Genomic DNA, 71,079 nt, shown 5'->3' on the forward strand with positions numbered 1-71,079 from the left:
ATGTTTAATAATTTGAAGAATTTTTGGGATAAGTTAGGTTTTCATTGTGTTGGTATTGAGGAAGCAGTAGGACACAGGGGTGGCATTTGGTTTCTATCTTCTATTGCTAATGCTTCTTGTGTGGTTATTGATCAAATTGACCAATGTATCACAGTAAAAGTGAGTGTGGGTAACTTAGTTTGGCTTTGTAGTGCAGTATATGGGAGTCCTCAATTCGAAAAAAGATGTATGCTTTGGAATCATTTGCGTTCTATTAATTCAGGCCATAATAGACCATGGATGGCCGTTGGTGATTTTAATGAGATTGTGGCACCAGATGAGAGTACAGGTGCTTATTTTTCTTCTCACAGAGCTAGTCTATTAGCTACTACTCTAGATGACTGTGAGCTCTTTGATCTTAAAGTGACTGGTAGGAGATATACTTGGTATAGAGCAGTTCAGGCTGGCAGGGACTTGGCTAAAAGGTTGGATAGAGCTATAGTTAATGAGGCGTGGATGACAATGTTTCCTGAGGGTTATTCTGAAATTCCTAGCAGGCTTCATTCTGATCATTGTCCTATTTTAGTTCGTTGTCATGGTAGCCCCAGAGTGAAAGGTTCACGTCCTTTTAGGTTTCAAGCTGTGTGGGCAACACATCCTTCTTATAAACATGTTATTAGTAAGGCTTGGAATCAAGAGTTTGGAGGCGTTACCGAAAGGCTTAAGATGGTTCAACAGGCTTCTTTGGACTTCAACTCAAAGATTTTTGGAAATATTTTTGTGCGAAAAAATAAGCTGGAATATCAGATTGATCAGATTCAACGGCGTTTGGAGGTTACCGATGTGTTATCTCTGAGAATTAAAGAAGCTGAACTGAGGGAAGATTACAATAGGCTTTTGTTGCAAGAGGAACTTTTTTGGTACCAGAAATCTAGAGAGCAGTGGGTCAAGTATGGGGATAGAAACACTAAATTCTTTCATCTTCAGACTTTGGTACGTAGAAACCATAATAGAGTACATGGATTATATGTTAGAGATGGGTCTTGGTCTACTGATCCAGATATTCTACAGGAAGAAGCTCTCTCTTTTTACAAGAATCTCTTTGGTACAACGGAAGAGGTTGAGGTTGATTGCGGAAGTCAAGTCAGCAGTATTCAGTATGAGCCCTTTTAAGGCTCCTGGTCCATATGGCTTTCAAGCTTATTTTTTTAAAGAATATTGGGAGATAGTAGGCACTGAGATTTGGAATATTGTCCGGAGCGCTTTTTTGGGAGAGTTCTTAAATCCTAGCATCATAGAAACTCTGATTGTGCTTATTCCTAAAATTGATAACCCTACCTTTATGAAGGATTTCAGGCCTATTAGCTTGTGTAATGTTGTTTATAAAATTATCACAAAAGTATTGACTAACCGACTTCGGCCTTTTCTTCCAGATATTGTTAGTCCTTTACAAGGAGGTTTTATTCCGGGTCGTGGTGCTCCTGATAATATTATTGTGGCCCAAGAAATTCTGAATTTCATGAAGCACACAAAATCCAAGAAAGGTACTCTTGCTTTTAAAATTGATCTTGAAAAAGCTTATGATAGGGTGGATTGGAGGTTTTTGGAGAGTACTCTCATTGCTTTTGGTTTTCTTATCATCACTGTTAATTTGATTATGACTTGTGTCCGTGCATCATCTCTTTCTATTATGTGGAATGGGAATAGATTGGATAGTTTTGCTCCTAGAAGGGGGCTTAGACAGGGCGATCCAATGTCTCCTTACTTATTTGTGCTTTGTATGGAAAGACTTGCTTGCTATATATCTCATAAGGTGGTCGAGGGTGTGTGGAAACCAGTTTCTGTCACTAGGGGTGGCCCAAAATTTTCTCATTTGATGTTTGCAGATGATCTCTTACTCTTCTGTCAGGCTACAAAGAGTCAGGTCCAAATGGTCATGCATTCTCTTAACATTTTTTGCAAGGCATCTGGCATGAAAGTGAATCTTGAAAAGTCTAAAGCTTTTTGTTCTAAAAATGTGACTGCTCGTAGAAGAGATATTTTTACTAGTGTTTCTTCAATACGTTTTGCTTTGGACTTAGGAAGATATCTTGGAGTTAACTTTAATCATTCCCGTACCAGTAGGGCTTCTTTTCATTCGGTGATTGAAAAGGTGAGGGGAAGATTAGCTAATTGGAAAGGAAGGCTTCTAAATAAAGCAGGGAGACTTTTCCTGATCAATTCTGTTGCAGCATCCATTCTTGTCTATCATATGCAGGTATCTTTTTTTCCAAATTGGGTTTGTGATAAATTATCTTCTATGATGAGACAGTTCCTTTGGAAGGGTCAAGTTGATGGTAAAGGTCTTTCTCTTGTTAATTGGAGGACCGTGATCACTCCAAAAAAATTTGGTGGCCTGGGTGTTAGAGATCCTGCGTGTGTTAATATATCTTTACTTGGTAAATTGGTGTGACAACTTTTTCATTGTCAGGACAAGCCTTGGGTTGCTCTATTGAGGGCGAAGTATATGAGGAATGAGGGAGTTTTAGATGGCCCTGTCCCTTGCAATGCTTCTCATGTTTGGAAGAGTATCTCAAAGGCTTTTGGTGCTCTTAAGGATGCCTTCTCTTGGTGCGTTGGGTCACTTGATCAATCTTTTTTATTTGACAATTGGAGTATTGAGGGTCCAATTGCTCAAGATGTCCCTTTTGTACATATATCTGACTCTGATTTAACTATTAGAGACGTTTGGAAAGATGATCAATGGAATCTCCATGATATTTTCTCTATCATTCCAGAAGATGTCAAACAGCGTTTGAATGCTTATAATCCAGATTTGAATGCTGGAGAGAGTTCGGGTTGGTCGTGGGGTGTGGCATCTTCTAGACTTTACTCAGCTAGGAGTGGGTACAGTTGGCTAGCCAAAAGAAAGTTTGACTGGAATGAGCATGATAATTGGTTGTGGGTATGGCGACTGCATATTCCTGAGAAGTACAAGTTCTTGATTTGGCTCAGTCTTCATAATGCTATTCCTACGGCAGAGTTTCGTTTGGGTCGTGGTTTAGCTTTATCTAGCACCTGTCATCGATGTCAGAATGGTTCTGAATCAATTCTTCATTGTCTTCGGGAGTGCCCTAGTGCCAAGGAGGTCTGGAACCTTTTAGGCCTGTATTCAGATAACTCGAATTTACATGATTGGCTCTATAGAGGTGCAAGGAGTGAAAATATTTTTCTTTTCTTTTCGACCATCTGGTGGATTTGGAGAAGCAGGAATCATGACTTATTTAATATAGATGATTCATGGAGTGCTAGTAAAGTGGTGAGTTTGATTCGTAGTTCAGTAAGGGAGTTTCACACTATTTTTACTATGCATCAATCACTGTCTCCTCCTTCACTTTGTTTGCATTGGGTTCCACCTCCAGTTTATTCTGTTAAATTGAATTGTGATGCTAGTTGGTTTCCTCCTTCTGGTTATGCTGGTTTTGGTTGTATCATTCGTAATCCTGATGGATGTTGGTTGAAAGGTTGCACTGGGAAAGTCGAAGTGTACAGTGTTCTTTTTGCTGAATTGTATGAAATTTGGAGAGGCTTACTTCTTGCTTGGGAGAGTAGATTTCGTGAGGTTATCTGTGAAACAGACTGTTTAGAAGCTCTTTTCTTGGTAAACCAAAGAATGCTTGGTAAGGATATTCCGGAATGGGATTTGGCAAAGCATATACAGGAGGTTATGAATTGGAATTGGAGAGTCTCTATTCTTTTAATTCAGAGGATTGCAAATAGTGTTGCAGATTGTATGGCTAAAGCAGCTGCTTCTGTCGCGGACATTCACTCGAATTGGAGCCAACCATGGAGTGAGCTTCAACATCTAATAGATTTAGATATGACCCTAGCCAATTAATTTGGTTTTGTCTCTTTTTTTTTCTTTCTTTTCTATTTAGTCACAAAAAAAAAATCTACTAATTAAATAAATAAAATTAAAATACATCAAATTAAATTAAAATATTCTAAAAAATGTAAATTAATATCTTCTAAATAACACTTGAACTATTCATATCACGAACATTTAAAACACGTATCACATACGTTAATAGAATGTTAACATAGACAATCAGATATTACGTTAGATTCTGTAAAATGACGGAATTTTAATTTTAGTGTTGAAATAATCCAAAAACAATTCTAAGTGAATTTTATTAAAATATTTTTTTCAAAACAAGTGATACAACATCGTTTTTATGCTATTTAAATATTAAAATTAAAATAACATTATTTTACAAATTTTAACATAATATTTGACTATTTATATGTCTATGCTCTATTAATATTTATGTATCACAAATTATCTAAAAAATTAATGTGAATTATATTTGTAAAATTTTAAAATTAAATAAAAATAATTAAAATTTTAAAAATTAAATTAAAATATCAAATGAATTATTAATTCGTGCAAATAGCCAAAAAATAATCGTTTGGTATAGTAGTGAATTTTCACCAGAAATTTGAGAAATGTATATAATATAAGTTCACAAAATTGGCCACTTGCATTGCTAGTACGTAGTGAATTTTCACCTAAATAATTAGATTAGATATTGGGATATCAAAGTGGTGAGGGTGACACCTACGAAAAAAAAAAAAAAAACGAAATTGTATATATACCTAAATTTTAGCCTCATCAATTTTCAAGTATACTTTAGCATAAAGAAGCTTAATGACCATGTTCAACGGTAAATATCTCAATTCGTGAAAGGAAAATTACCACTAATTTTCTGTTACTAAATTATTAGCAACACATGTTATATTGTGAAATATTATATAGCCATCTTCTCCATTATTTATCTCCATCCTTCTTCACTTTGTGACTTTCAATTCTATTTTTCTTTCTTTATTTACCCGTCAAGTTAAAGACTCAACCACTATTTCATGCATCTATATTTATTGGGCACTATTTCACATTTTATATTTAATAATATTTTAATTTGTTACTATTATTATATATTATCAACGGCTTATATATACAGAATATAATATAAAATTATAATAACGAGATAAAGTTTTGTATAATGAATATTGTCCATTCAAATAACTTTGTATCCAGTAGTAGTGTTGTTATTTATTATGAGATTATGAATATCATTGCCTAATATAATCAGCTAGGAATTTAATTACGAAGTAAATTTCTTAAATTAGTATTAATTAATTTTATTTAAATTTTATATTCTAAATTTTGAGTTTAAATTCCGAATTTTAAGTCTTAATTCTAAATTTTAAATTTTTTTGAAAAGGAAAATTAAAAAAAAAGAATTATAATAAAAATAACTAATGTTATCTAATTAATTAAAAATTAATTCCTATATATATAGTTATTCTATAATATCTACATCACTATCGCATATATCTTTTTTTTTTCATTTGGTCAACATGTCGCTATCTTTTTTTCATGTTCTACATCTACTTTCTCAATCCACAGCATGGACTTACCGACATATTTTTATTTATTTATTTTTCTTTTCACGATGATCAAATTCAAATACTTTAGTTACCATCTTTTTCTAATGAAAAATATTTTGTTTCTTCCGCATTAGCTAGCTACTTGGATTAAATAAGAATACACGTATATAACGACATACATATCACTGTGTGTGGAATGGGAGAAACAAATTAAAAGTTAGGGAGAAAGCAATTATAAATAAAAAATATTGTTGGGATGAATTTGATTTTAATTTTAAATTTTAAGAATTAAAATAATATTTATTTTTAAATTTAATAATGAGTGATGCTAGAAAGATCAGCACAAATTTACTTTATTTAATTTAATGATAATTAAAAAAATACATTAAATAAACTAAAAAAATGCAGTAAAAGTATGCATGGCTCTCTATAGCTCTCAAACAATGGTTTCGGAATATTTTTCTTTAATTAGTTGCTCCTTCTAGTTTTGTTTTATTTTCATTACTTTCTCGAAATTTTCTAAGAGTAAGGATTTATTTAGACGTCATTTTCAAAAAAAAATTTATATGATATTTTTTTAAAATATTTTTTTAAAATATTTTTTATAAAAATAAAAGTAATTTTATGTTTAGATATTTTATATAAAATAAAATTATTTTATTATTTATTTATTTATTATGTAAAAAAATATTTTTTTTAAATATAAATTATAAATTTAAAAAAAATATTTTTTATTTTTTAATATTTTTATTTTTATTATTAAAAATTTATCAAATACACTAAAAAAATAATTTTTATTAAAAAAATATTTTTTATCGATTTAATAATATGTAAACTAACACTAAAATAATGTTGAGAAAGAGAGAGAGAGATGATAAGTTTCAATACATTGAAATATTATCAAATTCTCCATTTGTTATATATTCCTTCCGTTCAAACTTCAAAGTAACTATCCCTATTATACAAAAAAAAAAAAAAAGTAACTATCCCTATCTAAATAAAACGACAATTATTTTAAAACAAATGAAATATGTTCCGGAGAAAATGCCAATAAAGAACCAGCAGTGTGCATGCATAATTTTAGTGAAAGATGCGAGAGACTAACTTCGACTTGATTCATAGATTGAATCAATGATAGATAGAAAAAAGATATCCCGTTCAACTATCTTTTTTTTTTCTCTACTCTAAAGAGAAATAGAATAGACACCCTTTAGATTTCTATGTATCCTAAATTTCCATTTTTTTTAGAGAGAGCAGATAAGATATAATGCTAAAAACGTGCGTCTTATAGGACCGTGTAAAGCTAGGTCGAGCTTCATAGGAAAGTCCGCTCGGTGGTAGCATGAAATCGGTTTAGAACCACCTAGAGCGAGGAAAGGTGTCGTGCGTCCTGGAGTAGAAATACTTTTTTTATGGATTCTCAGACCATCAGATAGTTGACTTTAAGCGTCTCGGTCTAGCCATCCTGAGTTCTCTCTCACCTTCCGAGCAAGTAGAGCTAAGAGTTAGGCTCCTGCCGAAGCTCGTCATAAACTGACGAGTGGAATACCTCGTTTTTGATCTTCGCAGCGTGTGCTTAACAGGTCGAGAGAGTCTTATGCCGCGCAATTTTTTGCCAAATCTATTTAGACTATGTTAAATCGGACAGATGGCATTACCAAGAACCGGAGATGGGATTTTCTGCTCTTTGGCCTACAGCTGCTCATTCTATGGCATTTCATCACTAAGTAGTGAGTTTACTTGATTTTTATCTTAATATATCTGTTGTGACGTTATAGTAATTGGATCGTTATTGTAACTATTATGTTATCAAATCATTAAAATTAAACCCATTTATTTACATTAATAGTATACTTGTAAGTTGTAATCCGTTGTAACAATCGGATCGAATTGGACGGTTTAACTAAAAAATCGACAAATCGAATTTTCGATCGGTCCGATTGATCAATATGATTAGATCAAGAATAGGAATGAAGAGAACCGAGTTGAAACCTCCGGTTCTGATAAAAATCAAAGAACTAACAAGTTTTGTTCATCCGGCCGCTTTTTTTTTTTAATTTATTTGCCAAAACCACGTCGTTTTGGTTCTTAAAAAAAAACACACCTATTGCCCAATACTCCCATCCCCGTTCCCCCAACCCTAATCTCCTAAACGGCTAAACGGTAACCCTCCTCCCTCACCTCACCTCACCACACTTCACTCACCGCGACATCGCCGCCCGCCAGTCTGTGTCGTCTTCTTCGTCTCACTTCACCTCACCTCACTGCGGCTCCTTCGTCTTCTTCGTCGCTTCTCCTTGCTTCGCTTCATTGTCGCCGTCGTCGCACCGTCTCCGTCGTCTGCTCTCTCGAACAGGTTGGTGGTCTCCGTCATCTGCGTCCTTTTCTCTCTCGGACTGTAAGAACCGTAACTAATCAACCGGTTAATTAAGTAATTAATATTGCCCAAATTAGGCTTCGAAGAGTTAGAGTGAGAATTTGAGTATTTAAAGGAAATTTTCGGACTCAGTAGGTCTTTCTGAGTCAGAAAATGTACTTTTTACGAAAAACCGTAAAAAATTGTGAACCGACAATTGAACCGGTTGAACCGGTTTAAGTCTGCCCGATACTGTATGAGAAAAATTTAAAACAGTCAAAAATGTTAGAAAAATATTAGAAGTCGAAAATCGGGCGTTAATTTGGAAGGTTTGGCCCAAAGTTGGGCCAAACGGGCTAAAAACGCTAACGGATTGGACCGGGTCCAAATTGGGCCCAAGCTCAACATATAAAAGACTCATTAAATGAACCAAACTAGCCACAACACTAAACAACACACTCATACATGCTGAAAAGAGAAGAGAGAAACCCTTTTGGTTACTATTCATCATCTTCTCCCAAAGCTCATATCTTGAGCTAGAGGGCTCCGATCGCCGCACCGTTTGCGGCTACGCGTTCCTTGTGAAGAGCTTTAAAAAATCCATCCAAGAAACTCTCAAAGTAATCACGAAATCTTCTCATTTTCTCTACTCAAAATTTCGGGTACTTAGGGTTTGTGCCTAAATGAGTTTTTGTGATTCTTGGTGTTTAGGTTTGCTCTAATTCTTGCTTAGCCTTGGATTCTTGCTAGTTGTGGGAGAAGGTAAGAGCCACTAAACCCTTGTGAATCTATATTTAATTGGAACCCTAGGTTGAATTGAGGTGATTTATATGTATATAGTTTGATTATGGTGGCTTTGGGAGCTCTTGGAATTTAATTGTGCTTATTGGAGTGGAAGTGAAAGCTTGGAAATTGGTTAAAAGCTATTTGGTGATCAATTTGAGTTTTGGTACATAAAGAAGAATCGATCAAGGTATGGTTTCGGTTTCCTCTATGTAGTATATAATATTCATGGACACATAGGCTAGTGACCAATAAGATAGGTTGAACTAAAATGATGGTTGGTGTGCTAAATGTTGATGATGAATGTTGGGTTGATTGTGATGAATTTTAATGATATGATGATGTTGTATGATTGTATGGATTGGAACAAAGTTGGTTCCTTATGATAATTGTGGTGTTATGATTTATGAAATGGTGGGTTTGATGGTGATTTTGATCATAAATGTTATATAGTTGATGTTGGAATTGAGAATAATGAAATGAGAAGAAGAAAGTGATAAAGTTGGTGTATTGTGGTATAACTAGTACATTTTGATGAAAAGTGGTGTTTTGAATGGTTTGATGTGCTTTGGAATGGTATCGTGTGGTTTAGAATGTGTATGGTAAGAAAGTGTGTAAATTGTGAAGTTAGGTAAAATAAGATTTTTGATGAACTTTGAATGATCATAATTTTTGCCTCATTTTTCGAAATTGATTGAGATTTGTTTATAATTAAAGATCTTTGAAAATCCTTTAAATTAATATAAAGTTTGTGAAAATTAGAATTTTGTAGAGGAAGTTATGATCCTTCAAAGTTAGAGTTAATTTCAGATTTCTGATGTGTGCGGGCGCACATCCTTGTGCGGACGCACACCCTACAAATATTTTGACCTGTACGGATGCACACATCTGTGCGTATGCACAGGCAGGGAAGTGCGTTCTGTTCGCAGAAAAATGCACATTATGGTAATTATCATGAGATTTAACTTGTTGGTACTTTATTATGTTGTCATTTGTTGTTTAAGAAGAAATTAATTTTGTAGATTATTGTTAGTATTTTAATTATTTTATATTTTTTATTTACATAGATCGATTTTATCAGTTCAACTAATAATTTATCAGTTAAATCAATAAATTAATAAATCAGTAATTTAATCGATTTAACCACCAGTTTAATTCTTACAACTATAAAATAGATATGCCCCACTTATAAAATAACAAAGACTAAAGAGTAAAATAATAAAAAAAAATCCAGTCTTCATTTTTTTATCCTTAGTATTATATTCATACACTGATTTGAATATCAAAGTACTTTATCTTATACAAGTATTTAATTTATCATCTTTATTTTATAATAACTGAAGTATAACTCATTTTATTAAAAATCTTCAAAAAAAAAGATTATTATAAGAATAAAATATATCTATTTAATTTTAAAGACAGTTCACTTTAGAACATATATATATTTATTATTTTTATTTTATATTATTTTGTAAATTTAACAAAAATTAAATTTTAAAATTTTTATTATAAAAATTTTGATATTATATTTCTTTAAAAATTCAAACAAATAAAAGAAATACTTAAGTAAATATATGTTTAACAAATATATTAGAAAATTGTAAAGGAAAAGTGGAAAGTATGGGAGGAGAGAGAATTGAAATAGCTTGTGACTGGGTGCTACCACATAGAATACTAATATGGTGATATGGATATGGATATGCAGAAAAGGTGTCCCTCTATTGAGAATAATAATGCTGCCAATGTCCCAACACTTTGGAAAACACACATTTCTCTCTCCCTTTTTGGTTAACCTGTGTTACATACAATACCCTAACTAACTAATATTTGCGTATCACTCGCTGCTATATATTAGGTTTTGTGTTTTCTTGCACGAGACACTTTATTATACAGATTGAAGTGGTATAGAGAGAGAAAAAATAATTTTTTTTATAGTTATTTTTTATTATTTTATTATTATTTAAAGTGTAAGTTCTATCTTTTTCAATCTCTCTTTTATCCTATAAAAAAAAAAAACTATAAACTTACATCTTTACCATATAATTCACCTTCTTCCGTTGTTAGAGCCTAGAGGGATAGGTTTCAACTTTCAACTACTATGTGTATACGTCACTACAACAATATAGACTATTTTTAAGGATTATTATGTGCCAAAAAAAATTAAAATTCGTCAAAAAATCAAATTTTGACACTATTTTAATTATGAAAATATGTTAATGAAAGTTTTGTCAAAAATAGTATTTTTAACATATAAGTAATTGTAAAAAAATTTTAAATCTTATTTTGATAAATATTGGCTATCAAAAATAATTTGTTAGAAAATTTTGAGAATATATTTTTTGTGATACTTATTAACCGTCAAAAATACTATTTATTTTGACACTTATTGACCATAAAAAATTCTCAACAAAAAGTTTTTAACAAAGAACTAATGAGATGAGATCTTGAAACTGAAGAATAAACTGAGATTTTGAAGATGAAGAATGAGTAGTATGATCCCAAACTGAGAGCAGTGTGATGCCAAAATTGACGGAGCTCAACAAAAAAAAAATAATGGAGTTTGTTGAAAACAAATGAGTGTCAAAATTGAGAAATAATTTTCTACAATCAAATTATAAATAAAAACATAAAAAATTTGACATTTGTGATATTTGTCAAAAATATATATTAATCTTTACACTTAACTATGACTGTTAAAAAAAATCATGTTAAAATAACTTTTTTTTCTTGTAGTGCGTCATGCTTATCCAATATAAACATGCATATATGCCATTATATTTACTTTTATCCAAATAAAATTAGAGCATACACACTAAATAAGTGGAGTTAATATTTAATTTGATCTTCTAATATTTAAATCGAATTTAATGTAATTTTTAAAATTTAAATGGATTTAAATTGAATCTTAAAATTTATAATCATAACTCATATTAATTTCTGAACTAATTCTTATTAACAATGTATTGATTTAGTACATTAAGTTGTAATTTAAATTTTTTATCAAATTCTATGTAATTAAGATTTATTAGAGTTCCAAAACTTTAATTATTACTTCTAAAGTCGCAAAACTTTTAAATTAATGAACTTGTTATTATCATTTTCACATAAATATTTTAGAACCAATCAAACTTTTAGGAGGTCTAATAGAATCTAAGTAAGAAATTCAAATTTTAATAAATTAAGGTACAAAATCAACATCTTATTTATGAAAATCAACTCAGAAACTAACTTGAGTTACTATTATAAATTTTGATAATTGAATTGAGTCGATTATAATTTTAGAAGTTAATTTGAGTCTAACCTCAAATTTTAGAAGTCAAATTGAATATTAATTATAGATACGCATATATATATAAGTTTAATTTTAATATTTAAAAAATATAAACTATTTTATATAATTATTTAATTATATCTATTTTTTAGATAATTATTTACATAATTAATATAAAATATAATTATTCTTATTAATATATTATTACATAATTAAATACATATATAACTTTATTTTTATTTGCATCCGTTTGGGATAATGTCGCCGTGACACACGACATTATTTAATACTTAGACAATAAAATGGATAAGGATGTCGTTGTTGCACAGTATGTAGATTTGAGATTTTGCATTGCTAAAACCCTATTTATTTATTTATTTATTACAATAGAAAACCTTAAATAATCTTCATTTAAACAGGATTGACATACATTTTAAGTTAATTAAATTTAACTAACATCACATATGTTGATGTTTATCGAGTCCTCTAATTTGAATGGGGAGCTCACTTTATGAGACGAAAAGAGAAATTAAACAACAAACTTAGCTTATACCATACTAATTGATAACTCCTAAAATAATAATTAAAATAGAAAAGGCATTGTACATTTTTTTCCTGTATATGTCGAAGCACCGTTATTATATTGTTTTGCCTTTATGCTATTGGCTAATAGTATACTAGCTAGCTATATTATTAATGCATGTCCATATATCAATTTTTTGTACAATATTTTTATATAGTATATAAAAGACAAATGTTTTATTTTCTCCTTTTTAATTAATTTTTCTAATAAAAAATAAGAAAATATAAATATATATAAGAAATAATACACATCCATAATATTTTCATATTATTTTTCAATAAGCTTGGTACTTTTTCTTATTATTATTATTATTATTATTATTATTATTATTATTATTATTATTATTATTATTATTATTATTATTTATACATCCTTTGCTCTATTATTGCTATGCATCATGTGCATGGCTTTTCTGATTATCATCACAACACAAATTCTATGCCTGCCGACATAATTTAACACGTACGTGACACATATTGATTAGTTAAAATTTGGAATGGTATTTAAAAAAAAAAAAAAATAGACCTTGGTTTTTTTGGATAGATATAGTTATTTTATTTCTTTTCTCTTTCTTATCGGAGTCGACAATAATTAAATATACAATGTAAAACATGGCGAAGAAATTCCAAAAAAAAAAAAAAAGTCAATGTGTTTTTAATTAAAACAAAGAATTTTTTTATTGAAAAGTAAATTCTTAATTTTAATAAAGATATCAATAGCCTGTTTGAACTTTGAATGAATTATTATTTGAGGATGGGAATATTGTAATTTATGGGCCAACATATAACAATATTAATATTCAAGAAATAATTTCGTAAATACATACCCTGATAAAAGACAAAAAGGAAAGTAGTATTATCAACAAACTAAGCAATCAATGCAGTTACCAAGATTTTAAGTTATTTGACTTGGTGTCCTTCACTGAGGGGTGTTCATCATGGATCATATTCTGTTTGTATATCTACATATTTATTTGAATTTGATGTAAAAATTATGGATATTAATTTGATTTATAAAATTATCGGATTAGATCGAATTTGATCCACATATTAATAGAATTGAATTGCAAATTTTAGATAAGTATTTACATATCCAATTTATATATATGTGAATCCATAAAAAAAAAATAAATATTTTTTATATTTTATTTTTACTAATAATTATAATATAGGTTGTGTTATTTTATTTTTATTATTTAAAAAAAAATATTTTTAATAATATTTTAAGAGTAAATATATTTAAAAGAGCAAAAAATAGTATTTTATTGATATTTTTAATAAAAATAATCTTTTTTAAATATTTATATGTTTTGCGAGTTAAATCTCAATTTGGTCCTTAAAATTTGACTCGATACTCAAAATGACCCCCATAATTTTGTTGGCCTCAATTAGAACCAAAAATTTGTAATCGTGACTCCTACTTGTCCCTGCGATCATCTCCGTCACTAGAATGCTGATCTGGCGTAATTGTATAATATGGTGGACACTACTTAAACGACGGCATATTGGTTTCGCGTCCAAACCCTTTGAAAATCACGTGGTGTAAGGGTTTTCTTAATGTTTTACAACTTATGATCGTCGTAGTGGAAAGAAAGAGAGTTTTAACCCACAAAAAAACTGAAACGACGTGGTTTTTAACTGGTTTGGGTGCGAAACCAATGCGTCGTCATTTAAGTAGTGTCCACCGTGTCATGCAATTGCGTCAGATCAGTATTTCGGTGACGAAGATGATCGCAGGGGCAAGCCGGAGCCACGATTGCAAATTTGAGAGTTCTAATTGGGGCCAACAAAATTATGAGGGTCATTTTGAGTATCGAACTAAATTTCAGGAGCCAAATTGATATTTAACGCATGTTTTGCATATATATCTGAGATTCAATCCGATCCCATTGGATTCAAACTTAAACATCACAGATATTAAATTTGATCCAATAATTTTAATGCGGATTGAATCAAAATTTTTGTCATATCCAATCCGATCTACGTTGCCCTATTAATGTTAGTACATATAATTTCCTTTATTTTAGTAACTTTTTTTTATTATTTACGTTTTTTTTTAAATTTGATAGATAAAAAAATAATCTTTTGTGAATCCGAACTCTTTAAAAGTTTGATATTTACCAATAAATTACTGTATACACAAAATAAAATTTGAAATTCCGACACCTACTTAAATAGACTAATAAATAACTACTCGGCCAACGCAAGTTAACTTAATTCATAATTAATCTAGTCCTATACGAGTATAAACAATGTTATACTATCAAAAATATTATTTCTATACTAAAATTAACTATTAAAATCAATTACTAATGTATTTATATATTTTGTATATATATATATATATATATTATTTAATTTATTTTTAATATGTATTTATATTTTAATATATATTTTATATTAATGACTAATCTTAGTATACATTTAGTATTGTTGTTATGCAATTTCCAAAAATAATTAATTTAAGTTGATCAAATAATTAATTTATTTTTTTGTTTAAATAAATATTAAAAATTTAAATTTAATTTTATGTATATAATAATTTATTAGTTAATAACTGATTCTTAAATTGAATTTAGAATTCTTGATCCATCAATTTAAAAAATATCGTGGAGAAAAAAATAGCATGACTAGTGAACTTTTTATTTTTAATATTGAAGTGGCAATGATATTTTTTTAAAATGTAGATTGTTGAGGTGTTATTCTCAAATGTGGAACTATTTAATTAGAGAAATAAAAATTAGAATGGACCGTCCAATTTATTAGAGGTACAAAAATCAGATTGTCCGATTTGTGTTAAAAAAATTTAAAAATTTGATCGGACCCTCCAATTTGTATACTTTTCACAATTTTAAAAAATACAAAAAAATTACAATATTAAAATATATCACTATTTTTACTTCTATAAAAAAAATAGCCTCATAAATAAAAATAACAAAGACACCTAAGGGGAAAAAGGGGTTCAAATTAAATAACAAATCATCTAAAGTTCTAAATTTTAGAAAATGAGCATATAATAATTACATGGAAGAAAATAAATAAATGACACCATCATTAGCCACATTGAAACAAAATGGAACGAAACAATTATATAAGTAATCACACCAAAAGAAAAAAAAAAGGGGGGGGGGGTATAACATTGTATAGTTAATATTTTTTTTTTCTCTTCAAAAAGGTATATTATTTGTATTCATTATGATTTGGTGAATCAATAGTTATTTGTATTCATCATTATTGAATTAACATATACTTTATACTTCTCTTGGATCTATTATTAAATGGAAAATGACTATACAAAATAGAAATAGAAATATTTCTCTTATTACTAGAGGGGAATTTAATGTGGTTAAGGGTGTAAAGTCAAAAAGCTAAACTTGATGGAACAAGGATGAAGGGAAAGAAAGCAAGGAAACATTCACATGGTTGAGGTTTTAATTAATTTGTTCTTTGTTGAAAGCTCTTTTTTTTTTTTTTTTTGTCTGGGTTCTTTGTTGAAAGCTTTGCTGCTTCTGTTGATACATGGAACATACAGTGATACAGAACATGCAACAATGTCCAAGTGGGCCCATTCCATGGCCCACTAAATACCCAATGTTGCTCCTCTTTTCTTGGCCCAAAATCAGGTGGGAACGTGCATGGTGGGGCCCAATTAGACATGTGCTACCAGCCACATAAGTCTTCTGTGATTTGTGAATGATCATTAAAATCAATAAGGAAGCAAGCTTTGGTTTCTATTTTTGCATTTTATTCTCTTTGCATAAAAGAATATTTTTATTTTAAATTATGTTTTTTTTGCCTTAACTTTTTATATGGTAAATGCAATGTAGAAATATTGTAAACCCAATAATTCCATTTAGAACAAAACTATGTAAAAAAAAAAAAAAGTAGAAAAACCATAATCAAGAAAAACTCATCAATGTGATACGTATAAAGTGAACTCTATTCTTGTATATTATTATTAGAGAAATGATATAGAGTAAGTAAAATTTATTATTTTTTGCCAGTAATATTTAAAAATATAAATTAAAAGTATATTATTGAATTGTTAGATTAAAAAAATTATACTTATAGTTAAAAGTACTAGTTAAAAATAATCAATTTTGATAGACTTTGAATTATTATTATAGTTGCTTGATGTGTAATTTGAAATGGATTCACATGGGTTGAGTTTGATGGTAGGTCATCCATAATGCAGAAAAGGGATGCATTATGCAAAAAGTGACCACATTAAATTATTAATGGTGACTCATATATCATTGGGTATTTACTATTTATGGCTCTCCAAGTTTGGGCTCAATTCATTATGCCATGGGAAATTGGCCCGGTGTTGTCATGCTATAATTATATGTTGTATGATACATGGTTAATTAATATTTAGTATTTTTGTTTTTGGGTAAAGTATTAAATTCATTCTCTGCATTTAGACGTAATTTTATTTTGGTTTTTAAGGTTTAAAAATATCATATTTGAATCTAAAATATTTCATTTAGTTTTAAGATAATCTCAGAAATCAAAGTTAAATAATTAACAGAATGTCTTACGCAACAACAGTACAAGAACAAGCAGTGACGGACCTAGAAAAATTTATTTGTGGGGGCAAAAATATAATAAAATTTAGGTATAGATATATTTTTCTTTCATACGATACCCAACAAATTAAGGATTAATTATCAAAAATTTAAATTTTATTTAATAGGGCCAATGAGTTACTATATATATGAGACAAAATTCGAACTCACAACACTTACTTAAATGGACGACTAAGCTAATATAACTTAATTTAATTATCAGCTAATTAACTAATATAATAAAATTAATTATCACTTTTTTTGAGTTTATTTATTTATTTAATTTTTTTATTTATGCTAAATCAAATTTAACAATATAATTATTATTAAATGTTAAATTTAACAAAATATTTTTTTAACATAAAACATAAAAATTATTTTATATTTTATTTTAAAACAAATATAATATAATGATATATATATATATATATATATTAGTTTTTCTTTAAAACCTTGTGGGACAAATGCCCCCTCTTCCATCAACGTAGGTCCGTCCCTAAGGTCGATAATTTGGAGAACAAGTACAAGTTCCAGAGGCACAAAATCAATTGTGGATGCATCACTACATTTATTTATCATTTTTTTATAATTTAAATGAAATATTTTCTATAGAATTAAGAAAAATGATAAATAAATGTATTGATGCATCTATTATTGATTTTGTACCTCAGGAGCTTGTACTTGTTCTCTAAGGCTGCATTTGTTTCTGAGAACAGGACAAGACAAGACATTGAGAACAAGACATAAAGGACAGAGACACAAAATTTTGTATTCTTATATTCTATTTGGTGATACACTAGAACAAATTATGAAAATCTAATTTATTTTTATTTTTTTCATTCAAAAAATTTGAGACGAAAAATATAATAATAAAAAATATAATTATAAAAAATTAACAAGAATAATGAAAGAAAAAATGAAAAATAAGTTGTGTCCATTGTTAGTATCTTCGTGTCCTTCCTGTTAGGATGGATTCAGTGTCCCTGGACACATTGTCTCTGTCCATGTCTCATCTGTCAAACACGATTTTATGTCTGTGCAAATGCAGCCTAAATTATCGACTTTGTTATTTCCCTGCTATCACTTAGGGCATTTCGTTAATTATTTAACTTTGACCTCATGGTAGAATTATATTGAAGCTAAACGAAACTTTTTTGTATTCATATAAGATACTTTAAACTTTAAGAATCAAAACAGGATTACGTCCAAATGTAGAGATCAATTTAGTATTTTATCTTTTGTTTTTTTAATAACTAGTCAACTAGATAATATAATAGAAGTATATAGGAAGCAATATTTCTAGTATCATCTAATTGATTAAGGGTTGGTTTGATAAAGCTTTTTGGAGAGGTAAGCACAAACACCTCATTTTGCGTTTGGTAAATTAAAAAGTCCAAGTGCTTGTGATTGCAGCTTTTAAAAGTTAGGGATGTTTTTTAAAGTACCTAACAAGGAGCTTTTCAAAGTTGGCTTGTACTTTTTAAAATTTAAAAGTCTAATATAACCTCATATGTTAACTAATTTTCAAATTTAATGCTTGCATTTATGTCTATTATAGTATTTTTAAATTTTAAAAGCTATTTTACCAAACGCAATGGTTGTTGCTTGTGTTTATTGAAAGCTATTTTTAATTTAATTTACCAAACATAAATGCTACAATTTTTATAAAGCCATCTTTTAAAAGTTAGCCTTTATAAGCTACTTTTGAAAAGTAAAAGTTTTACCAAACCAAGTCTAAGTGATAGACAATTTCATTTTCTTTGTAATGATTTAAATGTATACAATGCATCATGAATTGAGAAAAAAAAAAACAGAGGAGAAAAAATTAAACCTCAAATGTAACATCTAGCTCACTTTTATTGCCTTGTCTGAAAAAATTCAGATGTTATTTTCATGAACAGTTAGAAAAATAATAAACAAAAAAAAGGACCATAAAGTAACTTACAAGACATAATGATACTTTAACAAAAATAAGAGTCCAATAATGAAAACTAAATGGAGAAAAAAAAAAAGAGCATAGATAGACACATTATTATTATTCATGTGTGTATAAATGTATCTGTGCATATTCATAATTGTGGCATTGATCAATGCAGTAAGCTTTTTGTCTTTGGCTCAAAGACATATTTAATCAAAGAATCTTTAACAGATAGGAGCTGAGGAAATTCCTTCTTCAATTTTGATGCATCAACTCCATTGGTGTATTGAGTAGAAAATTGAACCTCTTCTTTAGGTGTGAAATTATTCCACTTCAAACAAGGATCAATATAATCCTTGTACATCTCAAGAACCTCATTGCATGTCACAGTATCAGGATTTGTTAAGTCCCAAACACCCTTCAAATTCTTTTGTGCCATCTCAATTGAAATTGGAAGAAGTTCATCCAAAACAGTGATGCTAGCAGCAACATTAGCCACTTTATCAGATCTTGTCATCTTAGTGATGAAGTTTTGTGGATTGCTAAGATCAGAGGATACTGGAAATTGAATTTTGAGAATGCATACATTTCCATAATCCTTTAAAAGCTCTTCAACCTAACACCAAATTTAAAATGACTCACATGTATAATAGTATATTAGAATTATAAGCAGAATGCATAGTTTTTGGAACTCACCTTGGCTTGGGTTTTAGAGTAGAAAGAATCATTAGAATTTGGTTTATCTTCAAAGTTACCACCAAAGACATAATTCATCATGGGAAGATCATAATCATTGCAGACATCTGCTAAGGTTAGCACACCAACAACATCAGCACCAATAGTTTCTGTTTTGTTAGCCTCAAACCACTTCAAATTCAATGCACTAGTGATGACACCATTAACATTAAAAACATGAGTTGGCTTAATAGTTTCAATATCAACCAAGATTTGTGACCTATCTTCTAAATTCCCCTTTCCAAACTCAAAGGGTATCCCTTGATTCTCACAAACTTTCCCAAGAAGTCCTCCAATCCATCCTCCACCACCATATATCAAGAACTTCATATTGTTCCTTGCATTTGGAACCACCATTTTGCTCTGATTAGAATTGTTCATAATAACAACATTAGAAGCATTATCTTGGCCATTGTTCTTGTCAACTCCAGGCATAGTTAACATTCTTGGATGAGGAATCAAAGCACCAGAAACATCACCCCACCAATCAGGATTCTTAACATACCAATCCATTGTTTTTCTTAGTCCTTCTTCCCAAGTTGTTCTCTCAAACCATCCCAAACTCTTCAACTTCTGATCATCCAAATAGTACCTTTGATCATTGAAAGGCCTATTCTCAACAAACTTGATTTGTGTATCAGGATCCAAAGAGAACAAGTTGCATATATTCCTTGCAACATCAATCACTCTTCTCTCCTTCTTTGTACCAATGTTGTAAACATGTCCTACTTCACCTCTATGGAGAATGACCTCAAAGGCCTCAGCAACATCTTCACAATACAGATAGCTTCTCACATTTGATCCATCTCCATGAATTGGTAGTGGCTTTCCATTCATGGCTAAGAGCAAGAACTTTGGAATCAGCTTCTCTGGGAACTGGTTAGGGCCATAGACATTGTTCCCTCTTGTTGTTATAACAGGTAAACCATAGGATCTACCATAAGCCATTACCAGCATTTCAGCACCAGCTTTTGTTGCTGAATATGGATTTGTAGGTAGAAGTTGACATGCCTCATGGTTTCCTACAACTGCATCCTCATCTGTCTCACCTAAGTTGCACAAATACCATTACAAGTATTAAATACAATTGAGACATGTATTGGATACAATTTAGTGTAACATCAAAACTTCAAGATTATAAAATAATTGAGTCTCTCATTTTATAAACACTTCACTCTTTCTTATTTTCTTCGATATGAGACTAATTTCATGCACTCTTCAAACTTAACTTGCAACATTAACAATAGCAGTATTTGATGCATATATGCATATGTGAGTAAAAAGTAAGTATTTGTGCATGGTAGTGTTAGTTCTCACCATAAACTTCATCTGTGCTGACATGGATGAACCTCTTAACTTGTCCACCACTAACTTTGCAAGCTTCCAAGAGAACATGAGTTCCATAGATGTTGTTCTGAGTGAACTGAAAGCTGTTGCCAAAGGAGTTATCAACATGAGTCTGTGCTGCAAAGTGCATTATGGTATCAATGGACTCAGTGAGAAGAATGTAGTTAACAATGTCAGCACTGCATATATCTCCCTTGATGAACTTGAAACTTGAAGAACATCTTGATGGAAGCAGGTTCTTCAGATTTGAACAGTAATCAAGCTTGTCAAGAACAACAACCTTGTAATCAGGGTAGTTTCTTATTAGCCTGTTGCATACGTGTGATGCAATGAAACCAGCTGCTCCAGTTATCAGAATGTTCTTTGGATTGTATCTTGTTGCCATTATTATTTCTCTGCACAAATTTTGCATCATGTAACAAAATGAATTTCTAGTCAAATCAAATAAATAAAAGAAGATGCTAATCTTATGCTTTTATTGAATTCACATTATACCATACTCTACTTTTTCCTAGGGAAACATTCACGGAAAAAGTTGCATAAAGTTACATAAATAAATGAATATATGTACTTAGAAATATATTTAAATGCATGTGATTATTTAAATAAGAGTTGAAATACAATTGATGTAAATAATTTTCACAAGAAAAAATTCAGATTAACTTACATAAGGTTCTGAAGATTAAAGATGGAGAAATGGCTTTGAGGGTGAGAAGGGAAATTAAAGATGGAAAATTGAAAATCTATGAGGGAGTGAGTTGGTGGAAATGCAGTTACAATGTTCCCTATTTATATTTTTCATTATTATTGTGTGCATGCCTCTCATAGTCTCATGGAACACGAGACATTCATTTATTATTTATTATTTATCATTATTAAATTATGAGATTTTGGCCACAATTTTTTTCCATCTTTGGTGCAGACCAATGATATATATTTTGCTCTAAATAATAATAATGGAAAAGGGCATGCTCTTCATGAAACTAATTATTGTGTTGAATGTTGATTATAGTTAACTATCAAATATTAATGTGTAATTAATATAAAAATATAAAATAGTTTCAATGACGTCATTCCTTTGATGTCTCGTGTTGCCCGTGGCTAATGAATCATTATCAAGCATTCATCACAAATTACTATTACTATATGATAGCTGATAATTAAATATTTGAAATGTGTTAATAATGTTAATCAAACTTTTAAGTTAGTTGCATCATTGTTATTTACTTATTGTTTATTTCTATCATTCTCAACTCCGATATCATAGATAGATCTTTGCTCATTTTTATGATTATTGCTCTGGTACAAGTACATGAAAGATATGATGATATTCTTTTTTTTTCTTTTAATTTAGATTTAATTATTTCTTATGTCCTTATAAGATGCTTGTCCACTCCTTAATACTAATGATTGATTATTCTTGTGAATGAAGGATTACGTTGCTAATACATGATGAATTGGAATCAAATTATTTAAGGAATATTTTTACCTATTTTTAATAGGGTATTACTTTATCAAAGTTTATCCAAATAAGTTCAACACCAACAAAAACCACTCACATTAAAAAAGCGCCATTATACGTGCTTTTTCCCAAATTGCTTTCAATTAAATATTAATGATTTTTCAATATCCTAATAGATAGTAATTAATATTTGCGGTTAAAAGCTATATTTTTAAGCTTATATTTTTAAATTTATAGTTGTAAATAAATATTAAACCAATAAACATTGGCATAAGTGATAAAAATTAAAAGAAAGTATCAACACTAAATATAAGTTCAAAACATTTACTTAAATTGAAAAAATTAATAAAATAAAAAATATAAATAAATTATTTTTAAATAACTACAAGTCATTAAAAAAATAAAAATAACAAATGAAAATAGTGACCGATAGTAAATTACAAAATGTAAATTGAAATAAAATATATATTAAATATCATGATTGTTATATATCCAAGTATTTTTTTATTTAAGTTTATCCAAGTAGGTCCAACACCAACAAAAATCACTCTCATTAAAAGAGCATGTTATACGCACTTTTTCTTCTTTTCCTCCCTGCACTTTTTCTTCTTCTTCTTCTTTCAAATACATGCATACGTCCTCTTCTTCTTCTTTTAAATTCACGCATACATCCTCCTCTTCGTCCACACTCTTCTCCTCTTCCTCCTCCTCTTCTTCGTCTTCTTCTCCTCTTTCGTTATCGTCATCACCAACAACACCAACATTTTGCTAATGGATTATTTTTTCAATCGAATTGAATGGAATGCAGTTGCTAAATTGAATTGAATTGAATGGACGCAGGTGTTCTGAATTGAATTGTTTCATCTTAATGACGTGTTCGGTTCATTGTGCAGAAAGCTGTTTTAAATTTGATTTTATATAATGGATAATGTTCCGTTCATTTAGTATTATATAATTGTTTCACTTTAATGATGTATTCGGTTCATTATACAGAAAGCTGTTTTGAATTTAATTTTATATAATGGATAATGTTCCGTTCATTTAGTATTATACAATTGTTTCACCGTAATGACGTGTTCGGTTCATTATGTAGAAAGCTGTTTTGAATTTGATTTTATATAATGGATAATATTTCGTTCATTTAGTACTATACAATTGTTTCACTTTAATAACATGTTCGGTTCATTATGAATTGAATTGAATTGTTTTGAATTGAATGGATGCAGATGTTCTGAATTGAATTGATAATCTCTAAAAGGAGGAGAAGAAGGAAAAAAGAAAAACCTGTGCAAATTTGAAAGAAGAAGTCTGCGTGTGCTTCGTTGAAAGAAGAAGAAGAAAGAGGAGGAGAAGAAGAACCTGCACAAATTTGCAAAAAAAAAGAAGAAGAAATACGAGGAGAAAGAGAAGGAGAAGGAAAAGGAAACGGAGAATGAGAAGGAGAAGAGCGCATGATTTGAAAAGTTGTTACAACAACGATGAATTTGGATAAGAATTTTGTTTGGACGTAGAGTTTTATTCTTTTTAATATTGATTTTTTTTATTATATCATTCTCATATTTATTATTATTGACGTAAATAACATAATTCTTTGTACACCTAAAAATACAATAACATAATTCTTTTATTCTTATAATTACTACTACAAAAAATTACACCATATATTAGCATATAATAGAATTACCTATAAAAACTTATTTTATCTAAAGTCTAAACAATCTCCATTTAGTTTGAGATGAAAGAAAGGGAAAAAAAAAAGATTTTTAATTTTTTTTTATATTGGAGCGGGACTAAAACGCCCTTTTAATTTATTAAATGGGCCTCCTACAAGGACATCATTATATATTTTGGAAACTAAGGATACCAATTTTAAGTGGCCAATAAATGTGAGTGAAAGCCCAATTGTTTTGTCCAGAATGGACCCAAGCCCATGATCATTTTGTAACTGTAAGTCTGTAACTCTGACCCAAAAAAAAAAAACTGTTGAGTCTGTAACAGTAACATCATGAAACACCTGAATGCAGTTTCTTTCACATCAGATTCAACGCTCCCAACTCAACTCACAACTCAACATTCAACAACACCAATCAAATATTCAGTTCCGCCACATGATTCCATGTAATTATGTTACTACTCTCTCTTTCTTTCTGATCTGAATGCTGCAAGAAATTCACTATGTGTTAGTGTTAGTACCCCTTTATTATGGATTTACATATATTCTGCAACAAAATTTTGGTGAAAAATCCTTTGTTTTAATTTTTTTTATGTATGCTATTAAAATAGTAGGTTTTTACTTGAATTAATGTATGACACTGTCTATAGCTGAAGAAGATTTGTGAAAAAATTAAGCAAAGTAAGCTCATTTTTGGGTATCTGTTTTCTGTTGCTTTGTTTTTTTGTAAATTCAGTGTGAAGACTTCATCACCTTGTGGCATCATGATGAAGCGTGGTTACAAATCCAAGTCATGGAATGGTTCTCAGAATTGCAGGGTTCCTTTGCTTGTCATTTCTCTTGGATTGATGCTGATGCTAGTGTTAGTGATTGTTTTTGTAGTGCTTCAGAACGATGATGGAAAACCTAATTTAGCTCATGAAATTAATGATGGCCAGAAAACAAGTTCAGCTTCTGAAATACCTCAACAAAAGTGGAATAACTTTGACTCGGTGGTGAAATTGAAGCCAACAAGAGAGACTAGGAATGGAACAGATGTGATTTGGCAAGTGCCTGAAGCACCTAAAGGTGTTCTCTTTCTGGCACATGGATGCGATGGCCGTGCCGTTAACTTTTGGGACCGATCCCCTCAGTGCCCTGATTGCGTTGGTTTGCCCGAAGAACGGCTGCTTGTTCTTAACGCCCTTGCTCGGGGTTTTGCCGTGATCACCATTTCGAGTGCTGGAAGATGTTGGGCTTATAATGGTGTGGAAAAGTTTGTAGTCAAAGACATTATCAAATGGTTTGTTGGTAAAGAGAAGCTTCAGAAACTTCCCCTGGTGGCTCTTGGTGCTTCGTCTGGGGGATATTTTGTATCATTGCTTCCAACCATTATGAAGTTTAATAGTATTGTCCTCATGATTGCTGAGGGAATGTTTGAGAAATTTGATGTTGAAGAAAACTACCCGCCTACCCTATTCGTTCACATGCCAAAGGATCTGTATAGGCAGCAGAAAATAGATGAATATGTGGAGATTTTGAAAGAGAAAGGGATTGCTGCTGATGTTGTTGAATGCATGGAGCTCCCATTATCACCAAACTTTTTAGCAGATAGAGTTCCAGGTCTTGATCAAAGCCTTTCCCGAAGGTTATTCGAATTCTTTCACAAAGAGGGATTTATTGATCGCAATGGATATATGAAGAAAGACGGCCGGGTAACAAAATGGAGAAAGGTACTTCAGGAGAAGAAAAATTTCTTGGTGGATAAGCATCTTGTACCTCATATCCAGGAGGAGCTAAACCTTGCATTTGCATATCATGAGATGACTAGTGTGCACTCAGATAAAATCTTCAAGTGGTTTGAATCTCATATGAGCTGAATAGACCTGAATTGCGACGCGCTCTCGTGTTTAAATTGCTAATGCTATCTCCTGAAAAATGAAAAATGTATCCAATCCAAAGGGCTGAAATTTTCTAATTGGGTGTCACTGTCTGAAGTTATCAGTTTGAAAGGTATGCCTTTGAAATTCAGAAAAATCAGTCGTTAGATTGGTGTAGCCAATGCACTTAACCCACTTCTTGTAGCTTAATATATGACAAAATGAAATTTAGGAAGAAAATTTTGTCTTGTTGATTTGAAATAAGAAGATAGCTTTAATGTAGGAGGAGAGAGTAATACGAAGCTACTCTTAGTCTCTTAGTAGAGGATGTATGACTTTCTTTATTGATTCAGAAAAAAAAGGAAAAAAAAAATATACACAGAAGTGCTCTTATGTTATCTATATTGTTAACTCAGCTTCATATTTGCCTACATGCTTGAAATTTTCAAGCTCCAAGTCACCCGTTAATTATTCAACAAAATAAATAATCAATTAAACATAAACCTTTCTATATCTGGCTATTAGACATTAATTTTAAGCAAGCAGATCAATTCATTTATTATTCCAAGTGTTTTAACAGACTGAGATTTTGATGATTTATATTTGCATTACTTGTTTGACATCAGAAGCTTTTAAAAAAAAGGGGGGTCTCTTGTGTTCTTGGATTCCTTCTTAATTTTTTTGTGGTTCTCCTAAATAATTATTGCTTTATTGTGATGTGAACCTGCAGTGGTAATGGACCCTTCCTTAGTTAATATCTTACTCATATTTGGAAAATTGGTAACTTGAAGACAATTGTTGGTGGTGTCCTTGTTTTTCTTTTTAAATGATACTTTCGACTTTTCTATTGAAGACTGCCTTTTATTTATAGGGCTTAGCTACCCTTATAAATTTGCTCTGAACCAAACGACAGCCTTGTACATTTCCTGTTCAGGGTACATAAATGGGCAATGTAGCTGTTCAATGTCTCTAGTGCCACACTACATGACTCAGAACTTTCCATTTCATATAAGGGCACCCCATCTAGCATCTTGGTCCATTTGTTTTTAATTGCTTTTTGTGTATATGTTGACAACAAAACCATTTTCTTGGATTTCATTAGGATACAATCATGTAGGATGGACCTTGCACATATTTTCTTGGGGCACACTCAATCATGCTAATCACTTGAATGCTATTGATATAGTATGAACAAGTGTCATGTCTTGAGTATGGATGGTTCATTATTACCCTATTTAGATAATCAATTCATTTTGAAAGGTTATATGTCCATTTATGTTGAATCCTCTCATTCAATGAGAAAACTTCCATGTTTCAACTACCAAATACTAATAATTAATACTTGCAGATCCCCATTATTTTTCACTCGTCTATTTTTTTCTTTTTGGCACCTTCTATTGTGTAATAGAATAATCCTTAGTTTTTTTTGGTGAACGATATTATAGAATTCTGGCATTTGAAGTGATAGTTCTGTAATTATAAGTACTTCATATATAGGACTTCATACTTGAATCTTCTGAATGGATCTTGAATTATCAAAATAACTATATATTAACTTTTATTCAAATATAATAAAACCATAATAGCTAACATTAAATTCTAAAGTACCTTGATATCATCCATCTTAAGGTAAATTCACACATGATAATTGATAAGTACCTAAATAACACACTCTTAACAGAAACTTTAGATATAATAATGCTCTTAACTCGATAAACTACTAACACACAAACCAAGTTAATTATATCATGTCCGAGGCTTCATTTTCCCCTCATTGGCCATCCTGAATAGGTTGGCTTGTGCTTCTGCTGCCTTGTTTGAGATAAGTGATGCTGCAAATCTGTCTCTGACTTGTGCTGTTGTGTAAGGGAACTTGTTGTTCACCAAGGAGTTGAGGAAAGAAGCTGTCCCTTCTCTGTAGAGTGCTCCAAACCCATCAGTTCTTGTGTTGGAAAGTGCTTGTGGCAAGGTCAGACCTGTACCGAGCCCGGGCATGCTGGTGACACCGAATGCATTCCCTAAGGAGCCCCACCAGCCAAGCAATCCCCAGATGATTCCGGGGTGAGTCCTCCAGTAGCTGCAGTTTAGAGAAAAAAAGGACTTAACAGGTTGCATAACAGTGTTGCAATATATAATAGCATGAAAGTTGGTGTAGTGTACTAGTGTAGTGAAAGGAACTTACTTGCATGTACCCGTGAAGGGAGATGGGGCAGGAATGTAGGGTGGGGTTGGATTGGTTCCTGGATCAATTGGTGTTGGAGGGCTATTTCCTCCATAAGTTGGTGGAGAGCCTCCATAAGTTGGTGGGGAGTTATAGTAACCACCACCTGAGGGTGGGTTTGATGGTGCATCTGGAGTTAAAGGTGTTGGAGTAGAAGGTTCCTGTGGTGGTGATCCATAGTATCCACCACCTCCGGAGGGAGGGTTTGATGGTGCATCTGGAGTTAAGGGCGTTGGAGTAGAAGGTTCTTGTGGTGGTGATCCATAGTAACCACCACCACCTGAGGGAGGGCTTGATGGTGCATCTGGAGATAAAGGTGTTTCTGGAGTAGTGGGTGTTGTTGGAGAAGGTTCATCAGGTGGTGATCCATAGTAGCCACCACCTCCTGAGGGAGGGCTTGATGGTGCATCTGGAGATAAGGGTGTTTCTGGAGTAGTGGGTGTTGTTGGAGATGATCCTTCAGGTGGTGATCCACAATTGCCACCTGAGGGTGGCGATGGCGTTGGATTATAACTTCCACTACCACTACCTGAGGGTGGTGATGGGGTTGGATTGTAGCTTCCACCACCACCTGAGGGTGGTGATGGGGTTGGATTGTAGCTTCCACCACCACCTGAGGGAGGGCTTGATGGTGTGTCTGGAGTTGAGGGTGTTGATGGAGAAGGTTCATCAGGTGGTGATCCATAGTAGCCACCACCTCCTGAGGGAGGGTTTGATGGTGTTGTTGGAGATGATCCCTCTGGTGGTGATCCACAATTGCCACCTGAGGGTGGTGATGGGGTTGGATTATAACTTCCACTTCCGCTTCCACTACCAGAGGGTGGTGAAGGGCTTGGGCTGCAGCTTCCACCACCTGAGGGTGATGAGGGGCTTGGATTGTAGCTTCCACCACCTGAAGGTGGTGATGGGGTTGGGTTGTAGCTTCCACCACCCCCAGAGCTTCCACTACCTCCGTGAGAGGGTGTTGAGCTTCCACATCCAGAGCCATGATGATGAGAATGGTGACCATGGTGTGAGCCTTCAAAAGAAATAGAAAACATGAGCCTTCATGAAAAAGAAATGAAAAACATAGTATGCATGCTATTAGGTGAGAGTAAGATATAAAATTGCTTCATGTTAGCCTATGATCCTATAAATAATATGTACTACTTTGCGTGAATAATGATGTATAATAGATATTTTAAGTTAGAGAAATTACATAGAGAGGTGGATACACCCTTTTTGGGAGCCTTATTGTGGCCTTCAACAGTGGTGGATATTACAGGAATGACAAGGTGCTGAGAAAGCAAAGCCAGCAATGTTAACATGGTAAGTAAACCATGATAACTTCTTTTCCTCTCCATTATCACTGACTGGTGACTGCCAAGATGGAACACTCTAGCTTAGAGATTTTGAAATGCTTTGGAGATGGAGAGGGGAGTGGACAGCACATATAAACAAGTTCAGAGAAGGAAGTAAATATTAGCAGGTGAGATTGGTTTGCGGGTTAGTTGATCTTTTGCAGGGTGCATTTACTACACTATTTACTACTTCATGCCATAATGCATATATTTCCAAAATTTCCAACATTTACTTAGAAACAGATGATTAATTAAGTTTAACATAAACCTATACTCTCTCTCTCTCTTTAAGTCCTATTTCTTTCCTGTTGATCTCTAACACTGCATTCGGATTGTGTGCGAAAATTGTTCATTTGCTTTTTCTAGATAACTTTGATGCTCCAATGGGATAAATCATGAAACTAATTGCAGGTATCCTCCATTTACTTTGATTACTCAATTTTATTATTATGAAAGTTGAGTTAAAAGTCCAAAAAAGAAAAAGGAAAGAAAGAAAGTTAATCTATTTTTGAATTGATTGAAAAACATGGAATATAATTGAATAAATTACGCTCATGATCTGATGTTATGTGATATTACACACTACATACTCAGTGTCATGTTTATAAAGGAAGTGCAACATTTCTCAAGAGTAACCCCACAAAAAATGTTCTTTAAAGATTTAGTTGCTGAAAGAAATACCCTCCAGAGATTTAAAAGACAAAAATATCCTCAAAAAGTTTTAAAGCCGTGACAAAAGTGTCCTGACATAAAGTAAGTATGTATCTGTTTTTACTTTGCGTCGAGACACTTTGTCACGTTTTTAAAATTTTTTAGGATATCTTTGTTGTTTTCATTTTTGAGGGGTATTTTTGTTAACTAAATTTTTGGAGGATATTTTTAATAATATACTCTTTCATAAAGTATAAGGGTGTCAACTACCTTATAACCTAAATATCAGGGAGGTTAGTGTACTATTTATAATTGGGAGTATCATATGTAATTTTGCCTAACCACATGAAATGATAGTATAATTTATTTTAAATTTTGCTTGGGCTTAAAATAAGATGAAATGGATTGGTATTTGATGAAATTCATTCCATTCCATTTTATTCAATAATCTTATCTTTTAGACCTCTAATTTGACTGAAATGGGAGGCAATTGGTTGAATCAACTTAAAATGGTTATACCATTCCATCTTTTGTTGTATTTTCAGACAATGAGATGAAAACTTCTCTTCAAATCAGTTTTTTATTTTTTATATGAAAAAAAATAAAATGCTTGGTGTTGCATACTCTTTCTTCCTCAATTAGATTAGGGTGCCCTCTTAAACATGATTTCAGAGACTTGGCATCTTAATCTCCCAACCCTACATTTATGGGGATTGATGGAGACATGTCCCAGAAACGATTTGTCAATGGCCATAAATGATCTTCTCAGAAATTGCTTGCTTGATCAACATAAGATCTATATGCATTGCACCCTGCATTTATATATAGATATGTCAAAGTTCATAGTATCAAGGTTATTAAATTCAAGAGTTCATCTGAACTCATAGTTTAAGTATATTTGAATAGTAAAACACACCCATAAGCTCTATTTAGAGATCTAAACTTGTAAATTAGCAACGATGGTATAATGTGGAAGCTTGGTGTAATCAAAACCGATAATTTTTTTTTTTTTTTTACATAGTATTCCCCAACTCGACAGGTTAATAACTAATCAACTGCAGATCAGAACTCTATTTAAGGGTCTGCAACTGGACAAGGAGTTGCTACATACACAGTGCAGGATTTGAATTCCCTGACATATCAATTTGATTTGCCAATTTGCATCCTACATGTTCTTTTTTTTCTGTTTATATCTATTTTTCTCACCTTGGAACTTCTGGTTTAGAAAGAAGGCCTTCCAAAGATTAATATGTATTATTTTCTGTTTAGGTCACACAACTAGTAATCTTATTCACTCAAATCTAGTTTTTCCCCTTAATATCTTAATCTTATAATTAAAATTTTTTGATACCATTACTCAAGACAATTTTAGCATGCAAATTCAAATACTTAATTAGCTATCAGTTCTTTCTAATAAGCACATGACATCAATATTAAGATAAAGCAATTCAAAGTGGGAAAAAGCTACAAGAGAAAAGGGACCCAAATATCTGAAGTTACAATTGTGAGGGAGTTATTACTGTGACAGAGGGTAGTTGAGGCTGAACAATAATGTTGCTATGGTAGTGAATGTGGATTGCTTTATTTTTCTTTTCCCTTAAAGGATTATGAAGTGTCATCACATTGGATATGTGGAATAAATCAAATGGTTACTTTGGTGTGTCGGTTTCAGTGATTTGTCCATAACCACGTGGTATTTTAAGTTGCTTAAGTTCTTGCATTATACATCAAGTATGATTATGGGGACCTTAGTTGATTGCTCATGCAATTTTGAGACTTGAATAGTGATTAAGTGAAAGCATTTTTCAAAGTGACAACTCCAGAATTTAAACTACAATTGTGTCAGCAGCTATGAACTGATGGTTTGAATACTTATAATAAATTTACATTCATTTTCAGTTTGCAAGGTTTCAATTGTCCTAGCAGAAAATTCATGGAGGGTCCTAAATGCAATTATTTTACTAGTATAAATAAATGACAGTGTACCCATAACAGTAGAACACAACTGGGTTTCAAGCTGTCTATATGGACAGGCAGAAGGTTATTATACTTATTTTACACGAGATACCATATCAACTTATTTTAAATAATAAATGAGTCGATATGGTGTCGTGTAAAATAAGTACACTAAATATTTCTCTTGTAACACATGAGAAAATTTATTTTTGGTAATTATTCTATGTAAAGAACTGGAAACTCTGCCAATACTGCTGCTTTAAGCCTTACTCACATCCACAGATTCTGAATGTTTTTGCCTTTTTTTTGAAAAGGGTGCTTTGGTACTTTTCTCTGGGATTCTCTGTTGATCCTTCAAATGTCATAAGATATTTACCATAAGATATTTTTTTTTTACCATACCATGCACCTTAAATTGAAAAGTTGCATGTAGCAAGCATTATTTAATAAAAAGGAAAACATTGACCTATTGGTTATTTTTCTCTGATCCTGTATGTTGTTTCAACCAACTTTACAACTGAATCATGTCAAGATAAACTTTTTAAGCAAAACCCAGAAAGCTTTTGAGGTGTTTGTTAATAAAGGTGCTACCTTTGCAATAGCACAAGTGTTGTATTGCTGCATCCGGTAGAGAAGCTGAGGATAGCTTTTAATATAAAATATTGATATTGATTGTTTTTCTCGATTTTGCATGTTATGATGTATTTTATTAATTTGTTAAAAAAATTAATATTCATTTTTTTTTACCAAAATTTAACTCTTCATCATAACATTATGAACCTTAGGCTTTCTAAAAATTGTATACTCTGTTAGGTTTTTTAGTAAGATGATACTTTGATTTTAGCTTTTTGAAGGGACTTGCCATAAAAAATAACTTGTTTTACAAGGACCACCTCTTAAATAATGAATTATACACGCAATAATACAGTAAATATTAATGCGCTTTAAAGAAATTAAGGAGTGTAATTCTCTCTAAAACTTAACTTGTTAAATAATGAGAAACAAAAAAATTAACCTTAAATTTTAATCATTCATATTAAATATAATAAATAGAGAACTAAGATTTGTTTAATAAACATAAAGTGCAACACTCTTTACTTAATAAATAGCGTTTAAGAATGGGCCAATAATAACACAGTATTTGTGTGTTAATGTATAAATCATATTATAGTTTATTGACAAAATGTTCCCTCAATAATTTAATAATCTCTTGTTCATGGTACTGAAAAAATATCATAATAATATTTCATTTTAGTTTTAAATAAATGATCATTTTTTAGTTGTTGACAAAAAATAATTGAGTAAATTTGTTGAACAAAATCAATTTTCACGTTGAAAATATTATCTTGCTCTCACATAGTAAATAAACTTATGCTAAATAGGAGTGTAAAAAAATTCTAAAAATTACAGCACTAGTTTGATTTGTATTAGTGACATAAGAAAAAACTGCCACTACTACATATGATGACAATGTTTAAATAAAACTGCATTGAATGCAAACATTTAAGAGCTATTGACATTACATGCATGCAGACACTATGATTCATTCATGTGTGTGTTCTTTACAAAGCTTTGCCACTTGCATTGACACATTCACCCAATTTGCCATATCCTCCGGTGGTTACCATAATCTGAACTTTCCCATGTGAAGTTCTTGTGATAGGATGAACCAACTTAAAATACCAAAGTTGTTAATTGAATTTATTTTTCTTTCTTAGTTTAATTAATTAATTTATATATTTACCATAAAGAATATAATAGTAGTTGCCAAGTATGAAATTCTACTACTATTGGTTCTTGGTTGCACTTCTTTTATGGAGCCAGCTCATTATTGCTACAAGAAACATGTTACCCTATCAGTAAAATCATATTAAAAAATAGGGACATAATTCTGTTAATTTAAATTATTTGTTCTTCTTGATTATTGTATACGGCCTCTTTTCTTCCCATAATTTCACTATAATCCAACAAGATTGATCTTCATTTTAGTAGCTTCTAAGATGACACCAAATATTGATCTTGATTTTAATTTATGATAATAAGATTATTAAAAATTTGTATAAATACGAAAAATTAGTCACTAAATAAATTACTATATATTTGTGTATATTTTATATATGTTATTTCATATTTTTTTTTATAAAGTAATTAGCTATTAGAATATAATCAAATATTTCAAGCAAAATAATCAAATATGTCATTATAGAATAATTAAACATTTCCATGAATACCAAATATAAAATTATATATATATATATATATATATATATATATATATAGGTGTTATCTATGGTGGCTTCATTAATTTGGTGACTATGGTGGCTAAGATCCAGCAACCAATCCAAACTTGACATGTGGAATGTTTGAAATTATGAGAAGAAGAATTTGACTAGATGTAATAACCGTAAATGCATTAATGAAGTAAGGTAAAAATTTTGAATCAATAAACAACTACTAATTAACATTTTGAGGAGCTTAGTAATTCTTTATGAAATTCCAAAAACCAAAAATACAAAAATTGGATAAACTCAATAAATTGAAAAATCCTCGATTCCAATTTCCAACAATAGAGGGTGTAGTTTTATGAAGTCTGAAAAAACTAGAATTCTGTTTGTAATTAGTGGGTAAAAATTAGAAGGCACTCGTCGCTCGCCTCACCTGCAGCTTTTGGCAGCCAGTTGTTCTCCGAATTCGCTTCCGGGAGTAGTAGGGGAGATCCTCGTCGGTGTTGAAGGTGAGAGGAAGAGCTGATTTCTCCATGGCCATTGAAGGTGAGAGGGATAGGTGGAGTCTCCGTTGGCGTTGAAGGTGAGAGGTGTAGCCGAGGTTCTCGTCGGCTGTGAAAGGGTGTGATCCTGAGAGGGGCATTGGAAATCTTCTCGGCGTTGAAGGTGTGCAAAGTCAACAACACTGTCTTCAACCAAGCACAAAACCGCTTTCTTCCTTTTCGTCATAAATTATCAACCCATTATCCACACCATCGACTTCCAGATGAGGTCATACCTATTAGTACTAAGCATACATCAATCCACACATAAACAACCGATTATTGCATTTTTTCCAATATCAACAACTTCATTATACCCCATCTTGGCACCGGCCAGCGATTACTTCAATCCTTTAAAATTATCGGAACTAATTGACATTTCTAACATTGAGAGATCACTCTATTTACAATATTATTTGCATAGTAATAAAGAAAAATATTACTTTGCTTAGTATCTAAACTAAGTTAATGAGGATAAAATAGAATACACTTGTCATCTTTTTATTGGAAGTGCATTTCATATATATATATATATATAATATAGGCATGATTCTGAAAACCAAATCGCAGTGCCTGATTTAAGGGAGTTATTAGAAACTGGCTATTAAATTAGTTCAGTTCATGGCAAATTACAGTTGCGAGTAAAATAGTTAAAAATTGAAAAAAGTTTGGTAAAAAAATAGTAAACTGATTGAACTGGTTTATTTTTTTAATAGTTAATCAAACAACAACAATAAAACTTTGTCTCACTAGGTGGGGTCGGCTACATGAATCAAACGATGTTATTGAGCTCTATTATGTATCATGTCTATAGAAAGACCATTTACATGTAGATCTCGTTTGACTACCTCATGGATGGTCTTCTTAGGTCTTCCTCTACCTTTCACCCCTTATCCATCTTCCATCCTATCCACCCTCATGACTGGGTGTTCTGTCGGTCTTCTTCTCACATGTCCAAAACACCTGAGCCGCGATTCTACCATCTTTTTCACAATAGATGCTACTCCAACTCTCTCTCTTAAATCTTCATTCCTTATTCTATCCAATCGCGTATGACCACTCATCCATCTCAACATCTTCATCTCTGCCACACTTAGATTATGTTCGTGCTCCCTTTTGGCCGGCCAACACTCTGTACCATAAAGTATAGCCAGTCTGATAGCAGTGCGATAGAATTTACCTTTAAGTTTTAAAGACACTTTTTTGTCACATATAAAACCAGATGCACTCCACCATTTTGACCAATCTGCTTGGATCCTATGATTTACATCCTATTCAATCTCTTCATTATCTTATATGATGCACCTAAGATACTTAAAACTCTTCACTTTTCGTAGAATATTATCTCCAATCTTCATCTTTATATTAGGGTTTTTCCTCCGCAAGTCAAACTTACATTTCATATATTCCATCTTACTACGGCTTATGCGCAGACCATACACTTCTAGAGCTTCTCTCCATAACTCCAACTTCTTATTTAGGTAGGTCTTCCATTGACTCTCCCATAAGGACGATATTATCGGCAAAAAGCATGCACCATGGTACAGGTTCTTGGATATACTCTGTGAGTTCCTCCAAGACTAATGTGAAAAGGTATGGACTTAAGGATGATCCTTAGTGTAATCCTATACTAATAAAAAATTCCTCTGTCACACCACCTTGAGTATTCACAATAGTTATAACTCCATCATACATGTATTTAATTACACAAATATATGCGATCTTTATTCTTTTTTTTTTTTTCTAAAACCTTCCATAAGACCTCCTTTAGCTTAAACCCTATCATATGCTTTTTTTTTCAAATCAATAAACACCATATGTAGATCCTTTTTATTATTATTATATCTTTTCATCATCCTTTTTAATAGTTAATCAATTTAAAATAATATAATATAAAAAATTATTTTTTAAAAATATATTTCATACATAAATATATTATTTTATTATGTTAACTTCAATCTTAGTTGAATTTTAATTGAATTTTTAAATATCTAATTTTATTGGTCGGTGAGTTCAATTTTTATAACCTTATTTTTTGTGTATGGTTGTAATATTATTACTTGTAAAACAACAACTGTATACAATCCATTCCCAGCTTGCTTTCGCTTCATTATTTGACATGCACCATAATAATAATAATAATAACAACGGTTAATGAACCTTAAATTTCTATGCAAAATAATATCCACAAGAAGCTATATAGATTATAGATCCACAGAATCCAGTTTCATAAGTCATATATATGACTATGATTCTTTGGATATTTCCCAATTCTATTGTCTGAAAACAACTTGTGCAAAAATGTTCCAACCATATTAGGTTTTAGGCGGTTGCAAATAACATTATCTATGTCCCTAAACGGTTGTATTAGCCTACCCTTTGAAAAAAAATTATATATAGTTAACAAAAGACGGTGACACGGTGATACTAACACCATTAATGTCTCATATCTCAATGTTGCTGCCATAATTAGCAATCATATATGGCTCCAAGGTCTCACAAAATAATAATACTTAACCAGATTTGTAGGGATTTTTGGATAATTTAGAACACCTTCTAACGTTGACCTAAATCAAGAGATTAATGTTTTTTTTTTTAATGAATTTCTCAGGTACATGATGATGATTACGTGTCATTCTTTTAAGGTTAGGGAAATATTCAAAAGTCTTGCTCAGACTTTTCAGGACTTATAATTTTGTTTTACCATGAATGTAATGTGGATCCTGTTTCAATTTGAAGAAGAGGAAGAAATTTACTATTTTCTTATTATTCATCATTTTTGTATGTGTAATCCTGGTTTTTTTTTTTCAAATTTAGAACATTAAAAGTTGGCTGTAAATCTGTAATTCAGTTTTGTTGGATAAATTTTTTCTTAAAAATGTTATTGTTAAAAAAAATCTGTCATCAAATTATTTATTACGTATTTATGTATAAATATAATTCTTATTTATCTTATTATGTTATATTTTAACATATATTTTATACGAATAACTAATTTAATAATTAATTTTTTGTGTAAACGACTAAACGTACCATAAGTGAATTTTATTTATGGAATTACTATTGGCTCAAATAATCCTACTTTGTAATCTCATCCATAAATACATCTCTTTGATTAAAAATGGGTCCAATTCAATAGTGGTGTACTTGTAATCTGACTTAGGATTTGTTTGGGTATCATTAAATTATTAAAAAAATAATAAAAAAATTTTATTTTTAATTTTTAGTATATTTGACAAAATTTTAATAATAAAAATAAAAATATTTTAAAAATTAAAAATATTTTTCTTAAAGTTATAATTTATATTTGTTTTTTTAAAAAATCTTTTATATTTTACTTTTAAAAAAATATTTTTAACATAATAAATAAACAAAAAAAATTTATATTATTATATCTAAATATAATTGTTAAACAAAAAAATTATTTTTACATAAAATATCTAAACATAAAATTATTTTTATTTTTGTAAATTTTTTTTAAAAAATCACTTAAAAAATATCTTTTCGTAAAAGCTTATCAAACAAACTCATACACTACAAAAAAATTAATACACATATAATTATTTTTAATTTATTTTAAAAAATATAGAGACACAACAACATATAAAAATTAATACAAAATTATATATTAAAAAATATAAAAGAAATTAAACTAGAAAACAGCATGAACTGCCTGTTTCTCTGTATGTCGTGTCTCAACTAGTAAAAGCAATGCAGCTTATGGATAATGTATAAATGTTTTCCTTTCAAGAATATAATGCTGCATAGTATTTATTTTATTATATTATATATCACAAAGATATGGTGCTATAGCTGCTAGTATTCTTGTGTTGTAGTCAAGTTGACCAGATCACAGTGTTATCATACGTTATTTTTTTTAATAGTTTAATATTAATAATAATTAATTATAATAAGAGTACGTAAAGAGTACATAAATTTTTTTTATTTTTTTTATTTTTTATTACTTCTTATTTATTACTTCTTATATATTCTTATTATAATTAATTACTATCAATATTAAACTAATAAAAAAATATTCTAAGTAACACATAGGCTTCTTAATTTATATAACAATTTTATTAGAAAGGAAGTGACTTTAAAATAAATTAACATTATTATACATTGACTTCATCCACCACAGTTTTCTATATATATGTTCAAAAATTAGTATCCAAATCACACAACAAAAGTACACAAATCATTCAGACAAAAAACAATGTCTGTGGACATGATCTATGATGTTCTATTATTGATCCTGTTACCAATCCTTCTTGTGATAGTCTCGTTCAATTTCTTGCGACACAAGCAAGGTTGCAAAAGAGAAAAGAAGCGGCTTCCACCAGGGGACATGAAGTTCCCGTTGATTGGTGAGACAATGGAGTTCTTCAATGCTCAGAGGAGGAATCAATTGTTCGAGAAATTCGTCCAGCCGCGAGTTCTAAAGTACGGAAAGATCTTCAAAACAAGAATAATGGGGTCTCCAACCGTGGTTGTGAATGGTTCTGAAGCAAACAAATTCTTTCTAACCAATGAGTTTAAGTTGGTGAAGAGTTCTTGGCCTTCTTCTTCTGTTCAGCTCATGGGAACTGATTCAATTATGGAGAAAGACGGCGAAAGGCATCGATTCCTTCGCGCCTTGATTGGAACTAGCCTTAGCTATGCAGGACTAGAAAATCTAGTTCCAAAACTATGCAACCATGTTAGATTCTTCTTGGAATCTAAATGGCAGGGTCATGGAAACACAATTAGTCTTTACCGGTCCACCAAAATCCTAACTTTTAGCATAGTTTTCGAGTGCTTGTTGGGAATTAAAGTGGAACAGGGGATGCTAGAGACATTTGAGAGAGTTCTAGAAGGGGTGTTTTCGCCGGCAATTATGTTCCCTGGCTCAAGGTTTTCAAGGGCGAAGAAGGCAAGGATGGAGATAGAAAAGGCTCTTACCAAAGCAGTTAGAGAGAAAAGAAAGGAGATGGAAGAGAATTTGCAGAATGAGAAAGATGGAATGCTTCTTTCAAAATTGGTCAATGGATTGATGCATGGTGAGATTAACGAGAAAGAGGTCATTGATAATGTGGTGTTGTTGGTTTTTGCAGCTCATGATACAACTTCTTTTGCCATTGCTATGACTTTCAGGATGCTTGCAGAGCATCCTGAATGCTATAGAAAGTTACTTCAAGGTAACAATGATAGCTGACGTAGTTTTTTTCGTTACATTAAAAAATTAATATATCTAAACAGATAATTAGATAAACTGTATTTTTAAATTTATTTTTTAAATTTTATTCAACGAATTGTTATTTTTATGCAGAACATGTCGATATAGCGAACAACAAAAGAAGAGAGGAAAATTTATCGATAAACGATGTAAAGAAGATGAAGTATACATGGCAAGTTGCTAGAGAAAGCATGAGATTGTTCCCTCCTATTTTTGGCTCTTTTAGGAAAACAATTACTGATATTGAATATGAGGGATATACCATACCTAAAGGATGGAAGGTGAATTTTATAATAATATTTGCTTCTTATATATTTGTATGTATGGATTTAATTTCTAAAATTATTAACCTAATTATTCACTAAATCACAGTTGAAAATTGTTCAAAATGGCTAGATATATTAGTCATCGCAGTCCAACTAGACTAAAATACATCCTAAACAACCACTCAATATAAAGAATCTAGTTAATTTGATACAATTTAAGTCTGACCAATATAATTAAATAATATATTTATGATTAATTTTTTTATATATAGTTTTCAATTTATCAATTAAATGTGAAGTATTTTATGGCTTATTTTAGGTGCTATGGACAACGTATGGGACACATTACAATGAAGAGTATTTTAAGGAGGCTCAAAGTTTCAAGCCAAGTAGGTTTGATGAAGAAATACCACAATATGCATTTGTTCCATTTGGAGGAGGACCAAGAGTGTGTGCGGGGTATCAATTAGCAAAGATCAATATACTAATTCTTGTGCATTATGTTGTGACAAAATATGAGTGGTTCTTACTTCATCCACAGGAACCAATCATCATGGATCCTCTTCCATCCCCATCCCTTGGAATGCCAATTAGAATTTTTCCCAAGCAAAATTAAAACATTGTATTTGTATTAAATTATTATTGTATCCTTTAATTTACACACATCAGCAATAAGAGAATTATGTATTAAATTAAAAGTTGTCTTGCCATCGTGTGATGTCCTTAAAATGAGGAGCAAGCACATGTTATTAATTAGTTGGACGTATATGATATATATGCATGGCTCAATTAAATTTTTATTAGATTCAATTTCTAAATGCAAGTTATTAAGCGGAAAATATAAATGATGGGCATGATTAAAATCACTTTGTTTTAACTTTTATGAGTTTATAACTTCCATTTTTGTTTATTAATATATACAATATTCAAATTACTAAAAAAATATTACCAAAAAAATATCATACTTTTTTTTGTTCCTTCTGAATCTCCTCTTAATTATTATTTTTGTGAGTATTATTAACATTTATTTCATTCCCACTTCAAAATGTCATATTCTTCCCAAATACATAGAGAAAAATAAAGTTAAAAGAAATGTATATTGTAGACATTAAAAATTGTATATTAGCATTTTAAATGAAAAATAATAGCTTAAATATATTTTTAGTTTCAATAAAATATTTAATTTATTATTTATTTGGAACTTATAATTTTTTCTTCTCATTTTGGTTCAGTAAAATTTAAGAATAGATACCCTTTTTATTCTTACATGTTATTTATTAGAAGGGCTTATGGTGCAAGCTAAAATGTTGACATGACAGGATATATATATACTACATCAACATTTAACATGATAGGCAAATATTTAACAAAACAAGCTAACAACTACAACTAAAATAAACAACTTTTAAATTATATTAAACTAAAATTAAAATGAAAATTTCTAGGAACTAATAAAATAAAAAAAAAACAAATAATTTTAATTTGTAGTAAACAAAAACTTATTTAAGAGTTTATTTTTATTTTTAGTAACTGAAAAAAGAATGTGACTTTTGTATTATGATATTTTTATGCTTTAGAAGTTATCAGATTCAGGTTTAAATTTTAATTAGATGGTTGTAATTATTTAATGTCGCACTAAGTAGTATTACATAAATCAATTATAATAAGCTCATTAATCCGTTTAAATAAATATTGGGAATTCATTAGTTAGTAACAGAAAGAAAAAAAATTAGTACTACATAAAGATAGTAAAAGAATTAAAATTAATGATGTTATAATCATTCATTATTATTCTCATTTAATTATATAAAAGGAGTACATAGAGGACTGAGAAAGTCACATGGCCTTTCCCAATTTGTGAATAAATTAGCCCTAAACGCTTTTGTTTCACTAGATAACTCATCATTAATAATTTATAAATTAAGTCTCCACCTTCCTCATCGCTTAACGCTTATCACTATCAAATATCAAAACACAAATGAGAAGAAAAACACATGCATTATTCATAATAATAGTTAAGGTCATAGTATAAATATATAATAAAACAAACCTTCGAGAAGCATGCATGGTTATGATCATTAATCTTCTCACAAGTATAATAAGAACCAAAAATAATCCACACTATTAAAAATGCATGTGTTATATACTATTATAAAAGATATTTGGTATAGAATAAAATTTAATAATATAATAATAGTAAAAAGAGTTATTATTCTTGTAAATGAGTTATACTTTAAATAGCACAGTCTCCTCACACTCAATTAAGAGGTTACGGTTTCGAGTTTCTCTATTTTTGGTAAAAAAAAAAGAGAGTTATTATTCTTTATATAATAGAATTTAAATTTTTTTACATATATTTATATTATTTGTATTCTTTATTTAATTCAGAGTTTTTTTTTTACATTTTTTTCTTAAAATTAATTTTAACATTTATAATCATATAAAAATACTTTAATATTATTTATGATAATATTATTTTTTTCTAATTTTATTTAGTTGTTTTTTTATTCTTTTTTAATTAATTTTTACCTCTATTATTATATAAAAATACTTTAATATATTTTAAATTCACATAACAAAATTGTTAGTACAATTAACTTATATTATTTTATGTCATATTTTTTAATGATATAAAACATAAAAATATAACTTACTGTCACATAAATACTTAATAAAATAAATTAATTAACAAAATATTTAAAAATATATAATTTTATATTTTATTAGATATAAAACCATAAATAAATTATGAAAAAATTATAAAAACTGAGATAATTCTTTTATTTGACAAGTATTTATTAATTTTTTAAATTAAAAGTCAATGAGTTATAACTCAAATGACATAGTCTCTCCATATTTAATTAAGAGATTGCGGGTTCGAGTCTCCTTTTATCTATTATCAAATATATAGCATTATATTTGATTATACAATATTTTAATTTTGGACCCCTCCATTCTTAAATTCCTGAGCATTTAGTCTGGAATGTAAAGCACCCTAGGTTGTTAAAATGGCCTAATATAATTATTCCACAATAATTGGTATATTGTATATATACTTTTTTTTTTTACCGAAGATATGGAGACTCGAACCCGCAACCTCTTAATTGAGTATGGGGAGACTATACCATTTGAGCTATTGTTTCTTAACATATTGTATATATACTTAATTAGATCAACATATTGAAAGTATAATAAAAACCAATATGTGATTGTTCATGCATGTAATGATGTAAAATAAAAATAGCATATCTAGACAAGTTCCTATATATCTTTTATTTTAGTTAATTAATTTAATTGTGGGTTCCAGGTATATATATATATAGAAAAACAACCATTTGTACCCATGAACTTTACGAACGCTGACAAAAGTACCCATTAAAAAAGAAAACTAACATTGTATCCATCAAAGATGGATTCCGTACGACAAAAGTAGCCAAATCCTAAATTTATGTTGACCTTTTAATAAAATTCCAGAATTACCCCCACCATTATCTTCAACCCCTCCTCTATTCTTTTCCAAATCTCAAATACCTCCATTGCCTAAAAACCCTAATCTCAATACCTAAAAACTCCAAATTATCATTTTCCTAACCTTAGTCTCAATACCCCCTTTCAACAAATTTCAACCCTCTCTTTATTCTTTTCATCAATTTTACCACTTCCTTCACCAACACGTGTTGATGGTGTATTGAGTTTGTGCTTCCACCACTGTCGCCGGCGGAGCCTTCTCCTCCTCCTGCTGTAACTTCTGGCTGAGAGCAGTTTTGGAAGAGGTAGTCTCCCGATGAGTTGGCACCGTAATCATGATGATGATTGGCGAAGGAGTATCCACCGATGAAGTTCTCGAGCTTGGGTTGTTGGTGATGGTGGTGGTGATTGTTGTCGACATTATTATTGTTGTTGCATGAAGTTTCCAATAGCAGGTTTTGGTTGATGTAGTTGTTCTCCTTCCAATATACGATGATAAAGGAAAATTAAAAAAAAAAGAGTAATTTGTAATAATAATAGAGAAATTAAAAGAGAAAAGAAATTATTAAACCTTGATGAGTAGAAAGGTGATGATGATTGTTGAAGGGTTCTTGATAGATGGAAAAAGGAGGGAGGTTGAGAGTAGTAGCGGCATGAGTGGAAGGAGTGAGATCGAAGCAGTTTCCATCATCAGCAGCAGTTACATCATCTTGTGCAGTGGGATTGAATAGCCCAAAACGAGTTTGATGATGATGAGTAGTAGTAGTGTGTTGTTCTTGAGGGGAGAGAGAGAAACCCCAGCAAGTTCATTGAAGCCATATAAGAAGAAGAAGAAAGGTTAAATTGCTGAATAAAGAGAGAGCTGAAATTATTGAAAGGGGTATTGAGATTAGGGTTAGAAAAATGATAATTTGGGATTTTTAGGTATTGAGATTAGGGTTTTTAGGCAATGGAGGTATTTGAGATTTGGGAAAGAAGAGAAGAGGGGTTGAAGATAATGGTGGGGGTAATTTTGGAATTTTATTAAAAAGTCAACATAAATTTAGGATTTGGCTACTTTTGTCGTACGGAATCCATCTTTGATGGATACAACGTTAGTTTTCTTCTTTAATGGATACAAATAGTTGTTTTTTTCTTTATTATTATTATTATTGTTATTTGTTATTGTTATTGTTATTAAACTGAACATATTTTTTTCATTATTTTTTTCTTTTTAAATTTAAAAATTTCATCTAAATACTAATTAGGGGTGTAATCGGTTTGGTTTGGTTCGGTTTTGGACCGAAAACCAACCGAACCGACCTGATCGGTTGAACGCTAATATCAACCATTCGGTTGGCTGCTTTCTGGACAACCGAATCGAACCGAACCGAACCGAACCAATAGCGGTTTGGTTCGGTCGGTTTTTTCGGTTTTTTTATACCTAATAAACAGAATTTAAAATATCATAAAATAAAGTTTAAAACCTTCAATAAACCAGAATAACAAGAGTATATCACATCCAAATCCAGTACAAATTCAACTTAATTAAATATAAAACAAAGGCAATTAAAAATGTCTAGCAAAACAACAAAAATAAACACACTTTAAACCACAACAGTCACTTTAAAACAAATAAAAACCAAACAGCCAATCAACCACCATGCTTAATCTGAATCCACACCAGATTCATTCTCATCTTCTCTGGTTGGTGCAATTTCTACAAAAATAAAACAAGAAAATCAATATAGATTATAAATATAATCAACAGAATTTAAATTCATTAACAGCTCTAACAGTCCACCAAAACAAGCATCATTAACAGCTCTAACAGTCCACCAAAACAAGCATCATTTAATACTCAAACAGCCAATTCTATTTTATATATACCTTGTTATGTATATGACATTATTATTACAGAAAATTACTCTACACAAATTACTCTAATGATTCAGCCATTGCACAAAATCTTCACATTAAAATCTTCACATTCAGCCTTGTTATATATACCTTGGTTCCTTATCATATTTTCTTGGAATTGAAGTTCATAGAACAGATTCTATGCAGTTTGTCCCAAACAAAATATATAATAGACCTTCTATCAAAATTGGGAATGAGTGAAGCTAAAACAATGCCTATCTCAATGATTTCATCCCTAAAATTACTATCAACTGCCACTTTTAGCCAGTTCATGCATAGTCCACTAAAGCTGAATTCTAAAGCTTGACAGCTGGTGAAGCAGAGATCACATGGGTTTAGAATCTACTTCAAAAATTAAACATCAAACATCATATTACCTCACAAGCAATGTATTCAATGAATGTCTCTATTTTTCATCCACGAAAAAAATTAAAATAAAAAAATAAAGCGATGCATTATCCTGTGAGTTCTTGATGCAGCCAATACAAACAGAATTTCTAGCTACAGAATTTCTAAAAAACATAACCACAAAGGCACAAACAAAATTTCTCAAAATCATAACCACAAACAGAATTTGTAAAAACAATTGTTCAGGTTAAATCAAGCACAATATCACTAAACAGAATCTCTAAAAATAATTGTTCAGAATTTCTAACCTCCGAAGAAGGCATTGTGGAGTTGCTTTCTGCAGGAGATGGCTTGGTGACAGGAGTGCTGCTCGGCGCTCGAGTTGGACTGCGACGGCCACTGGAGTGAGTGGAGTCTTGCTTGGCGACTGGACTGCTACTCGGTGACAGGACTGCTTCTCGGTGAATGGATTGCTCCTCGGCGACGGCGACCCAACGAGGCAGCGACGGCGACCCAGCGAGGCAGCGACGGCGACCCAGCGACGGCGACCCTGCGAGGCGACCCTGCGACGGCGATGACTGAAGACAAGAAGAGAGGAAGAGAAGCTAGGGTTCTCCTTCAGGGTCTCCTTCTCTCGAGCATGGTGGAATCGAAGGTGGAAGTGTGGAACCGTGGAAGAGAAGAACAGAGGAAGAAAGCTAGGGCTCCGGATTCGCCTCGCGTAAAAGAGAGGAAGAAGGCTAGGGCTGTGTGTTAAGTTGCCCTTTTATACCTAGGTTAAAGGGTAACTTAGTAAAAACACACCATTGAACCCTCCTTTTTCGGTTCGGTCCGGTTCGGTTCGGTTTCTGCCGAGTCAACCGAAAACCGAACCGAACCGATCGGTTTATTTCGAAAAAAATAAAAAAAAACCGATTTTTTCGGTTTTCTAATCAGTTGTTGTAAAATTTGGTTCGGTTCTGCGATAATTTTCGGTTCGGTTCGGTAATTTACACCCCTAATACTAATTAATTAAATAGATACATTTTTTTGTGCCATTTTTTTCTTTATGAAATTAAACTGCCGACAAGGTAAGAATTAGTTGTAATATATTTCTGATGGGTCTCTAGCTAATAGCTATGTTTATTTGATGTGGGTCTGAGGAGGATTGGAGACTTCACAAAAATTGTGTTTTTCATGTTTATTTTGACTATTTGCACTGCAATAAATCAGCAATAATAATACATGAACATGTATGTATGAGTTTGATGCCTCTCTTTCCTTTTTTTTTTCATTTTTTCTTTTTTTGGTTACATTAAAACTATTAAAGGATGGTATCAATTTTTATTTAAAAAAAAAATGAGAACGTCAACTAAATTTAATTAGAAATTAAACAAAGAAAAAATTAACCCAATTTGATGTTAAATGAATATAAAATGATCAACTCACTCATTTACATAAATAAATTTTAAATATTTTATTGTATATTGTATATGTAATGTAATAATTTATTAAAAATAAAAAAAAATAGAGTTTAATTCTGTAATTATTTTTGAGTGGTCAACTTATTTGTCTATTTAAATAAGTATTTGAGAATTTAAATTCTGCTTTAGACATCTAACAATTCATATATTAGTTAAGTTGAAAAATATCATACCAAACACAAAAAATACGGATGTACGTAGGCAGCATTGATATAAAAAGACTGTTGATTTATAAATGAATTATCATAACATTAATGTTATTTGAAAGTGACAAAGTAATCAGTATTTGAGCGTGATATAAGTTAAGAAGGTCTCACCAGCTGGACACCATTATTATTCACTAAATACTTGACAGCATTGCACGTTATTATTAATTAAAAAAAATCATATTTACACACTAAAATTAATTACTAAATTTAATCATTATATATATATATATATATATATATATATATATATTATTTTTAATATATATTCTATGACTAATTTTAATAGTTATTTTTTGGGTAAAGTATATTTTTTGTCCCTAAAGTTTAATAAAAGTTTTAAAAATATTCTTAAGTTTTATTTTGTTTCAATTTTGTTCTAAAAGTTTTCGATTTGCATCAAATATATCCTCGACGGCTAAATTTTCAAAAAAATTTAAGACCAATCTAACAATAATGCATGAAAATTATGCTTGATTTGCTTATATTGAGGGTTGTTCTTATGAAATTGTTGTTGAATTGGTCTTAAATTTTTTTAAAAATTAGCCGTTAGGGGTATATTTGATGCAAATCGAAAACTTTTGGGACAAAATTAAAACAAAATAAAATTTAGGAGTATTTTTAAAACTTTTATAAAACTTTAAAGACAAAAAATATACTTTACTCTTATTTTTTATATATACCTAACAAAATTATTATTAATAACTCTTTTTGTCTATCTCTTTCTTTCTATTTGTATACACCAGCACCCTATTTTTGTACACTTGTTTTTATTTGTATAGTGATATTTTTATGATCAATTCAATTAGGTATTTGTATTCTTTAAAAATAGTACGATATTCAATTTTTTATTATAATAATTTTTAAAAAATTAAAATAAACATATCTAAAAATTATGAATAAATTTAATATTTTTTTAAAATTAAATACACATTTAAAATACAAACTAAATAAAACTGAAATTTAAATTTTTGTTTCAGATTTAAAATATTTAATTATTAATATATTATAATTTAAATACATATCTAAAAATTAAATTATTCAAAATTTAAAATTTTGATTTTAAAATTCTAAAATAAACTTTAAACCATCTAATTATTCTATTTAGGCAATTTCTTATTTTGTTTGTTTTGTTTTTTTTGTTTAATTTATTTCAGTCACAAAAAAAAAACCATCTAATTATTAACTAAATTCGTACAAATTAAAACACTCAAAAAAGCAGAGAAATCACGTTTTTTCCCACATTGAAAATTCAGAGGCGCACATCGAAATTTCATAGAAGTCATCTTCCGCCGCCATTCATTTGCGCCACCTTCCTCTTCCGTGCTCATCCTCGACGCTGCCTTCCTCCTTCTCGGCGCTCATTCACAACGCCACATTCCCCTTCGTCAACACTCATCTTCGTCGCCGTCTTCCTCCTCGTCGTCGTCGTTCGTCTACGCCGAAAACTTACCTAAGGTTTGGATGGGTCTCTGACACTATTACTTTTTTTATTATTCTGTATAATTTTTTTTTGAAATAAAAAATCGAATAAAGTGGCCTGAAGAGATTTTCATATATACTGCAATAATGTTAAATTATTTTTGCATGTGCAATTTCTGGATTTTGGAAGTATTTCAAAAATATTTTATGTATAATTTCATAATTTTAGATGGGTTACAATTATTTTTTAATGTTTAAACTTAAATTTTAGATTTATGATTTTGGATGTGTTTCAAAAATATTTTCTGTATAATTTCATAATTTTAGATGTGTTACAATTATTTTTTAATGTTTAAATTTAAATTTTAGATTTATGATTTTGGATGTGTTTTAAAAATATTTTTTATATAACTTAATAATTTTAGATGTGTTACAATTGAAAAAGAAACTACAATTGAAAATATTTTAGTTTGTGTATATAATTATATTCGACCATTCATTACTAGAACGTCATAAAATAGATCCTGCATTTTATCAAAGGTACAATAAGGGATTAATTTTTTTCTAAATGCACTAACTTTGAATTCTTTTTTTTTTTTTTTCTGCAGATACAAATTGAAATATTGTAGCAGAATAGAAGAAAGAAGAAAATCAAATCATGTTACAGAGAGAGAAAGAACGTAAAAAAAGGAAATAATAACTAACTATAAAATGGGTAGAAACTTAGAGAAATTTTAGTTTTTAAAATTTAAATTAATCTTAATTATAAATGTATCCTAAAAAATAGGAATATATTTTAATTAAAAAATAATTAAATAATATTAAAAATTGACTAAAGACTGAATTTTGTTGTATAAGTAGCATTTTCCTTTTATGATCAACCAAGAGTGTGATATTAGTGCCAAGAAGCAATAGCTCAAATGGCATAGTCTTCATACTCAATTAAGAGGTTACGAGTTTCAGTCTCCATATCTTCGGTTAAAAAAAAAAAAAGTGTGATATTAGTGGCGAGAAAAATTAGGAGTACGATTAAATAGAGGAATATAATAAAATACTAAAAAAATATTAAAAATAGAGATATCAATGTCTCTTTAAAAATGTACATAGTATATTTTAGTGATATTATTATGTACATTTATTATTATTTTTTTCAATATAATCATATATTTAAATCATACTATATTATTTATGTATTTCGTCTCTATAAATACGAAGGAAAAACGAGCTAGAGAAAAAGAACATTAAACTAAAGAAAAGATTAAAGATGTTAATTAAACCTTCTCTTATTTATATTTGCATATATATAATTATTTGGTACAAGCTAGAACTAACATTGAATCCGATACCAAATGAGAGATTCACAAATTAAATCAGAAGCTTAGTCCCACATTTTCAAAAATATTAATATAGAATAATAATTTTGATCATTCCCCTTACTTGCCTTTAACACAATGATTATTCAATAATTCTCCTTTCTTGTCTTGAATTGAACCCCTTTCATGACATTTTTCACTTTTTGTGGCCTCAATAGTACAATTTTTTTTATTTATATTTTAATGTGCGATCATGATTTATTTCATTGATCTATTTAAAGTTGAGATGTTGAGTTTGTGAGAACAAAAAACTATAGAAAGAAAATAATTTCGGAGAAACAGAAATAATGTTCTATATATATACTAATGACATTAAAATGTATATATAAATCACTTAAAAAGGCTTTAAAAATTAAATTTTCGAAAACTAAATGAACCATTGAATTGGTAGAAGTAAAAATTCAAAAATTTAAAAGTTCAATTGAGGTTTAATCGAGATTAACATAATAAAAATAATATATTTATGTATAAAATATATTATTTTGAAAAAGTAAATTTTTCTTCTTTATTACTTTAAATTGATTAACCGCAAAAAACTGCAACAGTTTGACAGAATAATTAATTCTTTGATTGAGTTTTTTAATTTTTTGACTCATTTGTGGATAACTAATTTTTTATTTGAATTTAACTGATTTAATGATTAATTTTTAATTAATTTGGTTGAATCAATTGATCGATTCGACCAGATTCTAGTAACAAAACATAGCAAGAGACAAAAAAAAAAAAGCCAAAAAGAATATTTATTGCTTCTCTCTTGCGTAGAAAACACACTTGACACTTTGATAGTTGACAATAAAAATAATAATAAAGGAGAATTGAATAATTTGTTTATCATTGAAATAGTTAGTGGCTATTCAAATTTCAAATTCAAAGTTCAAACCCATGCATGCTCACGTACATACACAAACAAATAAGCATGTCCGTGCAAAAAAAAAAAAAACTAATAAGCATGCAAATAATTATTTATATATATTAGTACCTGCAATTTGCTCCTAATACATGGCTGAAACTATTGAGCTTTGAGGATGGCACCGACATATATATAAAGTTCATGTAATTTTTACCACATACATTATTCATTAATATAACTGAAAATATGCATGCATTATGCCTCCTCCATGCCATTGTGACCAAAAAAGGGAATCTTGGTCTTCCTAAAAACCTACACCAAATTCAACCTCCCTATCCCTACCTATATATAATATAATAAAAAAAAAAACAATTTTTCAAGTTTAATTAATTTTGTGAAGTGTGTCATTCCATCAAGTAATGTTACGTAAATAAAAATTAATAGTTTTAAACTTAAACTTACTATTATGTTGAGATAGAGAAAACCCTTTATTTCCTATTTGATGAGTTTTAGTTAAATGTTTATATATAACTCTTTTTCTATAAATTATACAAAAAGTTGGTTTTCTAGTAGAACCATTATTTTGATCCTGATGTTTCATAAATCTTAAAATGTTGCTTTTTTGGCGATGGGTTATAACTTATAAATAAGGGGAAATGCTACTTATACAACACAAATAAGTCTTTAGTTAGCTTTTAATATTATTTAATTATTTTTTTAGAAAAATATATCCCTAATTTTTAAATATATATTTATAATTAAACTTAATTTAAATTTTAAAAATTTAAATTTCAGTTATTGTTTCATTTCTTCTTTTACGTTAATTCATATAAAAAATACGGTTTCTTTTTCTTTCTTTTATGTTATGGTATAAATAAGAGTTATGCTGTTATTTCGAAATAGTTTTTCCGAGAATCTCTCCAACAAAAACCACTCAAATTTCGAAAATCTGACTATCATCAGAAGATTCCGTCAAACAATAACAAAGATGCAGATAACTGCCACAGAAAAACTCAATAAATACAAGTGACTCATTCAGTCAAACATACGTAATTCATTCCAGATTCCTCTGAATAATCTAATACTCTTACTTATTTGAGTGATGGAGTTCCTTTGCAGGTAACCGACGCTGCCGCTCTTACAAGAAGACAACGTCGTTCCTTCCCCTTGATTCAAAGAAAGCGAGGTCGAACACCAGCAAAACAAGCTATACCTTGGAACAGTTATACACGCAGGAACAATATGTAATGTACATTTTCATCATAAATTTAGCTATAATATTCACTTTTTATTCGGCTCAATTCTGCAACAAAGAAATTTCGTATAAATAATATATAAAATTATTATAACTATGAAACACAATTCATTGAATTATTATATTTGCTTGTCAAATATATTTCGAATATTGTGTCTCTTATGTCTAACTGTATCTCAATAAACAAAATCTTTTCAAACATATTTATACACATCTAAATATTATCACGAGTCAGCATGTCTAACATTATTCTTAACTTATATTTTTAAAATGAGTTTCGAAATATATATATTATTTTTATTAAAATAAAAAATTATTTTAAATACTTTATATAATTAAAAAATATTTAAAATATTTGATAATATTAGCTTGTAGTTTAGTATTAATAAAATATCAAAAATAAAATAAAATCTTTTAAAAAAATATTTTATATTTGATATATATATATATATATATATATATATATATATATATATATATATATATATATATATATATATATATATATATATATATATATCATGTTTTTCTACCTTACAAAATATGAAATTAGTATGTTCAAATATTTTTTTTCGGTCGAATGGAGTGCACAATCAAAGCCTAAGCTGCATATTCAAGTGTTTTTTTTTTATTTTTTATTTTTGTCTTTGCACCAACATCTTCAAGTATTTTGTGTTCTTATTCGTGTCCATTCTTGGTAGCATTACAGTAAACTAAAAAATTTATTTAACAACATCACATCTTTACTCTTTTCCTTTTGGGCCCATACAGCTTGTTTATTTGGGTCAGACTGAGAATCATCATTGCCAGTTTGGTACTTGCCTTTTGTTTTAAAATAATAATTCTGGTTTTCTATGTGGGCTTCTTGGGTTTGTGAATACTAGTGAAAAAAAATAAATATCTACACTTTGAAAAAAAACAATTCCTATCTTTTGTTTTTGAGTGAATATCCTATCCGATCCCTGAGAATTATCTCGAAAGGACAAAGAGATCCCCAAGAAAAAACACCAAATTCGGCCCCTGATATTTTTTTGACTGATTAGTCCCTGTGAAAAAAAACAACATTGAATTTTTTTTTGCACAGGAGCCTCATTGTCCTTTTGAGGTAATTGTCAGGGACCAGAGTGAGATTTTTTTTTGTCAAAACCTCGTTGTCGAGGTAATTGTCGGGGGCTATTTTGGATTTTTCTCTTTGTTTTTTTGAGTGGTAATGATTGTTGTGAACTTTAGACATTAGCTGTAAAGCCGTAAAGGCATAACCTCACTTCCCTCCACACCCAATTTCAATTTGAAACCACATCACATTTACATATAAATACATACATATACACATATTTATGTAAACATACACAAACATTGAAAGCAACAACACCATTCATTTTATTCATAGTTTGTCTAACCACCAATCCAATTTCTCCTTTGAAGATTGAATCAAACCATCTACCATTCAGCCATGCCTACTGCTACTTCAAGAAGAAAAAAGCCTAACAAGTTCAAGAAAAACTCAACTTTGACCAAAACCAACCACCATTCTTCTCCTACTGTTCAACCATTCCAAGGTATGCATGCATGTTTCTTATCTCTCTTTATCATCTCATCATCAACCATTTCCATTCTATATGCTTTTGTTATTTCTTGCTTTAGGCTCTTGTAAGGAAGAAGAGCAAGGTTATTTGGAACCCTTTGTGGTAGTTGAACACAACAGTTCATATCTTAATAGCACAATGGAAGTATATCTCAATGGGGATTTGAAGGAGGTAGAGACTCATCAAAATGTGGAAGAAACTTGGACTAAAGAAGAAAATGAGGAAGTGGTTGTTGTTTCTGTTGAAGTTGCTGCTGCTGATGATGATGATGGTGGTGAAAGTGACATCAAAGATGAACAAGAAATAGTACTAAAAGAGGAGAATTCAGAAGATGTTTCTGATGAATGTTTTGAGCATGTTGTGTCTTCTTCACCTAATGATGAATTCAATGGTGCAACAAAAGAGGCTCAATTTGATGACAACAACAATGAATTGACCTCAGAAACTGTAGAATTGGAATTGGAACTGAAAGAAGAACAAGGGGAAGCTTTTGAGTACATCAATGATCCATCTTCGTTTTCTGAGAATGATGATTCAAGAGAGCCTGAAGAAGAAGTAGTTGAAACAGTTATTAAGGATGTGAAGGTTCTTGAAGAGGAGGAAGAGAATGTTATGCATTCAAATGTTACAGAATATGTGTTTTCTTTAGAGAAAACAGATGAGAATGATAACAAGGTTTCTCCACCAGTTCCAATTTCAACTCCAACTAAACAAGAAGAAGAAGAAGAAGAAGAAGAAGAAGAAGAAGAAGAAGAAGAAGAAGAAGAAACAGCAAAGGGAAATGAGAGATCTTTGGTTCCACCCTATGAAAGTTCTAAGGAGGAGTCTTTTCAACCATTGCCAAATGTTCTTAATGCTGAAACCACCACTGTCACTGTGCAAAGGGAGATTCAAGTGCCTAGTAGCACTCAAAATCAGGTATTTAACTTCATATTTAAACGATTTCGTGCAAAGATTCTTGCTGCAATTTGAAATTTATGTCTGCACTTTGGTTAGAGTTTATGTAATGATATTGTTCTTTATTTTTGTTTGAAAGGGCATTGTCTCTGTAGCTCCAAGGCAGTACACTTCTTGGAGCAGTTGCTGTGGAATCTTTGAGGTTCTAAGGGGTGGTGGTGATAGATGATTGATCCAAGGTGAGAAAATCATAGTTAATGTTATGTTATCATAATTGGCTGACAAATTATGCAGATAGTTCTATATTTGGATCTTTTAACTATTACCATTTTTTTGGTCTGTTTGAGTAGAGTCCCATTGTCTATGCAGATTATATATCCATTTTCCTTTCTAATTTTGAAGCTAGATTTTGCTTTAAAGGGTTTTCTATATTGTAGTTAGTGATACCAATTACTTAACTAGATTGATGAGTAAGAAATAGGAATGTTTCATGCTTAGTGTAATCATTAATGTGATTAATAATTTCCAAGGTTTCATACTAAACAAGGTTAAAAGTTCAAACAGAGCTCTTCTTGTAACATTATTTTGGAACCATTTTCTAATCAGAAAATTTGATTTTTGAATGTTGTAGGGGGGAACTTCTTAGAAGGTTGAAACCTGAGGGTTCGCTCAATCATTGACTGTCATAGTACCTTCCAAAGACCAAAGGAGACTAAACCAAAATCAGTTGTGTGTATACCAAGTTCTCAGACATTGTATCTGTTTGCTTTAATTGCTTGCCTCCAGCGTGGTTACATTCCATTGTTTCATTTCAAAGACCAAAAATATATAGACTATGCAGTATACATTTCAGGTGTTTGTACTGAATTTCCGAGTGGCAATTATCACCAGAAAATTGCACCTTTTCTTTTTCCCTCTATGATGTGAAAATTGCTTTACAATTACTACATTAATATATGTGGCAGCATCAAAAGCAGATATGATATGAGGCAGCACATTCTATGTTTTAAGGCACATGATCTGCGAATTTTCCCGTCATTAAATAGTTAAATTTGTCCTAAAAAATTACTCGTTTTTTAAATTAGTTTCTGAAAATTTTTTTAATCAAAATCGTTATTAAAATATTTTAAACTAATCACATCAATTCTTCCATCATTAACAACGTAAAAGTTTGCTAATATAACACGTTAAATGACATCAGAGACCGTAGCACACAATTAGCATTCTTAATTAGCTGCTAACATGATAAATTTATAAAATTAGATCAAACTAACCCTAAATTGGAAGAGATTTGATCTAATTTTATGAATTTATCATATTACTAGCCAATTAAAACTATTAAGTATATATTATGATGTCTCTTAATATGTCATATTAACAAATTCCTATGCTATCAACATCGAAAATGACAGAAAAACTAGTGTAATCAACTTAATATATTTGAAAGTCAAATTTGATTAAAAGAATCTTTTCATAACCAATTTAGAGAATTTTCACTTACGAAGTTGACGTTTTATTCATATCACTATGGAATAGACTTTCAAAGAGGATCGATTTTAGAAACTTGTGACATTGGCAAGAGAAACTTGTGAAATATCTAAACAAAAATGACATAACTACCAAGAGAAACAAAAAAAAATAAAACGTAATCTCAACTCAACTCTGCCATTGACATTAGATCCAAACTTCAAAATGAACTATATTAGACTCATAATCAGTACAAAAAGACAAAACCTAGCATCTGCATTTAACAGAGCATTGCTCAACACACAATTCTGTTTTAATTCCTCAGAAAAAAGTGCTAACAACCAACAAGTATTCCAACTTTTCAACAAGAAATCAAAATTCACAGGCTTGATAAACATTAAGCCATATAAGAAACCATCATCGTCATTATTTTCATGGATCAACCAAAATTGAAACACATTTTTTTTTGTAAACATAAACCCTAGTAACATAAAACCTAACCTCTAGAACCCTCCCGCATCATTCAAATTCTAATCCTTTTTCTTCTCACCTACGTTTTCCATAGAAGACACAGATCACAGCAGCAGCTGCAACAACAGTAGAACCAGCTGCCACCATAGGCCACTGAACATTCAAACCCTTCACCCCTTTCCCATCCCTAGCAATAACCCCATTTCCTTTCACTCCACCATTCACAGTATCAACCTTCTGGTTCAGTCCTCTGATCACATTCTCAGCCACCCCTGCTTCTTCCTTCAACCGAGCAACAAACAATTCCAAGCTCTTTTCTCTCTCCTCAGACTTCTTCAGTGCCTCCTGCAAGCTCAGTTTCTCCTTAACCCACTCCTCCATATCCGAGCTCTTCGACTTTGCAAAGTTCTCCACTTCCTTAATCTTCTGCCCTAATTCCAAAACCTCCTTTTCCTTCTCTTGAATCTTCTCCCTCAACTCCTCCTCAACCCTAGTCCACTTGTTCCTCTCATCAATATCTTTTTTCTCCAGAGCCCCAATTTTCTTCTCCAAATCCCTAATTTTCTCTTCACTCTCAGATTTGTCCTTCTTCAGCAATTCCACCTTGGATTCGTTCTCCGATAGCAGCTTCCTGAGCTCAGCGGCCTCAGCCGCCAACTCCTCGGCGGCGCTAATATCCGATATGGTGTCATGTTGGAGCCTCGCCAACTCTGTCTCCAGCTCCGCCGCCCTCGCGGCGATCGCACTTGCGACCTTAGTTGCATCGCGCGACTGCTCCAACTCCTTCTCCATCGCGAGAACCTTCTCTCTCATCTCATCGCCGTCGCTGCGGAGTCCTTCGTTCTCCATCACGAGCTTCTTGATCTGCTCCTTCCTCTCCGCGCTCTCGCTTGCAAGCTCATCCCTCTCCCTCTCCAAAGCCTCGATCCTCGACCGTTCATCGACACCATTCGAGAAGTTATCTTCCGCCATCGTTTCAACGCTCTAACTCTGCAGAAACAAAAATTGAAGAAGTAAAAAGAAGAGAATCTAAATCAACATCGCAAAGCAGAACAAATTGAAAATACGACGGTGCTGTTTGGCCACCGAGAAAATTTAAAAATGAGCAAAAGCATTGAAGTAAAGTAACTTGAAGTTATTGATAAAAGAAAAATCAAGAAACGATCGAAGATTTTTGTTTTCAAAAATTTTCTGAGCAAGCAAACAGCGGAACTGAGAATTGTTGAAGATGGAGTAGAACCTTGGAGTGTGCGGTAAGAAGAGATTGGGGAACGAATTTTCCGGGAAAAATGGGAATGATTTTCCAGGAAAGCGACAAAAAAGAGTGCAGAGTGTAAGAGTGCGGTTTAGGGTTTGGGGTGGTTAGTGAGTGAGTGTGTGTGTTTCAAAATATCTTCGCTTTATCCTTTTCACTTTTCAAAAAAAAAAAAAAAAAGTTCCTGCAAAAATTGAAATGGAAAGGGAAACAATGAATAGAATCTGATAAAAGGGGAAGAGGATTATCACGAATAATTTATTTTTATTTATGTATTGGAAGAGTAATTTTTTATTTTTAATAATATATAAAAAAATTAAAAAACTAATATTTTTATTAAAATTTGGTTAGTACTTAGTTAATAAAAAAAATGAGTAATTTTTTATTATTATATAAAATTTTACATACATCATTAAAAATATTATTGATATCTAATTAATGGGTATAAATTACAAAATCTGCTGAACTAGCACACCTCATAATACATTGTTGATGTTTGTTTAAACTTTGGCAACTATTATGGGGTCAAAGATCTCATAAATAGTAATATTTTGGGTTTTTTTTTCATTTGACTAAAAATAATGAAATTAATTTGATTGAATTATTTATAATTTCTTTTTCAAGTGAGAGCATAATAAATGAAATAATGAACGGCTGATATATTAGAATGAAATGCTCCATTGAATGTGGGGTTAATGTCATGTACAGCTCTTCATACATGTTACTCTTTTTCAGTGCTTCAATTCGATTTCGCTTCTTTTTTTTTTTTTCTTTTCTCTTTTTCAAATTAAGCGCTCAATATTAAAAGTGAAGAATTACAAAACTGCACAAGAGAAAAAGTGGAATTCATAATAAAAATAACATCCAAATAACATTTAAATTTCAATTTATAGAGATTTTACTTATTAACCAATCATACTAAAAAATTTTATTCTGTGTTTTATTAATTATTAAACTTTATTTTTTTAGTTTTTTTTTTTTTTGCCTAGATGAGTAATCATATTGAATAGTTGCACCCTTGACATCTTTTAGAAAAAATAAAAATTTATTCGTAGATATTTTTGTCTAAAATTAATAACTAAAATATATTAGATAATTTGATTAAATTAATTTTTATTTTTAGAGAATCATGCATCCACGTATTGGATTTGGACGAATATTGAGCCCTTTTACTCATCATTTTTGTCAATATTTTCTGGGTTATTAAAATTGTTTTTGGTCAATGGTCACATCAAATAATTAGTATTCAAATTTTTTTTTTTGCACATTAGTATTCAATTCAGTGTGGGAACTATCATATCAAGTGTGTGGACTTTTGGCCCAAAGAAGGAAGGCCTCAACTCATTCTTTAACAATCATTTTCGTTTATGATTTCTTGTTGACCCTAAGCGAAAAAAAAAGGAAAGAAAAATTTTGATTAGGTGGTTAACCCCTCTGACCAGAGCAGAAAAATTAAGTGGTTGACCTATGAATAAACATATTAATAATTTAAAATACATTTACAACAACTTTTTATGTTGGTTATTCATTAACGGTAAGTGTAAAAATAATTTTACAAATATATTTAATTACGTAATATTACGTAAATAAAAATAATTATTTTTTATATTAATTGTGAGAATAATTAAAAAAAAAATAGATGTAATTGTACGACCGTGTAAAATTAAACTTTCGTTGTTGTTGTTGGAGTAGTAGTAGTATACATGGTGATTATAATGAGTAATAAAGTTAATTAATCAGTGATTATTTATGACATAGCCTACGTACCTTTGCAGATTGATTAGATGGTTAACAAGTCAAGAAACTAGAGAGAGGAATTCATGACTTCATGCTGTTTCGGTTGTATAAAAGGCTTTTTTTTATAAATTATATTTTTTTCAAAAATTAGTGTTAAGGAGTTAATAAATTTTGTATTTTATTATTAATTAATTATTATTAATATTTTTAATAATGTGAAATTTTATTTAATAGTGTAAGATTATTTACTGATCAAATTTTAATAAAAATACTGACTTCTTAAATTTTCTCTTATTTTATGTTATACGCTTAGCTTCTTCTGAATTTTAGATTGTTTTTTTCTTAAAACTCAATCTAACGAATAACTTTTTTAAACTAATCATGGTTGTCCATGACGTAATGAATTCTCCCTCAGTAATAAATTTTTGCAAAAAACACTAATTTCATAAATAAGTATATAATTATATTAAGTATATATTAAAATTAATAATTAATATAAAATATATATTAAAATATAAAATATATATTAAAAATAAATTAAATTACACAAATATACAGTGATTAATTTTGATAAGATGGTGGTAGTAGGGGTGGCAATATGTACCCTATCCGCGGGTACTAAATCTGACCCCACCCGGTAGGATTGCCAACCCGATCCGCAGCGGGTAGGGTAGGGTACGGGTAGGGTTTTCGTGTCGGCCGGGTAGGGTGCAGGTTGAGCATCAACCCTACCCGACTAACCCGCACCCTATATATGTATATATTATATACTTATATAAAAATATATTTTAAGTGGATGTTGAACTAAAGACTTCTCATTAAATACAAAAGATCCTTAGTCATTAAAAGAAGATCATTAATTGATAATTTAAAAAACTTTTTTTTACATAAAAGTCAGTTCTATTTTAAATTATCATCAAGTTATATAATAACGTTGCATTTTTTTTATAACTCGCGAGTAGAGTCGAGTACCCGCGAGTTAAGAGCAGGTAGGGTTAGGGTTGAGATATTCTCAACCCGCGGATAGGGTAGGGTTGAGTTTATATAAAAATCTCAATCCGCGGATAGAGTTAGGGTTGACTCCAAACCCTACTATACCCTACTCATTACCACCCCTAGGTGGCAGTGCAGTCTAGTCATGAACCATAAATTCATAATTCTCCAGAAAAGACGGAGGCTAGCTTGCTGTGAATGTGACTGTCCCTAAGACTTTGCTATACTTAAAAATAAATAAATAAATAAGAGACACAAAATAAAAATATAAATTTATGAATCTCTCCTCTTTTAAATTATTCATTCTTTGTTTTTGTATGTTAGATTAAGTTCTTAATGTTGGCAATTAATGAGATATTTCGTTTAGTTTTTTTCATAGTTTGTCTGTTTTATATTCATGCATCATCAAATATAGAGACACATGACACTCGGAATATCGATAAGCTTATGAAATATAACAAATTTATTATGAACAATTTTTTTTTTTTTAAGCTAAGGAGTGTTAGCTTTCTAGAAAATAGAAGAAAAAAAAAGTAATTTTTCGTTTACTTAAAAGAAGAATCTAACTAAAAAGTTTAACTAGGGTTTTAAAATATATATTCTTGGCATCTAACAAAAGTTGCTGCAGCAGGATTGAAATGCAACTCCAATTCTCCAAATGAATTATGTTTCAAACTCAATACTAAAAATTGAAATTTGCACCTAACTGTTTATTAATTTCACATTTGAAGATATGTCCCTATAAAATGGACTATTTTTTTAAGTCAAAATCTTGGAAAAGAGATTATTATCTTTTAATATTAGTTTTTTTCACATGCATGTTATTATAATGATATAAGTCACCAACCATGTAATTTTATCTTGCATCTTTGAAAATCCACCTCGGATAATAACACAAGCCATGTGAATTCTTTAGCCCAACAACTTGGATCCTCTATCTATTTTCAGTAATTTATAATGCAATGCATTTCGATTCTAAGTTAATAGCTAAAACACTAAAAAGTCAAACAACCCTGTTCTAAAAAAAAAAATTATATTCATACTATTTTGTAATACATTGTTAAATAAATATTTATTATGATATAAATGACAAATTTTTATTTTTTTATTTCTTATTAATTACACTTTAATATAAAAAATAGAAAATATATTAAAAGTGGTGTATATACTATATAACATTCTTTTTTCAAAATCTTCAAAATAAAAAACTTTTCTATTACGGTCCAACCCAACTGAGCGAAATTGCCGCCCGACTCATAGGTAAACCGATCTGCACGGGTGGGTCAAATTATGTAACCCGCCGGGTCTACAATCCGGACACGCGTCCTGGCTGATAGCTGTGGGAAGCGAAACTTTATGGAAGGAGGCCTCCCCTCGTGGGGCCCACCCACAAACAAGGTATATAAAGGAAGGGTCCTACCCTCCCCCAAGGTACGTCACCATCACTTTCCCTCCTCACCACCTGCGCTCTAGACTGATTTGATCGTCGGAGTGTCTTTGCAGGTGGCACCTCCTTCACTCGTAAAAAACTCGGGAAGCCGGCTGCTCGCGCTGCTCACTTCCAGGACCTTAGGCTGAAGCAGGGACTCAGCTTTACACCTAACTAGTTACCCCAAACCGTCCGATACCCGACCTACCGAACACTTTCCAAAATAAAAAGATGAAAAGAAGAGAGAAAGTGGCCAATGACAACATGTGTATGTTCTATTTTTCACTTTTGTAATAATAATAATAATAATAATAATAATAATAATAATAATGTGATTTCTATCCAGATTTTTGGACAAAATAGGGTGGCCCACTGGACCAAGGTGGAAAAACCTGCAATATTAAAGCCCACTTACACATGAGAAGGAACATCACATGTCATAAGCTTTCACCCATTCATTCTAACTTTACCTCAGATATCATCAACTGAAACCAGATGTATGACACATTCACATTTTTCTTAAAATAGACTTACACTTACTTTCCATTAATCACATTTTATTTCATCAAAATAAATTTAATAAAATATTTAAAAAAATAAATAATTAGCTCCAAATATAAGATAAAGATAAATGAAAAAAAAATTCTAACATTTCTCATCAATTTAAGGTGAGTACGTACGCCAAAAATAACCATGCTATGATAATAAGATCCTGATGATGAGTAATAGCAAGTTACTAAGCATAAGACCGCAGATATTAATAGCATACGGATAAAATAACATGGTAGAAACTAGAAACTAAAAATTGAAGTGAAGTTAATTTCATATGAAATTAATAATAGAGAGTTATTAAATATTTGATAAATTTAACTAAATTATTATTTAACAGCTCTCAACTATCAACTCCATATAAATATAACTGCACCTAAATTTATACCAAATAACATAATAACTAGTAACCGCCCCCAAAAAACAGGTACAAAATTAAATAAATAAATCTAATTAAGAAGATGGGAAATATTTTCCTTGATCCCAACGAGAGTACAGAAACAAAATTAAGAATCTAACTAATGAGCCGTTGATTGATGATGATTAAGTAGAATTAATCAATTAATTAACCTCGAAGTTAAGGTTAATTGGTGTTTTGGTGGAGATTATTGTGAAAGAAAGCAGCAAGAGCCCTAAGAGTGTTGAGTTGGCAGCGAAGAGAGAGTATGTAACCGGCGGTTTCATCGAAGAGCTTCTCAACTCCTTCTACTGACTCGCCACCTGGCACTATCTTCTTCAATGCTTCAATCTTTCTCTCTACCTCTTCTCTCTCCTCTTCTTCTTCTTCCTCTTTCTTCACATCGTCATGGTCTTCTTCTTCTTCTTCTTTTTCTTCTTCTTCTCTCCGCCGCCTCCGGCCTCGCCGTAAAACATGCAATGCGGCCTGCTTCTTGTCGTGGTGGTGAAATGGTGGTGGCATGGTGATCGAGATTATCTGTGGTTCTTCTGCGTTGTCTTCGCCTTCTCCCATTGTTCTTGTGAGTGTAAGAGAGTGTGTGTGTGTGTGTTTATTATGAGAAGAGAGGGAATTAGAAGAAGAGGGATAGAATGGGAATTAAATAATAATTAAAATTTCAATCAATTACAAATTGACAACGAAGCTATGGTCCCACTAGCCACTGGGGTTTTTTATATTTGCCCTCTGAAATTTTTTCCATTATTTCCAGTAATCCATGATCCTTGTTACCTCCAATAAATTAAACTGTTCAAATTTTGAACAACAATGCTAGAAATTAAGAGGTATCAGCCAAAAATCAGCTAAATGTCTTTGAATTCAAAATTTTTGCGTAAATGGGTTTATGTTAGGCATTAGGATGTTTCTTCTACTAAGTATCAGAATATTTTTTTTCATACTAAATAGATGTTTTTTTATATATTTTATAAAAATTTTTATATACTAAAAATCGAGATTGTTGGAAGTTTAATTTGGAGTGAGAAACAATTAATATCAAATATTAATTTGGAGTGAGAAGCAATTAATATCAAATATTATAAATTAAAAACAAATAAAATTAATTAAATATAATTATAAATTAGTTAAGTTGTTTACTTTTTAACTGATCAATTTTGAATCATATTTTGCGTTTGTAATATTTTTTAAAATAAAATTTCAATTTCCGATAAATTAATCATGCATTGTCTATCAAACTGAAGAACTTAATATTTCAATGGCTAACCATGGGAATTGGGAAGAACTTAATATTCCATAAACAACTTCCTTTTTTCAAACAAAATTGACAATATTTTTTTAATAATATTGGTTAAAAATATTATTAAATAATAACACATATTATTTTAATTTTAATAATTTTTTTTTAAATATTATAACCACCGTAAGATTTATTACATTTTTAGTCGTGTGTGATGTTACGTTATTGTATTTATATTTACGTGATTTGTCTTTAGCAGCTGTGGACAAGCTAAATAGTGATAATTAATTATTATATTTAACAATAAATTAAATCATATCATATTTAGACATGTATGCATGACATATATTGCATTTAAAACTCTGGATTTTGATCGATTGATGTGAGAGATATTTATAAAAGACTTGGATACTTAAGTTAATTTGTGTTTTAAGAGATATAAGAATTAAGATGAAAATGTCATATTTTAAAAGCAAAGTATTACTCCTTATATATAGTATTGAGTGCATGCGATAAACCTGAAAAGATTCACTAATTCTATCCTAAATACGTGCCTGATCTTCAAAGACGACATCTGAACGATTTCTATTTAATAGGAAGATACTCTTATAAAGTATGAGCTATATAATTTAGTTGGAGTGAGAATATATGTATTCACATTACTCCATTGTACTTGCAAGGATTCGTATAGCTACTAAGATTATTGTGCACTCAAATTAGTTATTGGCATAACATACGTATTAAATATAAAATATATACTAATAAATTTGGCTCATTTTTTGGATATGTAAATTGTGTGTATTGTGCATGATTATGGAAGTGGGTGGTGTTAGACATAAATATGGAGACAGTTTTTTTTTTTTAACTATGAAGCGAAAAAAATGGACGGTCCGATTTCTTTGTTAAACAAATTAAAAACACAAATTGGATGGTCCGATTTGTGTGGAAGAAAAAATCGGAGGGTCTGATTTGTATTTTTAAATTTTTTTATTCTAAAAACAAAAATTAGATGGTCCGATTTTAATATTAAAATTTTTTTAATTGTCTAAAACACAAATCGGACAGTACGATTTGTGTATTACAATTTTTTTTATTTTTTTAAGTACAAATCGAAGGGTCCGATTTGTTTTTGACACTACAACTACGTAAAGCACCTATACATTCCATAACTAGGTTCTACATCATTCCTCTTTCCATATCTAAATTAAAAAGTGAACAAATTTTAGTGGTTTATATACATAATATTTTTAATTTTTGATTGTAACAATGTAGGTATTTTTGCTAATATCTTACCAATATGTTATAGGTTAAATAATATGATTTTCTATATTCATCTAAGAAATATAAATGATCAGAAGTACACACGTATACAAAGAAGAGTGTAAATATGAGTGAAAAATAAAAATCCATTAATTAAAATATTTAAAATAATATATACACACTTTAACTATTATTTTTAGTATTTAATATTAATATAAAATTATTTTATATATATATCTAATTACATAATGTTATATTAGTAAAAATTGTTTTATATGTGTATAAAATATTTCATATTTTTTTTAAAGTTAAAAATAAAACTCGAATTCACAATCTCTAAATAAATATAAAAAGACATTGGAACTATATTTTATTAGTAAAATATTTTACACTTTCTTTTTTTTTTTACCAAAAATAGAATACTCGACCCGCAATCTCTTAACTGAATATGAAAAAACTATGTCATTTGAACTATAACTCATTGACAAAATATTTCACACTTTCGATACATTAAAATTAAACTATTATATTTATATATAAAAATATTTGATTATAAATAAGCACTTAAAAAAATGGTCCCACTAGTCCGAGAAGACAGAAAAGAAGGGGAAGAAAGCACATGTGCTCACATGGAATCCTTGAAGCTAAGACTCACCCATGTGCCTCTCCATTCTCTTTCATATGAATCTTCGCATGAATGCCACGTGTATGCTTTCCACTGACCCCACCCTTGAGCCCCACAAAACCCTCCCCCTATTATTATTAGCCGCTTCTTAATCAACTTTTATTCTTATCAATCCCAATACTAATATCTCATTAACCTTTTTTATTTGCTTTAAATTATTCAATGTTTTAACGTGCATGTGTCATTTTAGTTTTTAAACTAATTATAATCATAAATCATATCTACAATACTTAAATAAATATAGGAAATTAATATTAATTAATTAAAATTAACTAACTTCAGAATTTAATATATAATTTAAATTTTATGATTAAAATATTTTAGGTTTAATTATTCTGTTAGTCCCTATAGTTTTACAAAATTTTTAATTAGGTCTTTATATTTTTTTTTAATTGCGTCCTTATACCAATTTTTTTTTCAATTGAGTCTCTACATTTTTTTATTTGAGTTCCTGCACCAATTTTTTTTTAGTTAGGTCCCTACACAATGAAGTCAATTACTATCAAGAGAGACTTAATTGAAAAAAAAATTTGGTGCAAGGACCCAATTAAAAGGAAAAAAAGTATAATGACCTAATTAAAAATTTTGCGAAACTATAGGGACCAACAGAGTAATTAAACCAATATTTTGATATAAAAACTTAAGATAAACATAATTTAAAAAATTTAATTAAAGTTGGCTAAAAAAATTAGATTGCCTAACATTATTCTACTGAAAATTTATATAAAAATATGGCTAATTAGTAATTACGATTGTAATTAGAATTTACATTAAGTCTATAAGTATTTTTCGCACGAGATATGTCAGACATGCAACTTGCTTTTATGGAATAGGTATCACACATAGTGGCTATTTATATAAATCATATACGAATTTCATATATATATAAAATTCAAAATTATTTACACAATAAAATAGACTATATATATATATATATAAATATAAATTGAATGGATTTATGTAAGTACGTAAAACAAATTAAATTTTAAAATTCGTATAGTGCATCATTATATTGTACTTGTTAATTGTTATTTATATTATTGTGCATACAATGGACGATTAAATTAATTTTGGGGTTCACCAAGAATCGAACTCTTGACCTTTTGGATCTAGTGTTCTAACACCATACCATGATATCACTCATCCCAAAAGCTTCAGCTGATGGGAAAAAGTAACATTAATGGTTATATCTCTAATATTCCATAAACCTCCATTGTACACATTGTACAAGTATTCCATTTGCTCCTCATACTTTCCCTTAATTTATACACATACTGATATAATAAAATATATGGATGAATAAAAATATGACAATTGGAATATTTCGATCAATTATTTGTTTTTATTTATTTTTAAAAAATATTATATTAAAATATATAATAACAAAATCTTTAAAAAAATTTATAAAAGAACAAAAATATTTTTGTATTATTTTTATTAAAAGAATAAATAATTTTTTTGTTATTGTGATCAAAATTAAAATCCTTTTACAATAAAAGAAAAATTAACATCAAATAATCTAAAAATTCACGTACGTAATTATTGCACCAAATCAGACATACTAAATGGATGATATTGATATCAATTCAATTGCCTTAATTGATGATAGAACTGTTACACATATACATGTGACAAATCAAACATAATCAATACAATAAACGGAATTTAAACAAAAAAAAAATGTTGCTAAACCAAAGACATAGGATAATGATATGAAAGTGTATATTAGTATACGAAAAATTTGTGAGATAGATCCAATATTTATACAAATATATTTTGATGAATAACATTTATGAACCTTTTATTTTATATTTATGAATTTATGTAAATATTAAAAAAAATTAAAATTGTATATACGTATCATAATAGTTAAAATCTTGATTTAAATTTTAAAATATTTTAATATTATAATTTTAAATGAGTTAATTAATTTGATAAAATTTATACTAAATTTATAATTTAACAATTTAAATTTTATTACGATTTTATATTTTAATCAAGATTTAGAATTTTAATTTTCTCTCATGAATGGAAGAACATGTGGTAGTGGAGAAGGCAGAAGAGGGAGGTGGTGATGTTTCCAAGAAGGAAACCAGAGGATGGATTGGGTGATTGATATTTTTTGCATTTAGAGATGTAAATTTTCATTTTTGTGTTGGCCATATGGGACTCCATGTGCTTCACTCCCACTCCTATCCCTTTCTTCTTGTCACATTCACACACTACACCATCACCCTCTTTTTTTATTTTATATACAATAAAATATAAATAGATTCCTAAATATTTATATTTTGAATAGATTAGTTTTAAAAAAAATATATTAATAAAGTTTTTTAAAATAATAAATATGTATAAAGTAGCTTCAGTTAAGATCTTTTATCCTAATGATTAGGAACTAATTTAAAATTAGTGTATCTATATGTACTAATTTTTAAAAAAATTATTAATATTTTTTTTAGAGATTCATCTGTTTGAAGTGTAAATTCTAAATTTTTTTTGTTATTTTAATCTTATATATATTATAAAAAATTATATAATTAGTAATACCACGTAATATTATGTAATTAGTAAATATTATCATTTTGTGTCCGTATTTAATCAGTAATAATTTACACCTATATTTATAAGTATTTGTATACAAAAGATATATAATTTATATTTATATTTACCGAAATTTATATACATGAGATAATACAATTTACATATATAAATTAATAAAATTTATTTGTTGAAGATAATTTAATATTTATACTGACTAAATAATTGCTAAAATTATTGAAAACTACTGACTTCTTAAGTTTCTGCTATATAATTATTTGGTTAAATTTATATATTTAGGTAATTTTGAAATAATAAAACTATTTTATATTTACATTATTTTTGTTTTTCCATTCTAATACTCGATCTTTTCTTCTTTCCTTGGTGCTAATGAGGATCCGTACCTCCCATTATTCTGTGTACGAAAAATGTTATTCTGATCAGAGAGCCATGCATTTATAATTCAATTAATATCACATACATACATATATCTACTTTGTGTCTAATAATCTTATTGAAATAAAAAATGTGTGGATATTCAAGTGAGTTTGTCTGTATGTTAACTTATTGGACCAGTGTTTGTTTGTTTTTCTTTTTTTTTTTTTCTTAACATATAGCTATCATCATCATCTATTTCAAACTCACATATTAGTTTTCTTTTTATGAAAAATAGTGTATAAATTTTAATGTACCATCATATGATGTAATGATGGTTATGTTTGAATAAGATTTATGGCTTATATCTATCTATTATTCATTCTTACTTACCATTGTTTGTAAGAAATTAAAGATGCCCAAAATAATCTTTATGAAGGAAATCAAAGTCTTTCACATGGTAGGCCTCTAGTGGAGCATCATGAAATACTCTTTTTTTTTTTTAGTGAATATCCATCCGGTCCCTGACAATTATTTCGAAAGGACAATGAGGTCTCCAAGAAAAAAAAACACCAAATCCGGCTTCTGATATTTTTTTTTTGGGACTGATTAGCTCCTGTGTAAAAAAAAAACAACATTAATTTTTTTTTTTGCACAAAGACCTCGTTGTCCTTTCGAGATAATTGTCAAGGGCCGGATTGAGATTTTTTTTGTCAAGAATCTCGTTGTCTTTCGAGCTAATTATTAGGGGATATAAAGGTTTTTCTCCTTTTTTTTTTCTTTTTTTCTTTTTATTTTTCCTCTGACTATTACATAGAAGGCTAGGGCAAAGCTAGACCCAAACTATAGGGGGGCCAAAATTTTATTCTTAAATTTTTTAAAATGGAATAATATATATGTCTAATTTTTGCTTTAATTAAAGGTTATAATTTATACATCCATATATACATTTATATATTACATTTCACTGTTGGTGTTCATTATTTTTTAATTAAAGATTATTGTTTACACATGCATCCATACATTTATGTATTTTCATATATTATAATAACATAATAAATAAAAGGAGAAAAGAGTCAATTACAAAATAAAAAAAGTATTTATTTATTTTAAAAGAGGCAAAACAAAAATTGTTTTTTTTTTCCTATTCATTTTGTCCAGTTGATGTTTAAAGTGAGGAAAGGTTAAAAATTTAATACAATCATTTAATTATATATTATCACATCTGCAAAAGTTACCAATACTAAAATTCATTACTTAAAAAAATTTAAATATATAAATTTAATTAGATGCTTATAAAATTTTTGACATTGTTAGTAACTTAGTACATAAAATTAAACTCTTGAAAAAATAATTATTATTTGACATGCATGTTTAAGCACAATTTAAATGATGATAATATGAATTAATTTGGATTAATCTAATAATTAACTCACTAGTTCGCTTAAATCAAATTCTGTCCATATAGTAATTCATTCGTTAGTAATAAACTCTTAAATAAAATTTAAATTCGCCGTGAATTAATTATG

At 29.9% G+C, this 71,079-nt stretch overlaps 8 protein-coding genes across 9 annotated transcripts; 4 read left to right on the forward strand and 4 right to left on the reverse strand.

Annotated features, from left to right (window-relative positions):
* LOC148550181 (uncharacterized) lies at positions 1-10,337 on the forward strand. The gene is made up of 6 exons (XM_088493444.1): positions 1-169; positions 263-1,122; positions 2,291-2,347; positions 2,450-2,546; positions 2,757-3,682; positions 10,251-10,337. Exons 1-6 carry the CDS (start codon positions 1-3, stop codon positions 10,335-10,337), a joined length of 2,196 nt encoding a protein of 731 aa, XP_088349570.1.
* An 8,454-nt stretch (positions 10,338-18,791) lies between these two features.
* LOC107609319 (trifunctional UDP-glucose 4,6-dehydratase/UDP-4-keto-6-deoxy-D-glucose 3,5-epimerase/UDP-4-keto-L-rhamnose-reductase RHM1) lies at positions 18,792-21,820 on the reverse strand. Its single transcript, XM_016311233.3, has 4 exons — positions 21,634-21,820; positions 20,937-21,361; positions 19,581-20,668; positions 18,792-19,500 (listed from the first exon to the last, which is right to left on the reverse strand). Exons 2-4 carry the CDS (start codon positions 21,349-21,351, stop codon positions 19,054-19,056), a joined length of 1,950 nt encoding a protein of 649 aa, XP_016166719.1. The 5' UTR covers positions 21,352-21,361; positions 21,634-21,820; the 3' UTR covers positions 18,792-19,053.
* A 2,605-nt stretch (positions 21,821-24,425) lies between these two features.
* Positions 24,426-26,365, forward strand: LOC107609817 (secretion-regulating guanine nucleotide exchange factor). 2 transcript variants are annotated; one of them, XM_016311856.3, is made up of 2 exons: positions 24,426-24,546; positions 24,837-26,365. In XM_016311856.3, exons 1-2 carry the CDS (start codon positions 24,434-24,436, stop codon positions 25,957-25,959), a joined length of 1,236 nt encoding a protein of 411 aa, XP_016167342.1. In that variant the 5' UTR covers positions 24,426-24,433; the 3' UTR covers positions 25,960-26,365. The 2 variants fall into 2 exon arrangements, with proteins under 2 accessions (XP_016167342.1, XP_016167343.1); XM_016311857.3 differs by having other exon boundaries at positions 24,486-24,613.
* A 1,126-nt stretch (positions 26,366-27,491) lies between these two features.
* LOC107609237 (uncharacterized) lies at positions 27,492-29,953 on the reverse strand. Its single transcript, XM_016311119.3, has 3 exons — positions 29,379-29,953; positions 28,142-29,198; positions 27,492-28,036 (listed from the first exon to the last, which is right to left on the reverse strand). The coding sequence occupies exons 1-3, from the start codon at positions 29,521-29,523 to the stop codon at positions 27,706-27,708; spliced, it is 1,533 nt and encodes a 510-aa protein (XP_016166605.1). The 5' UTR covers positions 29,524-29,953; the 3' UTR covers positions 27,492-27,705.
* A 9,157-nt stretch (positions 29,954-39,110) lies between these two features.
* Positions 39,111-40,991, forward strand: CYP718 (cytochrome P450, family 718). The gene is made up of 3 exons (XM_016308559.3): positions 39,111-40,071; positions 40,203-40,390; positions 40,695-40,991. The coding sequence occupies exons 1-3, from the start codon at positions 39,111-39,113 to the stop codon at positions 40,989-40,991; spliced, it is 1,446 nt and encodes a 481-aa protein (XP_016164045.1).
* Positions 40,992-54,003: 13,012 nt separating this feature from the next.
* On the forward strand, positions 54,004-56,016 carry LOC107609900 (uncharacterized). Its single transcript, XM_016311957.3, has 4 exons — positions 54,004-54,218; positions 54,304-55,163; positions 55,282-55,381; positions 55,774-56,016. Exons 1-3 carry the CDS (start codon positions 54,113-54,115, stop codon positions 55,369-55,371), a joined length of 1,056 nt encoding a protein of 351 aa, XP_016167443.1. The 5' UTR covers positions 54,004-54,112; the 3' UTR covers positions 55,372-55,381; positions 55,774-56,016.
* Positions 56,017-56,816: 800 nt separating this feature from the next.
* LOC107609410 (peroxisomal and mitochondrial division factor 2) lies at positions 56,817-58,535 on the reverse strand. The gene is made up of 2 exons (XM_016311378.3): positions 58,321-58,535; positions 56,817-58,070 (listed from the first exon to the last, which is right to left on the reverse strand). The coding sequence occupies exon 2, from the start codon at positions 58,050-58,052 to the stop codon at positions 57,156-57,158; it is 897 nt and encodes a 298-aa protein (XP_016166864.1). The 5' UTR covers positions 58,053-58,070; positions 58,321-58,535; the 3' UTR covers positions 56,817-57,155.
* A 4,963-nt stretch (positions 58,536-63,498) lies between these two features.
* Positions 63,499-64,054, reverse strand: LOC107608265 (uncharacterized). Its single transcript, XM_016310107.3, has one exon. The coding sequence runs from the start codon at positions 64,011-64,013 to the stop codon at positions 63,627-63,629; it is 387 nt and encodes a 128-aa protein (XP_016165593.1). The 5' UTR covers positions 64,014-64,054; the 3' UTR covers positions 63,499-63,626.
* Positions 64,055-71,079: the final 7,025 nt, after the last annotated feature.

The sequence above is a fragment of the Arachis ipaensis genome, chromosome B7 (assembly GCF_059453495.1).
Source record: "Arachis ipaensis isolate K30076 ecotype BB chromosome B7, ASM5945349v1, whole genome shotgun sequence".
NCBI lineage: Eukaryota > Viridiplantae > Streptophyta > Magnoliopsida > Fabales > Fabaceae > Arachis > Arachis ipaensis.

Bases quoted from the DNA above. Each gene is read 5' to 3' on its own strand.
- LOC107609900 (XM_016311957.3), top strand. From the start codon at position 54,113: ATGCCTACTGCTACTTCAAGAAGAAAAAAGCCTAACAAGTTCAAGAAA. The intron at 54,219-54,303 runs GTATGCATGCAT...TTCTTGCTTTAG, and splicing joins TACTGTTCAACCATTCCAAG to GCTCTTGTAAGGAAGAAGAG. The intron at 55,164-55,281 runs GTATTTAACTTC...TTTGTTTGAAAG, and splicing joins CTAGTAGCACTCAAAATCAG to GGCATTGTCTCTGTAGCTCC.
- LOC107609237 (XM_016311119.3), bottom strand. From the start codon at position 29,523: ATGGAGAGGAAAAGAAGTTATCATGGTTTACTTACCATGTTAACATTG. The intron at 29,199-29,378 runs GTAATTTCTCTA...TTTCTTTTGAAG, and splicing joins GGGTGTATCCACCTCTCTAT to GCTCACACCATGGTCACCAT. The intron at 28,037-28,141 runs GTAAGTTCCTTT...TCTAAACTGCAG, and splicing joins CCCTTCACGGGTACATGCAA to CTACTGGAGGACTCACCCCG.
- LOC107609817 (XM_016311856.3), top strand. From the start codon at position 24,434: ATGAAACACCTGAATGCAGTTTCTTTCACATCAGATTCAACGCTCCCA. The intron at 24,547-24,836 runs GTAATTATGTTA...TTGTAAATTCAG, and splicing joins GTTCCGCCACATGATTCCAT to TGTGAAGACTTCATCACCTT.
- LOC148550181 (XM_088493444.1), top strand. From the start codon at position 1: ATGTTTAATAATTTGAAGAATTTTTGGGATAAGTTAGGTTTTCATTGT. The intron at 1,123-2,290 runs GTCAGCAGTATT...ATGATGAGACAG, and splicing joins AGGTTGATTGCGGAAGTCAA to TTCCTTTGGAAGGGTCAAGT. The intron at 3,683-10,250 runs GTTATGAATTGG...ATGGATATGCAG, and splicing joins TGGCAAAGCATATACAGGAG to AAAAGGTGTCCCTCTATTGA.
- LOC107609410 (XM_016311378.3), bottom strand. From the start codon at position 58,052: ATGGCGGAAGATAACTTCTCGAATGGTGTCGATGAACGGTCGAGGATC.
- LOC107609319 (XM_016311233.3), bottom strand. From the start codon at position 21,351: ATGGCAACAAGATACAATCCAAAGAACATTCTGATAACTGGAGCAGCT. The intron at 20,669-20,936 runs GTGAGAACTAAC...TGTGCAACTTAG, and splicing joins CAGCACAGATGAAGTTTATG to GTGAGACAGATGAGGATGCA. The intron at 19,501-19,580 runs GTGAGTTCCAAA...ATTTGGTGTTAG, and splicing joins ACTCTAAAACCCAAGCCAAG to GTTGAAGAGCTTTTAAAGGA.
- CYP718 (XM_016308559.3), top strand. From the start codon at position 39,111: ATGTCTGTGGACATGATCTATGATGTTCTATTATTGATCCTGTTACCA. The intron at 40,072-40,202 runs GTAACAATGATA...ATTTTTATGCAG, and splicing joins CTATAGAAAGTTACTTCAAG to AACATGTCGATATAGCGAAC. The intron at 40,391-40,694 runs GTGAATTTTATA...GGCTTATTTTAG, and splicing joins CCATACCTAAAGGATGGAAG to GTGCTATGGACAACGTATGG.
- LOC107608265 (XM_016310107.3), bottom strand. From the start codon at position 64,013: ATGGGAGAAGGCGAAGACAACGCAGAAGAACCACAGATAATCTCGATC.